Genomic DNA, 72,089 nt, shown 5'->3' on the forward strand with positions numbered 1-72,089 from the left:
TAGTCGCCATGGAGTCAATGATATTACCCCGTTAGGAGGGTAAGATTTTGTACTAGGATCAGGAATATTTTGTGTTTGATCCTAGAGTTATTTTGATATTTTGGGGAATGTATATAAATACAGTATCATGATGATTGTAGTAAACTCTGGTATTAAGCTTGATGAATGGATGATTTAAATTTTATGATTGCTGCTGCTTACGTTTCTGCTATAATTGACAAGTGTCCCCGTTACCCACGGGTTCGGGTTAACTTTTCCATTCATTATATTACATTTTATGTTAAGGAATTTGAGGGTGTTTACAGAAAAACTTGGGTTTTACGCAGAAAAATTGGCAGAAAACATTTTCTCTCTCCTCCCTACGGTTTCTCTCTCTTCTGTCTTCGATTTCGGCTCCGTCGTTTGCTAAATCGATGATCTGAGGCCACCAAAATGCTCTTGGGGAAGTTCTCTCCAAGTCTGCTGGAGCGGATCGTTGGTGGGGCAGAGTTGGAATTCATCTCTGGTTTAAGGTAAGGCTTTTTATGTAAAATTTGGTCTTATCGTAGTTATAGGAAATGATATTCACAGAAAAATACTGAAGTTTAGTTCTGGGAGTTGTTGAATTCAGGGTGTTAAACGGGGAACCCAGTGGGTGCAGGACCAGTGAATTTAGGGGGTTTCTTTTCAATATCAGGTAAGGGAATAAACTAAAACAGTTATTTTTCCATGCAAATTATTAGTATTTATCAGCAAATTAATTTTCACATGAGCATGTATTCTATTTGAATATTATTGAGAAAATTCATATTTGGGAAAATACTGCTGTTATTTAGGAAATACGATTTTAGAATGAAATGTATGATTTACTCAGCATTGTGTGGCATGAATATCATTTTATGTGGGAAGTATTGTGATATGATAATTTTATGAGTAAAGTATGTTTTCAGGAATTGTGAAATAATGCAGTACATTATGATTTCAAAATACATGATAAATGAATTATTTATTCAGAATGATATGTATGATATGTTCGGCGCAAGGTCATGATTGATAGGCGGCACAAGACCCTGTTTTACGTATGATTTTGGCGCAAGGCCATATTTATGAATGTTCGACGCAAGGGCGCAAATATGAAAGAAACTGGCGCAAGGTCATATGTATGTATGTTACTTCAGGAAATGCTATCAATCTATTTATATTAGACAAGTATATTATCATGTATTATATGTTTTAGAACCCGGATGATAGCTCAGTTCAGTTACAGGAACACGGTACCGTTGTTATACAGATCAGATATCTATGTTCAGACTTGTGCTAACACCCCCACAAGGGGGTGGGAGATGGATAGTCGATATGGCTTTCAGTGTAAAGTTGTAGACGTCCACCTGGCAGTCTAGACCAGAGTGTGGTAGGCCCATCATACTTACAAATATTTTTGACTCGACAGTGGTCAGCCAGCCACTGTTGGATCCCGCCTTCGGGTTGCGTAACCCGTCATAGGGGGGTAATACATGACATCAACTAGCTATACATCCTGGGTGAAATTTCAATATTATTAGTTATATAAGATATTTCATGATCAATATAAATTACTAGAAATTATGAAAGTTATGATTATTCAGTATGTTATGATGAATGTTTTCAGGTATATGAAATGTACTGTATATGTATAATTGCATCAAATATTTATGTTGCCACATAATTGTATTTATTTTATTTTTCCTTTTTGAGAAGTGTCTCACCCCCAAACTTAAATAATTTTCAGAAAACCTAGAAGGACTGGCGGATCGAGGCCGTTGTTGAGTCTGTTGTGCTACCCTGTTACGAGGGTAAGTTTGAATTAGGATCAAGAGATTTTTATGTAGGATCCTAGGGTTATTTTTGTATTTTTGGGAGATTATATATAAACACAGTATTTTGGATTATAGTTAAATTTGGTATTATGTATTTTGTGGTTATGAGAATGTGATTTTCATTTACTATTGCTTAGGTTTCCGCTGTGAATGTCAGATGTGTCCCTATTACCCTCGGGTTCGGGTTGACCTTATTATTAAATATGTTTTATTATATGATTAGATAAGTAGGTCTTTATAGTTTGGTATCAGAGCCTAGGATACTAGGTTCTGTAGACTTTAGAATGCAGCAGTAATAATACTAGAGTATAGGATAAGGGAATTTGAGGTCTGGTTTTGTAGTTTAGATGCAGGACTTCCGTGGTGGTTTGTGTGATTTTCCTGAGGTAATGATTTCAGGAAAGTCATGGTAAACTATCGTCGGGATGGGTCTCTAGGTGGCAGGATTGAATCTTGAATTAAGATCAGGAGTGATAAATTAATTATGGAAGTATTGTACTAGTTGGATGATATGATATGGTGATTGGGGTTCTAAGTTAAGTTATTTGTTTTTCAAGATGGACCCTGGTGGTAGTAGTGTCCATGCTAGTGGAAATGAGGGAGCTGGACCCTCAGGCGTTGCAGGCGGTGATTCATATGCAGTCTTACGTAGCATGGCACAGCAGGTTATGGCTGAAATTGCCAGGAGTTCGAGGGAATAGGGTGGTCCATCGGCAGGCCACGGTAGTTCGATCGAGAAATTTATTACGATGAATCCTCCAACTTTCTCAAGAGAAACTGATCCTCTAGTCGCTGAAAACTAGGTGTAGGATATTGAGAAAATATTTGCAGTGTTGCAGTGTATGAAGGAGCAGAGGGTGCTATTCGCTACATACAGATTGACTAGAGAGGCCAAGAGATGGTGGACGGTGGTGAAACTCTTAGAGTAGCAGAGGACAGTAATTGTGGAGATGACGTGGGAGCGATTTAAGGAGACATTCTTCGACAAGTATTTTCTAGTCTTGTCCAGGGAAGCTAAGATAGAGGAGTTCCTAAATCTGAAGCAGGGACGACAAACTGGCAATAGTATGCGGCGAGGTTCATCGAACTATCTCGCTTTGCCCCGTACATTATTCCAGATGAGGCAAAGAAGGTATAACAGTTTGAAAGAGGCTTAAGGAGAGAAATATATAAGTAGGTGTCAATACTGAAGTTGCGGGATTTTACTGAGCTAGTAGATAGAGCCATTATAGTAGAGGTTGGGGATCAGTTGGAGGCTGAAGAACAGAGACAGAAGAAGAGATCTACACCTTCTAGTTCCTAGCAGGGCGTCGGCCGTGGTTCGTGGAAGAGAGGTGGCTACTACAAAGACTTGAGGTAGGAGACAGGGACTCAATGTTTTCAGGGTATACAGATACTTCCAGCTTGCCCGACTTGTGGGAAGAGACACCCGAGGGAGTGTCATGCCGGGCAAGGTATCTGTTACCGGTGTGGGGTGTGACGACCTGCTTAATTTTCACATTTTTTTTTTATAAAATCAATATCACATAACTCAGCAGATCATAATCCACCTGGACCCGTGGATACTAGGGATACATCAGAAACACAATGCGGAAGCCTAAGCAGTAGGAAACATACAATCATACACATCTCATTATATCATATATCACAATACTAGTGTTACTACAACCACTGTATTTATACACACACAATACACAACCCAAAAGATATATTAGGGTCATCCCACAAAATACATCTAACCCTATCAAAACACTTACCCTTCTGGAAGGGTAGATCAACCATACTAGATCAGCGGGGCTTTACCTGCTCTCCTATCAAGGGCTCCTGAAATGTTTAAAGAATTTTGGGGTGAGACACCTCTCAGTAAAGGAAATAAACTAATACTAGTGTGTGGCAACATGAGCATTTCTATGATATACATATAATCATAAACATAACCAGTAAAACTGTATATACATCATTTCTAGGAAAACATGTGTAATCAAACATAGCAGAACATAATGGTTTCCATAACATAGTTCATCTCATATAAATAATAATACGAAAACAATCTTAGTAGGTTAGCTGGTTGTTGTCATGTATTGCCCCCACATTATTGGGTTGTGTGGCTCGAAGGCGGGACCTGACAATGGTTGGCTGACCACTGCCAAGTCAAAAGTACAGTCTATAAAGCTGATGGATCTACCAGATCTGGTCCGTACACAAGAGATGCTCACACACTTCTTAAAAACCACATTGACCATCCAATCTCACACCACTCCGTACAGCGGCGTTAACACAAATATCATGATCATGATGACCATGGACACATAACAACAGTATTGTGCAAGTGCTAGCCTAAACCAAGCCAATTAGGTTCTGATATCATATAACATATACTGAAACTGTGATACATGGATATTTCATATCATTAATTATCAAATCAATCATATCATTTTGCATATATGCGTATATCATGAAAATCATCGGCCCGTACGCCGATATTTCACATTTTACCCTAGCTCGGCCCGTGCGCCAACAAATCATATCCATAGCACAGCTTGTACACTGACAAATCATTTCCATAGCTTGGCTAGTACACTGACAAATCATACACATAGCACAGCCCATACGCTGGCAAATCATTTCCATAGCTTGGCCCATATGCCGGCAAATCATACACATAGTTCGGCCCATATGCCGGCAAACATATACAAAAATCTTGGCATGTACACTGGTTTTTCATTATAAAAATTTGTATCATATTCACATTCCCAGAAAACTGTATTTCATAATAATTTCTACTCATGCCACACTAAACAGGTTTTTCATATATGTAACATACCATCATTTTCAGCAGTATTTTCCAAATATAAATCATATATAATTATATTTATTTCCTTGAAATCAAATGTTGTAATATTATACATACTTTCTATAAAAATACTAGCTTTATTTATCCTCTTACCTGAGTCCTGAAAAGCCCCTAAGAGAAATATTCCTACACCCGCAGGGTTCCCCACTCAACACCCTGAAAATAATATTCCCCAGAACTAAAGTTCAGTATTTCTACGCGTACTACGCTTTCTATAACTGTCAAATAACCAAATACTAAGTATAAAATCTTACCCAGGATTTGGGATGTTTTCCAACTCAGCCCCACCGACGATCCGCTCCGGCAAACTTGTAGAGAACTTTCCCAGGAGCGTCATGGTGGCTTTAAATCATCGAACATAATTCGGCTTGAGATCGTAAAGAGAAGGTAGGAGGGGTGTAGAGGAGAGAGAAGGAGGAATATTTGCGCAGCTTTTAGGCCAAAAATGAATTTTAGGCCTATTTATACTGTGGCCTTTGTCGACGAGTCACGTCATCTCGTCGACGAGGTCATGAAGAAGACTCGTCGATGAAATCTCTCATCGTCGATGAAATTCAGAATCCCTTAAGCCCTTGCTCGTTATTTTCTCGTCGACAAATTCTATCCTCGTCGACGAGCTCCTCTTATACCCTTGTCGATGAATCCCCTATGTTCGTCGACGAGGCCTGGAGAATTTCTTGGGATTATCCCATCCAAAATGTAAAGTCGTCGATGAACGCGAAGCTTTCGTCGATGAAGTCGGCTGCCTCCTTCTGTTCTCGTTTCCATTTCCCTTTCTTTTTATTATTTAAATACCATTATTCTTCGGGTCGTTACATGGGGAGCCAGGGCATATAATGAGGGATTGTCAAGCTCAGATTGGTGCTGCTCCTGCTCCTAGACCTGCTCGAGGAGGCTACCAGGTGCCATGTGGAGGCCAGTAGAGGAATATGGCTCCAGCCAAGGTTTTTGCTCTAACACCGGGTGATGCTGAGGCGGCCGACAATGTGGTGATAGATACGATTAATATGTTTTCATTTAAAATTATTGCACTATTTGACTCGAGGGCCACATACTCATTTGCATCTGTGGAGTGTGTTAAATTATGTGGGGCAGACACACAATTATTAGATATTAAACTATTAGTGACTACACTGACCGGGTCAGCGGTGAGATGTAGTAGGGTACTCCGTGGCTGTCCAGATGATGTTCAGGGGAGAATTTTGTCAGCTGATCTGATTGTGCTGGACATGCATGTGTTTGATGTCATATTCGACATGGATTGGCTAGTAGCTAATTTTTCTAGTATTGATTTTTGTTCAAGAGAAAGTGATATTTAGACTGCTAGAAAGACCAGAATTCAAATTTATAGGGTCGTGAGTGCAATCTCTACCTCAGATAGTCTCAGTTGTTCAAGTGAAGAGACTGCTTCTGAGTGGTTGTTAGGGATTTGTAACCTTTATAAAAGAAATGTCAAAGAACGAATTAAAGCTTACCAACACGCCAGTGGTGAAAGAATTCACAGATGTGTTTCCAGATTAATTACCAGGTTTGCCACTTGATCGTGAGGTAGATTTTCCCATTGATCTACTTCCTGGTACAACGCCAATTTCTAAAGCACCGTATCGAATGACGCCGACAGAATTGGCAGAATTGAAAGATTAGTTGTAGGATTTACTTGACAAGGGTTTCATATGACCTAGTGTATCTCCATGGGGAGCTCCAGTACTATTTATGAAGAAGAAGGACGGGTCTATGAGGATGTGCATAGATTATAGGGAGATTAATAAAGTAACAATAAAAAACAAGTATCTTCTACCCTGTATTGATAATTTGTTTGATCAGCTCTAGGGTACATAGGTGTATTCCAAGATTGATCTCAAATCAGACTACCATCAAGTAAAAGTAAGAGTAAAATATGTATCGAAGACGACCTTCAGGACCAGATATGAGCATTATGAGTTTCTTGTTATGCCATTTGGTCTGACGAATGCTCCTGTGATATTTATGGATTTGATGAATAGGATTTTTCATCCATATTTATATCAGTTTATTGTTGTTTTTATTGATGGTGTATTGGTCTATTCGAGGAGCTATGAGGAGCATGAGATACATTTGAGACAAGTTTCGTGAATGCTCAGGGAGAAGAAACTATATGCCAAGTTCAGTAAATGCGACTTTTGGCTTGGTAAAGTTGTGTTTTTGGGGCATGTTATCTCAGGAGACTGAAATTTCTATGGATCCCAGTAAGATTGAGGCGGTAGTGAATTGGGCTAGGCTGAGGAATGTTTAGGAGATCAGGAGTTTCTTGGGGTTAGCTGGTTATTACCGTCGTTTTGTTAAGGAGTTCTCAACTTTATCAGGGCCTCTAACACGATTGACTAAGAAGAATGCCAGATTTGAGTGGGACGACAGCTGTGAGTAGAGTTTTCAAGAGTTGAAGCAGAGGCTAGTCATGACACCAGTGTTGATCATCCCATCTAGGGGTGAGGGTAATGCCATTTATAGTGATGCGTCCTTGAAGGAACTTGGCTGTGTATTGATGCAGCATGGCAGGGTGGTGGCATATGCATCCAGACAGTTGAAAGAATATGAGAAGAACTACCCTACCCATGATCGTAAATTGAATGCAGTGGAACATGCATTAAAGATTTGGAGGCATTACTTGTACAGCGAGCGGTGTGAGATTTTCTTTAACTAGAAGAGTTTAAAGTATTTCTTCACTCAGAAGGAATTGAATATGAGACAAAGAAGGTGGTTAAAGTTAATTAAAGATTTCAATTGTACCATCAATTATCACCTAGGGAAAGCAAATGTGGTAGCTAATGCGTTGAGCAGGAAGTCTTCGAGACCAGTGTTAGCAGCCATGGAGATCCTGTATCCGATAATGATGGATCTGGAGAGATTCGACATAGAGTCGGTAGAGAGTGATCCTCTAGTGTGTATCGCCAATTTAGTGGTACAACCTACTTTGTAGGAAAGAATTAAAGCTGCTCAGAAGGAAGACCCAGAATTAGCAAAGGTATCAGTTAGAGTGCAGACTGGTCAGGGAGAGGAATTCTGCATTACAGATGACGGAGCTTTACAGTTTCATTCTAGATTGTGTGTTCCTGCTGATGCTGACATCAGGAAGACTATTTTAGAGGAGGCTCACAGATCTTTGTATACAGTTTATCCCGGCAAAACGAAAAATGTACAGAGATCTGCGAGAGTTCTATTGGTGTAGTGGTATGAAGAAGGAAATTGCCAAGCATGTAGCGTAGTGTCTGACGTGCCAGCAGGTAAAACTGAGCACTAGAGCCCAGCTGGTTAGTTGCAGCTGTTATTTATCCCTAAGTGGAAGTGGGATCATATATCTATGGATTTTGTCTTAGGGCTACCATCGACATCGCATGGCCAGAATACGATTTGGGTGATAGTAGATCGGTTGACTAAGACCTCCCATTTTCTCCCTATCAAGATCAACTATTCCCTCAATCATTTGGCGAAGATTTACATTCAGGAGATAGTTCGTTCTCATAGAGTGCCTGTGTCCATAGTGTCAGATTGAGACTCACGTTTCACATCACGTTTTTGAAGAAGCTTGTAGGAAGCTTTAGGATCTCAGCTAATGTTTAGCACAACATTCCATCCTCAGTCAGATGGCAAACTGAGAGGACAATATAGATATTGGAAGATATGCTCCGGGCGTGCATATTAGATTTTAGGGATAGCTGGACTCAATTCATGCCGCTGGTAGAATTCGTGTATAATAACATTTATTAGGCCAGCATTGGCATGACACCATTTGAGGCTTTATACGGTAGGAGATGTCGATATCCTTGAGATGAGATGGGTGAGCGGTGAATTGTGGGACCAGAACTTGTACAACGGGCTTACCATAAGGTTCAAATCATTAGGGATAGAATTAGTGCAACTCAAAACCGACAGAAGAATTATGCCTATAATCGCCACAGGAAATTAGAATTTGATTCTAGTGATCATGTATTTTTGAAGATAGTTCCATTAAAAGGGGTTATGAGATTTGGAAGGAAGGGTAAACTTAGCCCTAGGTTTATCGGTTCGTTTGAGATTTTAGAGAAAGAGGGACCGGTTGCTTACAGGTTAGCTTTACCACCTGCGTTATCCAGGTTGCACGACGTATTCCATGTTTCTATGTTGGGGAAATACGTCCCAGACCCTTCTCATATGATCAGTTTTAGTGAATTAGAGTTCAGTGATTCGCTAGTTTATGAGGAGGTACCGGTGCAGATTCTGAATAGAAGAGAACAAGAACTATGTAGTAAGAAGATTCCTCTGGTAAAGGTTCTATGGAGGAATCATACAATAGAAGGGGCTTCTTGGGAGCTCGAGGAACAGATCAGACAGAAGTACCCGCAATTGTTCCAAGAAGTTCATATATAATTAGAAAATATAAGTAAATATGTGGTATTTCTTTTGCAGGTACATGTAATACTTTAGTTAGTAAGTGGTATTTTAGTTTTTGGGAAATTTTTATTTTAGTTGTGTAATCTCCCAAGACATGGAATGTAACCACGATATTCCTCCGCCATAAGTGAGGGTAAGTAATAAAATAAGTTGACCATTTTGCCTTTAAGGGATGATGAATTATATGAATAGTAAATTTCGAGGACGAAATTTTATAAGGAGGGAAGAATGTAATGACCTGAAGAATAATGGTATTTAAATAATAAAGAAAGAGAAAAATGAAAATAGAAACAAAAGAGGCAGCAGACCTTGTCGACGAACGCGAAGTATAGGCTCGTCGATGAAAGCATGCTTCGTCGATGAGAAGATACTAAGAGGATGTTTTGGACAACTCTGAATTTCATAGACGAAGGGAAGAGTTCGTCAATGAATTTCCTCTTGGCCTCGTCGATGAGGTGACCTGACTTGTCAACGAAGCCCATAGTATAATAGTGCAAAACTCAATTTTTACGCAGAAAAATGGGCATAAAACATTTTCTCTCTCCTCCCTACGATTTCTCTCTATTCTCTCTACGATTTCAGCTTCGTCGTTTGTTGAATCGACGATCTAAGGCCACCACGATGCTCCTAGGGAAGTTCTCTCCAAGTCCGACAAAGCGGATTGTTGGTGGGACAGAGTTGGAATTCATCCTTGGTTTAAGGTAATGCTTTTTATGCAAAGTTTGGTCTTAGCGTAATTATAGGAAATGATATTCGTAGAAAAATACTGAAGTTTAGTTCTGGGGGTTGTTGAATTCAAGGTGTTGAACGGGGAACCCAGAGGGTGCAGGACTAGTGAATTTAGGGGGTTTCTTTTAATATCAGGTAAGGGAATAAATTAAAGCAGTTATTTTTCCATGCAAATTATTAGTATTTATCAGCAAATTAATTTTCAAACAAGCATGTATTATATTTGAATATTATTGAGAAAATGCATATTTGGGAAAATACTGCTGTTATTTAGGAAATACGATTTTAGAATGAAATGTATGATTTACTCAGCATTGTGTGGCATAAATATCATTTTATGTGGGAAGTATTGTGATATGATAATTTTATGAGTAAAGTATGTTTTCAGGAATTATGAAATAATGCAGTACATTATGATTTCAAAATACATGATAAATGAATTATTTATTCAGAATGATATGTATGATATGTTCGGCGCAAGGTCGTGATTGATAGGCGGCGCAAGACCCTGTTTTACTTATGATTTTGGTGCAAGGCCATATTTATGAATGTTCGATGCAAGGGCGCAAATATGAAAGAAACTGGCGCAAGGTCATATGTATGTATGTTACTTCAGGAAATGCTATCAATCTATTTATATTAGACAAGTATATTATCATGTATTATATGTTTTAGAACCCGGATGATAGTTCAGTTCAGTTACAGGAACACGGTACCGTTGCTATACAAATCAGATATCTATGTTCAGACTTGTGCTAACACCCCCACAAGGGGGTAGGAGATGGATAGTCGATGTGGCTTTTAGTGTAGAGTTGTAGATGTCCACCTGGGAGTCCGGACCAGGGTGTGGCAGGCCCATCGTACTTACAGATATTTTTGACTTGGCAGTGGTCGGCCAGCCATGTCGGGTCCCGCCTTTGGGCTGCACAACTCATCATGGGGGGGGGGTAATACATGACATCAGCTAACTATACATCCTGTGTGAAATTTCAGTATTATCAGTTATATCAGATATTTCATGATCAATATAAATTATTAGAAATTATGAAAGTTTTGATTATTTAGTATGTTATGATGAATGTTTTCAGGTATATGAAATCTACCGTATATGTATAATTGCATCAAATATTCATGTTGCCACATAGGTGTATTTAGTTTATTTTCCCTGACTGAAAAGTGTCTCACTCCTGAACTTAAAAATAATTTTCAGGAAACCTAGAAGGGCTGGCCGATCGAGGCCGTCATTGAGTCTGTTGTGCTACCTCGTTAGGAGGGTAAGTTTGAACTAGGATCAGAAGATTTTTATATGAGATCCTAGGGTTATTTTTATATTTTTGGGAGATTGTATATAAACACAGTGTTTTGAATTATAGTTACCTCTGGTATTATGTATTTTGTGGTTATAAGAATGTGATTTTCATTTACTGCTGCTTAGGTTTCTGCTGTGAATATCATATGTGTGCCCATTACCCTCGGGTTCAAGTTAACCTTTTTATTAAATATGTTTTATTATATGATTAGATAAGCAAGTCTTTACAGTGTGTGTTGCGGTGTGTGTGCACATGTGTGCATAGTGGGTGAAGGAGTGTGTGTTGTGGGTGCATAGTGTGTGTAAGTGGTGCCAAACTCAAACTCCAAAACTCAACATCTCACTCTAGCATTTCATCAAACAGCTTGCACCCATCGGGTTATTTCCCACATTATGAGTTCATACACTGCAGAAATAGATTGAAAGAGACCCTGCATCCTCAACAAAACTAAAACTCTGGAAATGCGCAACAACCCAACATCAACACCTCATATATTTTTGGGAAATTTGAGCAAGCAAACATAATGGATAACAAACAAGAAACATATAAAATTTCAAGAGCAGAATTTGTAAAATCAAGAACAGAATATATGAAATAATCTTGATCTTATTTCTTGAATACAGCTGAACTTTACAAGTGAAAAACTTGAAGAATACAAATTATCAAAAACTCCTTATATACAAAAAACTATTAAGCTAACTAATAACTAACTTTTGGAGGGAAAGAAAATACAAAGTTTAACTAATTATAACAAATAACAAATCCTCCCATAGCTTCTTATCAATTTTAACACCCCCCTTCAAGAGCAATACTCTTGCATTTTTTATCCTTCTTCACATAATTAGGATATTCAATCTTAGGGGCATATATGTTGATCAATTCCAACTTCTTGATTAATCTGATATGGCTATCTACACCAAGTGCCTTAGTAAAGACATCTGCCAACTGATTTTTAGAAGCAACATGAAATGTTTTGATAGTACCATCAAGGACTCTATTTCTCACAATATGACAATCTACTTTTATGTGTTTTGATCTTTCATGAAACACAAGATTCGCAGCAATATGCAAAGCTGCTTGGTTATCACAGTACATTAGCACTAACTTATCATGCTTTACTTGAAAATCTTTCAATAGATATAATAACCAAGTTACTTCATAGGTAGTACTTGCCATTGATCTATATTCAGCTTCAGCCGAAGACCTTGACACCATTGACTGCTTCTTTGATCTCCATGAAATTAAAGCATTCCCAAGAAAAACACAATAACCAGTTAATGATCTTCTAGTGTCTGGACATCCTGCCCAATCAGCATCATAATAGGCTTTTAGTTATAAATCTGAATCACTAGGGAAAAATACCCCTTGCCTTGATGTTCCCTTGATATATTGCAATATTCTGGTGGCTGCCTGCATGTGTGGATGCCTTGGTTTGTCCAAAAACTGACTTAATCTATTTACTGCATATGTCAAATCAGGTCTGCTCAAAGTTAAATACATTAGTTTGCCTACGAGTCTTCTGTATTTGTTCGAGTCTGTCAACAAGTCTCCAGAATCCTTGGACAACTTCAGCTGCTGTTCCATAGGAGAATTAACAGGTTTGCATCCCATCATACCTGTTTCTTTTAATATGTCAAGAGCAAACTTCCTTTGATTTAAGCTGATACCCTTCTCACTTCTAGCAATCTCAAGCCCTAAGAAGTATTTAAGTGAACCAAGGTCCTTAATTCCAAATTTGGCATCCAAAACTAACTTCAATTCAGCAACACAGAGTGGATTATTTCTTGTGATGACCATGTCATCCACATATACTAATAAAGCTGTAAACAAAGAACCTTTCACATGCACAAACAAGGAATGATCAGCAGTAGATTGAATGAAACCAAGCTGTTGAATAGTGGTGGAAAGTCTACTGTACCATTGTCTTGAAGCTTGTCTTAAACCATAAAGAGATTTGAGTAGCTTACACACAATAGGAGAAGAAGCACTCCCTTCTTTACTGTGATAACCAGGAGGCAAAGACATATATACTTCCTCATCCAAATCCCCATGTAAAAAAGCATTAGATGTCCAATTGATGGAGAGGCCAAGCTTTGGCAGCTGCTAATGCAATCAAGACTCTAACAGTGATTGTTTTGGCTACTGGAGAGAATGTTTCAAGAAAATCTAAGCCTTCTCGTTGAGTGTAACCCTTTGCAACTAATCTTGCCTTGTATCTTTCAACTGAACCATCAAAATTCAATTTAATTTTGTATACCCATTTACATCCAATAGAAGATTTACCAGGATGTAAAGTAGAAAGTTCCCAAGTGTGAGTTTTCTCAAGTGCTTGAATTTCCTTATCCATTGCCTCTTTCCACAAAGGATCTTTAACTGCTTGAAAGAAAGACTGAGGTTCTTGAGGAGAAGAACTAACTGTCATCATGTATGACTGATAACTTGGTTCCAAATGTGAATAAGTAAGGTATTGAGATATATCATAAGGTGCACCTGGAGTGTGAGTAACAATACAAGAATAATCCTTTAAGTAATCAAGTTGTTTGGTGTGTCTCGTTGATTTCTGAGAGGTGCAGATGATGGTTCTGCTACTGTAATATGAACAGGTACTGTTGAGACTATATTAGGAATTGTATGGTCAGGTAAAGAATGAACCAAAGAATCAGCAGAATTATGACTAGCAGGGGAAGTAATAATAGGAATGACAAAAGAAGAAGGATTAGAATTAGAATTTGGAATCTCAACTGAAATAGAATTATTAAGTCGAGTTGAACAAGGAATGTGATTTTCAGGAATGCAAATGGGAGTAACAAAAGAGCTATTACCTGAGTTGGAATTTGCAATGTCCTCAACTTCAGAAGTAAAAAGAAAAGGATCTGAAACTGATTTATTAGTATCAGCAAAAGGAAATATTTCTTCATGAAACACTACATCTCTGGAAATGAAAACAGTATTTGTACTTATATCTAAGACTTTGTAACCTTTCACACCAAAAGGATATCCTAGAAAGACACATTTTCTAGCTCTAGTAGTAAACTTAGATCTATTATATGCTAGAGTGGAAGCAAAGCAAAGACATCCAAAAACCCTTAAGTGACCATAAGAAGGTACATGACCATAAAGTACTTCATAAGGAGTTTTATGAGACAAGGCTGAATTTGGGATTCTATTAATCAAATAAACTGCTATTAAAACACAATGTCCCCAAAGTTATAAAGGCAAATGAGAATGGAACAAAAGGGATCTTGCAACATTTAAGATATGTTGATGTTTCCTTTCTACTATTGCATTTTGTTGAGGAGTTTGAACACAGCTTAATTGATGTAAAATTCCCTTTTGAGCAAAGAAATTTCTCATGATAAACTCTGTTCCATTATCAGTCCTTATTATCTTTATTTTTCTAGAAAATTGAGTCTCAACCATATTGTAAAATTGTTCCAAAACAAATTGTGTTTGAGACTTGTGTTTCAGCAAGTAAACCCAAGTACACCTAGAACAATCATCTACAATGGTTAAGAAATATTTGCATGAATCTATTGTAGGAATAGAAAATGGACCCCACAAGTCACAATGTATCAAATCAAAACAATTTTCAGAAATATGAGAACTTTTATTAATAGGTAATCTCTTTTGCTTTGCAATATGACAAATATCACAAAGAAAATCTTTATTTGAATCAACAAGAGGTACATCATTGGATTTAATCAAAGGCAATTTGGCATTTGATAAATGTCCCAACCTGGAATGCCATACATGTGACTGTGGCTTATTTACTGACAAAACTGAAGAAGAAAAAGAAACAGACTTGCTTCCTTCCAGCAGATAGAGCCCATTGTATTCTTTACCCAGACCAATCGTGCTCCAATAAGCAAGGTCCTGGATAAGACAAAAATTTCCAAAGAAAATAAGGCAACAAGAATGATTTAACAAGTTGACTGACAGATATGAGATTAAAGATGAAAGAAGGAACACAAAGAACATTGTATAAGATCAAGGTTTCAGTGATTTGAACAGTCCCAATGTGTGTAACCAAAGCAGTTTCACCATTAGGAAGATTCACATGAGTATTCAAAGTGGCTGTGATATGTGTGAAACAAGTAATTGAATGTACCATGTGGTCAGTAGCTCCTGTGTCTATGACCCAATCAGTAGATCCAAAACAATTCTTGTTTACCAATTTTGCAGAGAAAATAGAGTGTTTCAAAATGGGTGTGAAGGAAGAATTAGATATAAAACCTGATATGGTTTCAAGATATTTATTATGTGCTTGAGGCTGGGAAGAATTTATTGTCATAGCAGCAGCACCATGAACACCAGCAGATCCAGAGGTCAATCTAGACAAACCATTACAAACACTTGCATTAGCAACATGATGATTGTCATTAGAAATTGATCCTGTATTGAGAAAAGCCAACAACTGCTCACATTGAGTCTTGGTGATGGGACATTGAATCTGGCTTTGAAAAAAATTCTCAATCACAGTTCCTTGAGGACAAGAAACTTGATTTGCACTTGATTTCCATTTTGACTTATAACCAGGTGGATATCCGTGTAGTTTGAAACACTTATCAATAGTATGCCCAAGCATATTACAATGAGTACACATAGGTTTTTCTTTCTTGCTGTTTTCCTTATTCCATCCTGAATTACCAGAACTACTTCCCCTTGAATTTGCATACATTGCCATAGTATCTGGTTTAGCAGCATAGGAACCTCCATGTCCAGCATTCTTGTGAGACTCCTCTTGAAGAACTAATGCATAAACCTTGTTTATTGAAGGAAGAGGTTCATACATTAGAATTTGAGTCCTAATGGTTTCAAAATTTTCATTCAATCCCATAAGAAACCTCATGACATAGACTTTATCATGATTATTACTGAACGTTTTATTTGCACCACATGTGCACTCCGGTAATGGTTCAAGATTTAGCAATTGATCCCATAACCTTTTGAACTTTGTGAAGTACTCAATTGCTGACATCTGATTTTGAGTAATATAACAAAGTTCCTTTTGAAGGTTATATATTTTGGGACCATTGCCTTGAGAAAAAACATTTTGCAATTCCAGCCACATTTCTCTAGCAGTTTTACAATACATCACACTGCCGTATACATCTGCGTGCATAGAATTAATCAACCAAGAAATTACCATCGTGTTGCAACTCTGCCAGTCTTCATAGAGAGGAGACTTTGGATCGGGTTCACCAATTTTTCCATTGATAAAACCTATTTTTTTTCTTGGCAGTGAGAGCAAGAATCATGGCTCTTGACCAAGAATGATAGTTTTTCATACCAAGTAGTGGCTGTGTAACCAAAATGCTACCTGGATTTTCATTCGAATGGAGGAAGAATGGATTTGAGAGGCTCGGTTGTGAGGATGGATCAAATTGATTGCTTGAATCTGGAGATGTCATGGATACACCTTCAGCTCTCTATGATCTTCCTATCTCCGCAGGACTTGTATTAAAAAAAAAAAACAGAAGCAATTTCAATCTGCAAATTGATTTCTCTGATACCATATAAAATTTCAAGAGCAGAATTTGTAAAATCAAGAACAGAATATCTGAAATAATCTTGATCTTATTTCTTGAATACAGCTGAACTTTACAAGTGAAAAATTTGAAGAATACAAATTATCAAAAACTCCTTATATACAAAAAACTATTAAGCTAACTAATAACTAACTTTTGGAGAGAAAGAAAATACAAAATTTAACTAATTATAACAAATAAAAAATCCTCCCATAGCTTCTTATCAATTTTAACAAAACAAAATCACCTCGAATCGTTGATGCTCGGAACAGGTGACAGAGCCGTGGTAGTTAGTGATGCCGGTGGTGGTGGCTTGCGATGTCTAGGGAGCGCCTGGGGCGATGGGTAAACTGTGAACCCAAGTCTGGACGTCTTGCCATAATCCACAGACAGACGTTCAAGGAGAAGTGAACCAAGATCTGAACCAGTGCCCCCACCAACAGCGTTGAAAACCAGAAAGCCTTGGAGACGTGAAGGGGAATGGTGCGTGGCTGCGATGCTGAGAGATGAGAGAGCGGGATGGTTAGAGTTGTGTTCGGTTGGTTGCTGTTGTTGCTGTGTTCAGCTACTGTGAATAGCAGGCTTTGGTGCTGTGCTTGAACGGAGGAGGGAGCAGCTGTGTTGTATTCGGCCTCCAACTCCCCAACAATTGAACCGAGCCGAGAGAGTGTGGAGAGGCGGAGATGAAACTACTGCTAGGGGGGCACCTTCGGGTAGATCTGGAGTGGAGAATGATGGTCGTGAGTGAGTTCGAGGGTGCTCCGGCGTTTGCTGAGAATCGTGGTGGTTGCAGGTGGTCACGAGTGGTTCTAGTCTGGATGAAGGTTGCGAGGTGTGCTGCGGGAGGCGTGGCGGCAGTGGGGGAGAGTTGAAGGTCGTGGATGGTGACTGGAGATGGAGGGTGGCTCGATTTGCCGTAAGGTGGCTGTGGAGTTGTAGGTGATAGGGAAGATGAGAGAAGGGGGAGTTGAATGGTTGCGATGGTGGTGGTGACAGGGAAACACAGTGGTGCGTGGGTTGCTGGTGTGGCTTTGTTGGGTGATGACGAGAAAGGGGGAGCCGAGGGTGGAGGCTGTGTATGAGAAAGAGAGGGAGAGATGAGAGAATTGGAGGTTGGCCAAGAAGGGAAGAGTTGGCTAGTGAGAGAGCCTACGGGTGGTCTGAGATTTATGAGGATGGGAGGGTGGTTCGGGTGGTTTTTGGAGTTGCAAGTGACTCTGGTCTGGCCATGGGGAAACGCGGTGGTGCGTGGGTGGTTGTGGCTGAGCGCGGGTGAGATCTGGACTTCTGTGTTGGGTGAGTGGAGGCCGGAGGTGACAGACGGTAGAGGTTTGCTGGTGAAACAGAGAGATGGAGAAGGAGTGGTTTGGGGAGAGATGTGATGGTTGCAGGCAAGAGAATCAGGGGGAGAGCAGGAGAGTGCGAAAGAGATGGAGAGAGGAAGGTGGTGAATGAATATTTTCTGTGCGCGAGTGCTCACTTTATAGAATCCAGACAGTGCGAAATGGTGCTAAAAAGCCCGCGGGAAAGGAGAACAATCTCAACAGAAAATATTCCCTCCCCACTTTACATGCGTGGTTCCACTAGGAGAGCTGCACACATGCCTTTCCTTTTATTTTTGAATTTCTTATTTATTTGTTTTTCTTGTCCAATTTTTTCTTGCAAAAGGAAAGACCCGGGTTTGAAAATTAAAACTCGATTCTTGGCAACGGCAGACCTGAACTTGAAAATAAAAATGACTCAAAAAAAAAAATACTCAATTTGAAAGACCCAATTTAAACTTAAATGCTCGGACTTAATTTTTTAAAAAAACTCTTTTAAAAAATTTGAAAGACTCGGTTTAAAGATTAATACTCAATTAAAAATTGCAGGACTCAATTTAAAATTAAAAGACTCAATTTAAACTATCGAGATTCAAGTTAAAAATACTGGGACTCGATTTAACACACTGGGACTCAAATTGAAATCGGGACTTGATTTAAAAATATTGGGAGTTGATTTAAAACAACAGGACTCAATTAAACACACCGGATTTTTCAAATAGGGTCCTCCAATTTTCGGGATTCGAAGTCAACTTATTACATCGGGTTTTCTTGGGGAGGCCTAGTTAAAATTAGGGTGTCGACACATGTATTACTACAGATGTTGATCCCATAAAAGTGGAGCATGGATCCTAAAAATTCTAATCCCATAGATGATGGATTACCAAGGTTTCGTGCACTTTCCTATGATTGAGTAATGGGTTTTGTTTCAAAAAATGAGTGGTTGGAGCTCACAAGTGAGAGAGGTATTGTAGAAAATTTCACTTGTGAGCTTGTCTCACATTGAAATATAGTGGGTAACGGGTACTTACATATATGGTCGGACCCAAGATCTAATAACTTAAGTTTTTGCATCAAATTGGGGTTTTCCCATGTATATTAAGTCCGCTCATGAGGTTCATCGGTCTTAACATCTTTTTACTCCTTAAGTTAATATATATTTCTTACCTTCTAAAATATAAACTTTTGTCATATCATCAACTTGGTAAGCCATTCCCTCGCCACCCTGCCAATCAAGTGCAAGCTCTTCCTCTAGTAGATTTCTAGCAGTTGTTCCTCTTGCAAGGGAAAATTCTTATTCAAATCAAAGGATGCTGGTTAACGCAAGGGGTTTTGGCATGAGAAAAATACCTTTAAAAAAAAAAACCAAAACCAAAACCAAATGCAAGATAGGAATGTTAAATGCAATTTTCAATAGAAATCATCACTCTTTTTTTGTGCACTCTTGTTACATAAAGAATCTTCGAACTTTTTTTTGTTGTTGCAACTTATATTCAAGCATTCATGCACTAGTAGGCAAGTGCAATGGACAATCACCCAATATGTAAATTTGGGTATGGAGGCCTAAAAAATTTGAGTCTCAAGTTTGAAAAAAGGAAAGAGTTTTCAAGGAATTCCTGCCAAAAAATTGTCCGCTTTTTAAAGTTTAAGCATTGTTATCAATGTTTGCTTCTTTACCATCATAGTATGTATTTGGAGCTTGGAGTATGTGCATGCTTTTCCCTCACATTAACTCCACTTGGTACTGCTAGATTTTTATTAAGTGAAATAAAAAAATTCTTGTTTTTTTTCCCTATTGCTCAATTCTCATTCAGTTGCACTTGTCATTAATCTACATTTGGCCATGCTTTAGTGCCACCACTTAACTCACATTTGCTTATGCCTTAATACCACCATCTAAGTGTGGCTTTCGTTGTCAGCATGCTTTTTCAGTTGATGTCAGTGAAACTTTTACACATGCATTGTGCTTTGATTCAACCTTGATAGGTCTGAGAAGTTTATGTTTTAACCATAATAAGTCTAAGAAAATTGTTTACTTAATTTTGATAAGTCTAGAGGTTTTTAGTTTCATAGTAAGTAAAGAGAAGTTTTTGTTTCAACCCTAGTAGGTCTTGGATCTTTTTGCTTTAATTTTATATAGGTTTAGGCTGTATTGTTCTAACTTCGAAAGGTTTAGAGAAGTTCTTAATTCAATCTAAGTAGGTTAGGAGGGTTTTGTTTCAACCCTAGTAGGTTAGGGAAGCTTTTTTGAAGGTTTAAAGTGTTTGTCTTTCAATCTCAATAGGTTAATTTGACAAATTTTTTTTTTTCAACTCTAATACGTATAGGAAAATTTTTCCATCCAATCTCAATAGGTCTATGTTGTGTAAAACCTCCAAATATGCACAACAGAATATATATATTTGTATGTAAAAAATCAAACACACAATGCAACACTTTAGTGGTGAATATACAAAACAATCCACAACCACAACAAGTAAATGAAAGTAAGAATAAACACAATGACACAAGGAATTATGTGGTCCGACAATACCTACATCTACGGGAGCAAACGACAAGGATTTACTATCTTCTTGTATAAATTATAAGAGCAATACAAGAACCCTCTCAATTCTCTCAACAACTATCAACCAATACTCTAAACATATAAGATATGAAATAAATATAGAGTTCCTCAAGGTTTTCCCTCAAAATCCCAACCATACTAATGTTCCCCATTCAAATTTTGAAATTTGCGCTGGGTGTCCCGACCCAAACTGTCGACGGTTTCAGATAGAATTTGTCCAAATTTTTGCTCAAAATCTTCGGCGGTTAGAGCCTTATCGCCGACGGTTTCCCCTGCTATTGCTTGATTCCTTTCATGCTTTCCTTTTGTGTATATTATTCACTTAGTATGTGAGCCCAAATTCACAATAGTCTATAAAGAGAGAAGTTTCTTTACAAGGGAGAAAAGGGAGTGAAAGACCCTAAATAGGTTGGAGAGAAGACACGAGGATATTAGGGAATTTCTAGGAAAGAAAAAAAAAAAAAACCTTCAAGCACACAAAAATAAAAATACATTTTTTAAAAAAAGGGGAAAATCCCTTAAGTGCTTCCACAAAAAAAAAATAATAATAATAAAAAGAAAGAAAACACCTTAAGTGCTTCCACTAATTGGTGGGTATGCCAGAAAACAGGATAAACAACCAAAAACTATGACCACAAAACCAAAAATTTGAATAAAAGAAGGTAGAAAAAGGGAGAATTGTACCCCAAAGAAGCTACTAATTAACCCTAGTTTGGTTGTAACACTGAGTGAGTAAATTATTCGTGCCGTATTGACAATTGGGGCATTAAGTTCCTTAGGAGATAAAAAGGTATCTTAGAAAATGACAATGTGTGCATCATCTCCCTTAATGCTTGATTGAGTTTTGACAATGACAGGAGCACCATCTAAACAACTCTTGTGCAAAGTGACAAGGGTTTCCTACCAAGCTAACCTACATCCAAGGGCCAAGCGGACTTTTGATTTAACTAGGTCAAGCATATATAGTGGGAAGAAATGTACACTAAGCTTGCATGCTTAAGCACAAAGGGAAGATGTCATTACCGAGTTGACATGGTTAGGTGTAAAAGGAATAAAACCTTGTCCAACTTATCTTGATGCTTAGTAAATAATAGCATAGATATTTACCTTGTCAAGTTCACATGATGAGAGAATTTCTTTTCAAGGTAATCTTAGTCACAATATGTGGACTTTCGTGAAGGCCTTAGTAGGTTAGTAAGGCTAAAGTTGCCAAGGAGACAAAACAAGAGTGGGATGGTGAAACTTAGCACAAGCTAGTCTGGTGAAGGTCAAGCAAGACCTAAGCTAACCCCATAGTGAGACAAATCAATTCACCAAATCAAGCCATTGCGATAAAATCACTAGAACTTGGGGTTATTTATTTCCCTATAGATGCCTCAACCTTATCTTTGGGATTGAGGAGAATTAGCTAATTACATTGGGCTAGACCATGGTCAATAGTTGAGCTCATTATCATATTCCAACATACTCCTTGTAGCCTAGTCTTAATGATGTTAGTGGTCATGAATCGAGCACTCCAAACCCCATGTAAAGAGCTATACAACACGAGTTGTAAAGCAAAAAACTTAACTAATTAATGTAAACAAACTCTTTATATGAATATGTTACAAGCATTGAAGACAAAATATATTGTAAGTGTTGAGAAAGCATAAAGTAAACACATAAGTCAAGTGATAAACATATAGCAGCACAATTTTTCTTATACACCTCTATAATGTATTTCGAGAGGAAATAAAGTTGCTATATACATTTACAATAGCTATGTCATAAAATTATTAAGGCCTTCTTAAAAAGTTTTTTGTGCAAATTTGACTTTCCACAAAGAAATACTAATATGACGAAGTCATATTCTCCCTTATCTCTAAGGCATTAACTACTCATAGAATAGTTTATAATATCATTTATATTGTACCTACCCAATGTCTACAAGACAAGTAGTTAAAACCCTAAACAAACTTGTTTCATGACAACAAAACTTAACAAATTCACCCGAGGAACCTACATCGCATGAAGCTTAACTTGGCTTCTGAGCTACTACTAGCTTACTCACTATATCATATAGAAAAGTATTTTTATGGAGAAAGTACCGACTCATGGCTTGATGAATATTTTGACAATCTTAAATAATTTAAGAAGTCTTGTGTTATTAGTCATAGGACAATACCTATTTCTTCATTTTGATATCTCAAACTAGATAAATGTAGTTTTACAAATTAATTATATTTTTTTAGAATAATTTTTAGAAGACCACAATGACCAAATATAGCATTTCAAGAAAATAACCATAAAATATAAAGAATAATACCATACAAACTCTTTATTTTATATTTTCTTCTTACTCTTGCAATATATTTATTTTGAGTTACTAATTTTTTTAAGGTTACATTTTTAAAATGGAATAATGGCATAATATATTCAAATAAAAATTTGGTGTATGAATAGCAAATTTTTTCTGTGAAGATTAACAGTATGTCAGTGCAGTCGGCTGCATTGGAGAGAGAGAGGGAACAATTCATTTCAGTGTAGGGAGGAGTCTCTGAGAGAGAGAGAGAGAGAGAGAGAGAGAGAGAGAGAGAGAGAGGGATGGGAAGGGAGGTATCAGAGAGCTGCGTGGACAGTCTCCTAACAGAGATGGTTTCATCTTACAGCAATCACTTCTATGCCAACAAGCCAGAACTAGCTGCTCGCAGGATCGAGGCCATTGGCTATCAGGTCGGCCACCAGCTCTCCGAAAGGTAAACCCACAAACCCCCAATCATGCCTTTTATTAAATACCACAGATCCCTGTTTCTGGATCGCACCACGCCATCTTAATTGGACACCTTCTTGGAAGTGCTTTTCTTGCTTTCGAAAGCAAAATTTGGATAGATTGTGTTTTGAGAATCACATGGGGTTTTAAAATGCGAACCCAGAAGTTTTTTGTGGTCAAGAGCCAATTTACGTTTTGCTGTGGCAGAATTAGGGCATCAATCGGCATTTCTTAGTATTGCTTTGGTTTTAGCTTTTGATATATATATTTTCAGATTCCGTTTCATTTCAAACAAAAAAAATTGTGCTTTGTTAGGTATACGATGGAGCGGCCACGGTTCAGTGATCATTTAGAGGCAATCAAGTTCATCTGCAAGGATTTCTGGTCTGAGCTTTTCAAGAAGCAGATAGACAATTTGAAGACAAATCATAGGGTATGTTCAAGATTGTAAACTGGAATAATGGTTATTGAAATTTGAATACAGTGTAATCATAATGATTCATGAACTAGAATTCTGAAAAAAACTGAAAATTTCTGTGCGTATGAAGTATAATCACTCAAGATTGTAAAGTGGAAGAATAAATATTGAAATTTGAATTCAGTGTAATCATAATGATTCCATGAATTGGAATTCTGGAAAACTGAAAGTTTCTGTTCGTCGGATTTCATTTGGATTTGCTTCTAAAATTCTCAGGGCTGTTGGGAATGTCCAACTGTGATTTAATTGTGCTTCCGTGTTCTATGGTTAACCAAATTTTGACTTCTTATTTTTAACATGAAATTGATTTGTCGACGTTGGCAGCTTGGAGTTGTGGATGAATTCCATGTCCTTGGTAATTTGCAAACCAAGTGGCAGACTTGGAAATGGGGCCTCCAGTTCCAATACAAAAGCCTCAGTTCCATATTGCCTACAAATTTACAAAACTCAGTATCATGCTGTGAATTTGACAGAGTGGTTTATTTTTGTGTTGTAGGGTACCTTTGTATTGCAAGACAATAAGTTTCGCTGGCTTGCACGCATGTCGGTTGATGCATCAACTGAAAATGGAGGTTTATCGCATGATTCATCTCTGGCTGCAGGTGAAAGCAAGGCAGCACAAGCGATGAGCCTGCATCTCTACTTCCCATGTGGAATCATAAGGGGAGCACTTTCAAACTTAGGAATCCCATGTGCAGTTTCTGCAGATATATCCAACCTTCCTGCATGTGAGTTGTTGGCTTTTTTATGCTTTTCAGGAAGACTTTATCATTTGAGTGATAATTAGGATAATGAATGAATGATATCAGTCTTTTGTTCCAGTTTAGCAAGCTTTCATTCAGATGACCAAATACGTATTGACATTTTTTTTTATGAAGCATAAAATGCATGAGAGAAATTTATAAATCATTTGGACTACCTGTCATTGATTTGCTTTGAGCTTGGCTTAGTTCTTGCTTTTTCATTAAAGTTTACCCCCCACTAGGTGGAAATTTTAGCATGCTTGGCTTCAATTGGTAGCTGAGTGTGTGATATAGAAAGGATTTTGGCTTCACAATTCCATTATCCTTTCCCTATGCAACCCTGAGCTTTCTCTCACCGAATATGAGTTGAACCATTATTGCCTTTCCTTGGCTAGTTTCCCTAGAATAGGGAATAACAACAACAACAACAATAAAAACAATAAGTCTTAAGCCCTACTAGGTGGGGTTGCTACATGAATCCTTTTTTGTCAATTTACCTGATCAAGAGCATTTTCCTCCCCTACCTTACAAGCTATTACATCCTTCCTCACTATCTCATTCTAGGTTATTTAATATCAAAAACAATAACTCACCACTCCTCCTCGCAAGTGTGCTACCAGGATGGTGTTTCAAATGTCCAAACCATCTAAGTTGGCCCTCCCTTATCTTGTCTTCAACCTGAGCTATGCCTAGTTTATTGCGTATATGTTCATTCCTTAATTTATCTTTTAGTATTATACCACTCATTCGTCTTAGCATTCACATTTCGATAATTTTTACTTTTTGTACATGTTTTTTCTTAGTTGCCCAACATTCTAATCCATAAAGCGTGGCTAGTATTATAGCCATCTTATAAAACTTTCCTTTAAATTTTAAAGGTATTCTACAATCATGCAACACGCTTAATGCACTCCTCCATTACTTAATCTACTCTAACTCTATGTATTACATCCTCTTCAATTTTCTCTTCTGCTTGAATAATAGATCCAAGATATCGAAATATGCTAGTGCTATAAATTTATTGATTATCAAGTCTAATCTTTTCTCCAATACTCCCTCCTTAGTAACTGAAATTATATTGTATATATTCTATCTCATTCGTACTTATGCTAAATCTTTTAGACTCTTAAATCAATTCTCCAAAATTCTAAGTTATATTCACACCACTCCTCCTTTCATCAATCAAGACAATCATTTGCAAACAACATACACCAAGGGATCTCATTTGAATATTCCTAGTGAATTCATTAATCACCAAAGCAAAAAGATAAGGACTTAAAAAAAACCTTGATGTACTCCTATTGTGACTAGAAATTCTCTAGATTTCCCTCCTATAGTCCTAACGCTAGTTGTTACTCTATCGTAGATATCCTTAATGACTTAAGTATATCTGTTGCATACTCCCTTTTTTTATTAAAAAGAAAAAAGCCCACCAAAGAACTTCCCTAGGTACTCTATCATAGGCTTTTTCTAGGTCAATAAAAACCATATGCAAGTCTCACTTCTTTTTCCTAAACTTTTCCATTAATCTTCTTAAAAGACAACTTTTGTTGTTAATTTCTCGGGCATAAAACCAAATTTATTCTCTAAAAACTCTCGTTTCTAGTCTTATTCTTTATTCAATTACCCTTTCCCATAGTTCATCATATGACTTATAATCTTAATTTTGTGATAGTTATTACAATTTTGAATGTTGCCTTTGCTTTTGTATAAAGTTATTAACGTGCTTTTCCTCTATCCTTTAGGCATTTTCTTGGTTTTTACTTTTTATAATAGCGTTGAATAGATTATTAACAGTATACTTCCTTGATCCCCAAAAAATTCCCAAAATTCAATTGGTATGTTATCTAGTCCTAAAGATTTCCCACTTTTCGTCTTTTTTAAAGCCATCTTAACTTCAAGGACTCTAATTTTGCGAATAAAATTTCTATTTTTAGTCTTTTTCTCTTTCGTTACTTCCAAGCTCAGGCTTTCAGTTTGATTTTCATTGAACAACTTATTAAAGTATCTTCACCACTCCTCTTTTATGTTTTCTTCTTTGATTAAGACATTATCATTCTCATTCTTTGTACATTTTATATTGCCTAAATCTTTGCATTTTCTTTCTCAAACTTTAGCAAGTTTATAAATGTCTCTTGTTCCTTCTTTTGTGTATAGTCTAGTATATAAAGTATCATAAGCTCTATGTTTAGCTTCACTACTAACATTTTTTGCATTTTTTGCATTTTTTTTTTTTTTTGCCTCTTTATACTTTTTAAGATTTTCTATCTATCTACAACGTTGTCATGTTTTAGACCACTTTCTTTTCGTGTTAACGACTTTTTGGACATCTTGATCCCACCACCAGCTTTTTTTACTATTTCCTCTGAATTCACCTAAAACCTCTTCCGCCATCTTTATGATAGAGTTAGCCATTCTATTCTTCATAATGTTTGCATCTACGTTATCCCTTATTGTTCAGTCACTCTCTATAATCATTTTATCTTTGAATTTTACTATATGTTTTCCCTTCAACCTCCATTACCTAATCCTCTTGCATTGATTTTTTATGTTGCTCTTTCTCTTCCATTTTTTATTATATATATCTGATATGAGGATTGTCTGTTGTGTAGTCAAACTTTCACCTAGGATAACTTTACAATCTTTACATGATAAAAGATCCTCCTTCATAGTTAAGAAGAAATTTGTTTTGCTTCTATTTTACCCACTCTTGAAAGTTATTAAATGTTCTTCTCTTTTTGTAAAGCAGTAATTCAATATAACCAAATTGTAGGACATGGCAAAATCTAAAATTATATCACCTGCCTCATTTTTATCTCCATATCCATGACCTCCTTGTATCCTCTCATAACCTATATTGTCCTTTCCAACGTGTCCATTCAAATAAGCTCCTATAAATGTCTTTTCATATATCTTCCCAAAATTATCCTTTTAAGGTTTTCTGCTAAGCCTATTTGGGGAGCATATGCACTAACAACATTTACTATCACTTGGCATAGAGCTATCTTGATTTTTATGATCCTATCCCCAATTCTTTTAATGTCTATCACATTATCTTTTAGGTCGTTGTCTACAATGATTCTCACCCCATTTTGGTGTTTCTCTTTTCTAGTGTACCAAAGTTTAAATCTTGATTTTTTAATTTCTCTTGCTTTCTCCCCTACCAATCTCTTGAAGGCATATAAAGTTAATTTTTATTCTAATCATTGTACCCACTATCTTTATGGTTTTGCTCGTAAGTCCCTATATTACATGTTGCTAATACAATCCTAATTTTCTATGCTAACTTCTTAGCCATGTCCTGTCTAGACTGACCCAGTTTACTTCACCCTTGTCCATTTCTCGCTGCACCTGGGTGGTATAAGTGAAAAACTTTGCTTGTAGGGAACGCCCCGGTGAATATTTGGTAAAGATTCATGTTATAAAGAAAGAGTGGGGAACCCAGTGGAAAAAAAGAGGTCAAAGGACTAATCATTCTATCACTACTCATGGTGATAAAGAAAGAGTTATTGGCTTTCGTCCCCTTTAGACTTCACTATTTGGCATCATAGCCTATTCAGACAACTTGCCAAGCTCTAAAGGGGATCTCCTTTATTTTCTCTTGCCTTTTAGCTTCTGCTCCTACTTTGCAAGGAAGTTTAGTCCCGCCTCCCTTTGGTACTGACTTTGTTAGCTCTTTTTGTGCTTCGGGTATGTTATCGTTCTTAATCATGTCAATTGCTTAGCATAGTGTTAAAAAAGCTTGATATACATTGTTGATCCACAACCTGACAGATTAAACTTTTAAGTAAAGTAGTATTCTAACTTGGTATCAGAGCTTATTTCCAAGAGGTCTTGGGTTTTAGTCTTGATGCCCATGTTTATTGTGTGGTGTTTAAAAATTATTGTTTCCTTATAATGGGCTGTTGAAGCCGGAAAGTGGATCGTTGCTTTGAAGGTTCATCAAGTCAGTTATCTAGGTGATAGTTGATGAACTAAACTACTCTTGAGATTTGCAAAATGGGAATGGGCACTTGGGAGGTCCTAGTGGCCTCTAGGGGATCTTTTCAATGCCTGGGTCAGCAAATAGAGCAAGAATATTGAGAGCCAAACAGAAAGAGAGTTCAGATTTTGGTTGTGTGTACTTGCATTCCTTTTGAGGGTTTTTCTCCCTTTTTAAGTCTTGATTTTTTACGTGGCCCCACTCTTTTTACGTTCCATATGGGGTGGCGGTTGATGGATGGATAATTGATCATACAAAATGGAGTGGGCATGGTGCTTGTGACTAACTTGGTAGTTATTAAGTGGGTATTTGCATCCTTGTAACTGCCCTCTCAATATTGTCATGGTTAAATTCCCATATGCCAGGCACGCAGCTGTCCTGCTTAGGGTAGGACAGCTCATCCACGTGTTGGGCACGTAGCTGACCTGCGCTGAGCAGTTCTGCCCTCTCACTTGCCTTGGACGTGGTTGCCCTGGTAGGGTCCACCTCTTGTTGCGTATGAAAGACCTCTATTCCCAATAGGTGTTATTCATCATTTGTTTCTCCCTCCACGTCATATCAGGCTGTATGTGCAGGGTGAGTATTAAAACTTGATATGTATTTCTGATCCACAACCTAACAACTTATAACTTTTAGGTAAGGTGGTAATCTAACAAAAAGGATGAAAATGAGAGGGAGGAGAGAGTTGGGATAAATGTAATATATATATATATTCTTTTTGTTGTTGGGGGGGGGGGGGACTGCAGTTACTTCAACAGGTGCAAACTATTAAAACAAGCTATTTATTGGAGAAATTAAAACTAAGAAGCAACTGAACTCTTTACTAATTAAATAAAAATCTGAACATACATTGTTAAGAAAATAAACCATGCATAAACATAATTTTAACTAATTAACTAAACCCAATTCTATTGGGCTTAGGGCCTAACAAACCCTTTTTTGTGTTTTTGGAGTAGGCCTCTAAAAGGAGTCAAACTAGTCCATCTAATATTTTGTTTCCCATCCTACATCATTCCATTAAAGGTTTTGCTAAATGAAATATGCTTAGTTTTACATGAATCTAATGTAATAGTTTGGAATAAGGTATAACCTTTTCTTAGTATTAGGTATCATTTCGCAAGACTTTAAAAAGAAGTGCTTATTGTCAAAAATTGAATAGAGTTATATATTGATATGAACATTACATGTGAATATATACAACAATCCTAGCATTCCTAAAAAGTAAATTAATAAATCAAATCCCTTGATTTATGGGATACCCTACAGAATAGGAAATCCCATGATTTATGGGACACCCTAACAGAATAGGAAATTTAGCTATATAGGCCTAATTCTAAGGATACAATCTATTATTAAAAGAATATCCTAAAATAGCTAACTAATTATACACGGTTTTCCCACACTCCCCCTCAAGCTGGTGAATAGGTATTCTCCATTCCTAGCTTGGAAACAGTAATTTGGAAAACAGAGCTACTCAACCCTTTGGTAAGGATATCAGCAAGTTGACCATGTGTAGACACGTAAGGTGTACAAATCAATCCACTCTCCAACTTTTCTTTGATAAAGTGTCTGTCAACTTCAATGTGCTTCGTTCAGTCATGTTGTACTGGGTTATGAGCTATGCTGATTGCAGATTTGTTGTCACAATAAAATCTCATAGGGCCATCCCACTTAACCTTTAAATCTTCAAGGATGATCTTCAGCCAAAGTAGTTCACACACACCTTGAGCCATTTCCCGGAAATTTAGCCTCTGCACTCGACCGAGCTACCACACTTTGTTTTTTTACTTCTCCATGTCACAAGATTTCCACTGAGAAAGGCGCAATATCGTGAGGTTGATTTTCTATCAACAATTGATCCAGCATAATCAGCATCAGTGTATGCCTCAAGTACCTATCCTCCATTTCTTCTGAACATGAGACCTTTCCTTGGTGTTCCCTTGAAATACTGTAGTACTCTATGGGTTGCTTGTAAATGAACTTCCTTTGGGCTATGCATAAACTGATTAATCACACTCACTACATATGCTATATCTGGTCATGTGTGAGACAAATAAATGAGTCTTCCTACCAGGCGTTGATATATTTCTCTGTCTACTGCGACATCCTCCTAAGCTTTTCCAAGTTTAAGATTAGGATCCATGGGTGTACTTCTGGTTTGCATGCCGTCTTGCCAGTTTCCTTGAGAAGATCTGTGACATACTTCTGTGTAGAGATAAAAATTCCCTACCTAGAGTGAGCAACCTCAATCCCGAGAAAATACTTCAGTCTCCCTAACGCTTTAATCTCAAACTCTTTAGACAAATATTGACTCAAGACCTGTTTCTCCTTAGCATCATCTCCTGTCACTATTATGTCATTAACATACACTAGAAGGACTGTAACTCCCCCTGAAGGAGAGTGTTTAATGAACAATGTGTGATCCCCTTGACTTTGTTTGTATCCCATAGCCAACATAACTCTTGCAAATCTCCCAAACCATGCTCGTGGTGATTGCTTAAGGCCATACAGTGCCTTTTTCAATTTACACACAGTGTGAGCAGCCAAATTCTTCCCATATCCTGGTGGAATCTGCATATAAATCTCTTCCTCTAGTTCCCCATGTAAGAAAGCATTCTTGACATCAAATTGTTGCGACTCCCAACCATAATTAGCTACCAGTGATAATAATACTCTAACTGTGTTCATCTTTGCAACAGGAGCAAAGGTCTCTAAATAATCAATCCCATAGGTTTGAGTATACCCCTTGGCTACCAACTGCGCTTGTATCTCTCAATCGACCCATCTGCCCTATACTTCACTGTATATACCCACTTACAGCCCATCGATTTCTTTCTTGCCGATAACTTCACCAACTCCCAAGTCTTGTTCTTTTCCAACGCCTCCATCTCCACATTCATAGCTTGTCTCCATTTTCCATTGGACAAAGCCTAAGATAATGTGGTAGGAATGGTGATGGTATTTAGGCTTACAAGAAAGGCTCTATGGGATGGTGAAAAATTCTTAACGACAAAAAATGTGCAAGAGGGTACAATGGTTGCTTTGTGCATTTTCGAGTTCCTTTCCTAATGGCAATTGGAAGGTCCTGGTCGTCATTATCAACATGAGATTCAGTTTCATCTTGCAATGGATGGTTAACAATTGTTACCTCATTCAAACGATCTGAGTTGGACTCTTGGACTTGCATTGGTTCAGGAACAACCATCTTCCTTCTTGTGAACACCTTGCCAAATATGATATTTCTAGGAGCAGAATTGGTCTTTTCTTTGGGTTCATTTGGTGTTTCAGGCACAGGTTCAGAAAAACTCTCAGGTACATCGTTGGAACAAGATGAACAAGGAGGTACATGTATAGGGTTCGAGGTTTTAGACATAGGAATTGATGGCAAATCAAGAAAAAAATCTTCTTTATCTTCCCTAGTTGAATTCTCCCTTTGAAGATAAGGATTAGTGAAATAAGACTCTTGTTCATTGAACGTAACATCCACCGAGACGTAGAATTTCTTTGACGGAGGGTGGTAACACTTATATCCTTTTTGAGTCAAAGAATAGCCCACAAAGACACATTTTAGAGCCCTCGGATCTAATTTCCCCTTGTTGTGACTATGAACATGGACAAATGACACACACCCAAAAATCCTAGGAACAAGGTTGTTTGTAGTGGTTAGGTATGAGTAGAATGTGGAAAGTATGTCCATAGGACTCTTGAAACCCAAGACTCTTGAAGGCAAACGATTTATCAGATGAGTGGCTGTTAGAACTGCTTCCCCCCAAAAAACCTTAGACACAGTTTTTTGAAACAACAAAACTTTGGTTTTTTCAAGGAGATGTCCATTTTTCCTCTGTGCTACCCCGTTTTGCTGTGGGGTGTTGACACAAGATGACTCATGTACTATTCCTTCTGTCTGAAAATGTGGGGTAAGAATTTGATTGAAATAGTCCCTGGCATTATCTGACCTAAACCTTTTGATATTGACCCCAAATTGGTTTTTGATCTTGGAATAGAAATTTGGGAACACAATACTAACATCAAACTTATGTTTAAGCAGGAAAATTCAGGTAACACGAGTGCAATCATCAATGAAAGAAACAAACCATCTTGCCCCAAAAACATTAGAAACAATATATGGACCCCAAATATCACTGTGAATTAGAAAGGAATTGAGCTTCTTTTGTAACTAATTGGAAAAGGTACACGCTTGTGTTTAGCAAGTTCACATACCTCACACTGAAATTTTTCAACATCTAAATCCGTAAACAAGGAAGGAAACATAACTTTAATAACCCTAAACGATGGATGTCCAAGTCGACAATGATGAAGTAAAATTTTTTCTTTATTGGATTAGACAAACTCTGACATAAAGGAAGAAGATAATCTGTCCTTGGTCATGTGCAACTGACTTGGTGTTTCAAGATAGTAGAGGCTATTCCTTTCCCTAGCACGTCCAATCATCTTCCCCGAATCCTTGTCCTGAAATATACAATTACTACTGTCAAAAATCACATTACAACATAAATCTTAGAGTGAGTTTATGTATAGAGACCAGATTTGTGGTAAATTTAGGAACATGAAGGACATTTTTCAAAGTTACTGATGGTCTTATTTTCACATCCCCAAAACCTGCTACAGTGGTAAAGGATCCATCTGTTTTGGAAATTTTCCTACTGCTTGGGCATGGAGTATATGTTGAAAAAATGTTGGATAAATGGGTCATATGATCGGTTGCTCCTGAGTCCTTGACCCAAGAGTTGGTAAAGGTTTTATCTGAGACATTTAATCCAATAGAAGATGGAAGCTCACCTGAATATGCCAAAGAACAAGTACCTGGAGATCCTTCAGGTTTTCCAAGACTGTTGATAAGTGATCTCAGCCTCTCAATCTCTTCTTGGTTGAAACTACTCAGCTCCTGCGATATCGATTCACCTTGTGGTCTTGCAGCAATGTGGATTTGTCCATTGTTCCATGGTTGTCCTCCTTTTTGGCCCCATTCTTGGCTTGGAGGCTTTCCATGAAGTTTCCGGCATTTTTCACGGGTGTGACGAGACTTCTTGCAGTAAGTGCACCATAATCCGTCACGATTTTGGGTTTTCGGCTAGCCACCTTTTTCTCCTTCAAGTGTTGCTCCTCTCTCCTTGTTTGTGGCTGATTTATTGTTACCACTAGCCACCATAGCCAAACTATCAGTGATTTGTGGTTCAAGCATCAACCCTCTTCTACTTTCTTCACTTCGGATTATAGCCACTACTTCGTTAAAGTTTGGAACCTCCGGCTTCCCAAGAATCTGTATAATCACTTGATCAAATTCTGGATTAAGTCCAACCAGAAAATCATACACCCTATCTTGTTCAATAAAGGCCTTTAGAACCGCTGCATCATCGGTGCATTTTGTTTTTATCACCCGGTAGTGATTCAATTCCTGTCACAAGGATTTCAGTTGATTTGCATATTCAATGACTGTTTTATTCCCTTGTTTTGCAGCCATAGTTTTTACCTTGGCCTCGTACACTTGTGCCACATCATTAGCTTTGGAATAGGTTTGCTGAATTGCATCCCAGATGTCCTTTGCAGTAGCCAAAAACATGCATGTGTCACTTATTTCTAGAATCATTGAATTCCACAACCATGCCATGAACAAAGATTCTTCTTCACCCCATGCTTCAAACTTAGGATCCCCTGGTTTAGGACCTGTACCTGTGAGATGGCTAATCTTTCCCTTGCCTTTCAACACTGTGTGAATGAGTTGAGACATTAAGGTAGTTCTTTCCATCTAACCTGTAGGAGGCATGAATATTCTGCAAATCTCCTGCTTGTTGGGGTCGGATTACCTCTTCTGATTGGGCTGTAGTAGTAGTCTCCACGATTTCTGACATCTTGAAGGCTTGGCCTTCTGATCAAAATCCGGAACAGGCCCACGAGACTCAACTCCCACTGAAGAGAAAAATTGGCAACGAAGGCAAATAGAAGTTTTTAAGGCTTTGACGAAACAAGCCCTGTTTGGCAGAAACAGAGGTGCACAAGCTCAAAATATAGAGTAGAACAGAGGTCTGCAAAGACGGGAAGAAACCAGCAATGAAGGCTGGAAATATCTACGATGAAGGCTGAAAAAAATTGAAACCCTAAGGAGCCTAATTTGGCTATGATACCATGTTGAAAATTGAAAAGAGTTATGTATTGATCTGAACATTACATGTGAATATATACAACAAACCTAGCATTCCTAAAAAGTAAATTAATAAATCAAATCCTATGATTTATGGGACACCCTAACAGAATAGGAAACTTAGCTGTATAGGCCTGATTCTAAAGATACAATCTGTTATTAAAAGAATATCTTAAATAGCTAACTAGTGCTTATCGTACTTTTCACTTAAAATAAATACTTGTGCGAAAAAGTGATGTTTGCACAAAATTAAGTACTTTGTGAAAAGTTCCTTTGAAGAACCACATCTTAAAGAATTTTTTTAGTGGATTTTGAGAAGCAGTGAGGGATGGCTTTTTGGCCACTCAAATGCCTACTGTAACTAGGCCATGGCATTTCTGTAATATTAAACAGCCTTCATTTCTCAGTTCTCTGTCCTTGTCTCACTCTTCTCCTGAGCGATACCTGGCCTCTCTCCCTCTCCTCCCTCCTTCTTAGATCTAAAAGAACAAGGCAATTGCAACGGAGACAAAGAAAAGCTACATGCTCGATTAGAGAAAGCAGGCTACCAGTGATCCAAGTGGCAATCTGGTGTAGCATGGTGACAAGTGCTGTGGTGAGGCTTAGCACAGCAACCTGAAGGGAGGTAGAGGGAGTGAAGAAGATTGGGTTTTGATTTTGTAGAGAGGGAAGGGTCTTCTTTGATTTGCAGATTGGGTTTTGATTTGCAGGGGGGAGGGGGCTTTCTTTGATTTGCGGATGGAGGAGGGGGTTTTCTTTGATTTGTAGATTGGGTATTCATGTCCCTCTCTCCCTGATTAATGTCTAACTAAAATGAATTATGAAAAATATTATAAAACTAATACTATAATAAACATAAATTAATAAATTTATTAAAAATAAAAAATATATATTATTTATTTTAGAAAAATACTGATTAAATAGCATAAATATTAATTAAATTTTGAATTTGAAAATATTTGAAATGTTTATTAATATATTAATTAGAACATATTAGTTGAAAATGTTAATTTATTTAATAATGTTATTGATATAATTTAACAATCATTTTTTATTTGTTATCTATTACAAGTTGAAATATAATAATATTATTCATACAACATTTAAAATAAAAAAGTGAAGAGAACCTAACACCACTATTCTACGAGTACTTATTATCAACACTTTATTTTTAGAGAAAACCAATCTGCACTAATGACTTTCAAAACTTTTCAACACTAATTATCAGCACCTATGAAATTCATCGCTTTTTGGGAAAAAGCACTTTCCCATAAGTGGCTCCAAACAAACCCTTCGTGCCTTAGTTTGGAAGCCTTCTTCCCCATTTCCAGAAGATAGTGTCCTAGGGTAGTTGTCCAATTCCATGTTTGGATTGCCATGTCTTGTGGATAGTCTAGTTGTTCAAAACATCAAAATACCCCTGATGAAAAGAGCAAATATAACAAAAGAAGAAAATATAGAGGGCAATCTAGTCCTTTTATTGCTGAGCTACTCCTAGCTCATGGGAGAAATTGGCCAGCCTTATACCATGTAAATGGGCTAAAGATCTCCCTGTAAGCTAGTTCTATGCTGCACCTTTGTTGCTCCAAACAAAGGTTCAAGGGGCTTAGTCTAGCCTAACTTAGTCTAGCCAAATCACCAACCCTTAAGGGGCATTTGGTTTGTGGCATCTTTCAAGATTCATAAAATGTAGTGCATGACATCTTATTCCCATGTTTGTTTGAGTATAGGAATTTGACTTAGCGAGAATGTTCACTTTATTGGGAATGAAAGGATTTCCACAAAACATGATTATTTTGTTCCCACACTCCCCATGGGTAAGTTCCATTGAAAATTAGGAATTTCATGCACATGGGAATCCTACTTTTTGAACCGCTCTCGCTACTTTGGCAGGTTGGACAATAATAACCCTACAATATAGTATTATCACACTAAGTTATTATATTTAAAATTATAAATTATTAATAAAAGGATAGTAATATTTATATTATTGTTTTATAATAATATAATATAGTTATAATAATATAATATAATGGTTAATATTTAGACATCACATTGCCTTCAATTATTTTGGTTAATTGATTATTTAAGTGAGAATTTTTTTAAAATTTATGATGGTTGAAAATTTTAGGACATGGATTTAACTATGTATTATGAGTAAGTTTTTATGTTGAAAATATAAACATTCTTCATATATTTGTTATTGACATGTCAAATGCATGTTAAGATTTCCATCTTTAACCAAACTTTGACATGGAAATCAGTATTTTCTTGGAAATATTACATTGCAAACCAAACAAAAATATTCCCATGAGATAGGCATCTCATTCCCTAGAATGAGATTTCGTGGAATTTCATTCCATAGGAATATTGTGATGCCACAAACCAAACACCCCCTTAGTTCCTGTCCCGCAACCTATTGGACTACCGGTAAATGGAATCATGTGCATTACAACAATGACAATAACAAAATCAAGCCTTAAGTCCCACTAGGTGGGGTTGGCTATATAAATCCTTTTTTCTCTAATTTATGCGATCATAGACAATTTATTTTGACAAATTTAGGACTATTGAATCGTTACTATCTCATACCAAGTTATTTTAGGTCTATCGCTACCCCTCCTACTACTCCCCACAGTAACTAACTCGCTCTTCCTCACTGGCGCACTATGTGGCCTACGTTGCAAGCATTCAAATCATCTTAGTCGTCTTTCCCTTATCTTATCTTATCTTCTATAGGAGTTACACCTAACTTATTGCAAATATGTTCATTTCTTAATTTATCTTTCAATGTTATACCACTCATCCATCTAAGCATTCTCATCTCGGTAACTTTTATATTTTGGATATTCTGTTTTTTCGTTGCCGAACATTATGATCCATATAGCATAGCTGGTATTATAACCGTCTTATAAAACTTCCCTTTTAATTTTAAGGGTATTCTACAATCACAATGCACACTTGAAACACTTCTCCATTTTACCCAACCTGCTTTAACTCTATGCATCACATCATCTTCAATTTCTCCTTCAACTTGTATAATAGATCCAAGGTATCGAAATCTACAAGTGTTATTTATTTCTCTATCATCAAGTTTAACTGTCTCCAATATTCCTTTGACCATTATTGAAATTACATTTCATATACTCTGTCTTATTTCTAATTATCCTAAAGCCTCTAGATTCCAAAGCTTTTCTCTATAATTCTAACTTAGTGCCTACTCCGCCCCTAGTTTCATCAATCAATGCAATATCATCTGCAAACAACATACACCATGACACCTCATTTTGAATGTTCTTAGTCAGTTGGTCCATCACTAAAGCAAAAAAGATAAGGGCTCAAAGCAGATCCTTGATGTACACCTATGTTGATTTAAAAATTATAGTTTCTCCATCTATAGTCCTTACACTAGTCATTACTCCATCGTACATATCCTTAATGACATTAGCATACCTACTGCATACAACTTTTTTTTTTTTTTCTAAAACCCACCATAGGACTTCTCTAAGTACCATATCATATGCTTTCTTGAAGTCAATAAATACCATATGCAAGTCCCTCTTCTTTTCCCTAAATTTTTCCATTAATCTTCTTAATAGATATAGGTTATGTCGTAGATCTCCCAAACATAAAACCAAATTGATTTTCTAAGACCTTCGTTTCTAGCCTTAATCATGGGCATTATCAATCTTAAATTTAATTATCTCAAAATTAATCTTATTGGCATTTAAATTTTTCATGTATGTATATTTCAGCTCCCTCAAATTTGTAACTCTTCCCTAGGTCTTCGTCCACAAGTTAGAAAAATATAATTTAGCAGATGAAGCATAAGAGGAAATAACTGCCCCTTATTCTATTTGTATTTTTAGAAGATTTTTACTATAATTTGTTTGGGGAGTTGATTACGCTTCAACTCTAGTCATAGTGGCATGGTGTAAAGGTCAGGTTAGGGTTATAATCAGGTAATACACAAGCTCAGTTTAAAATTTGCAGTTTTGAATTCAACCCATGGATAGCTTTATGAAATAGGTAGCACCTTCTGTTAAATCATAATCTTTGATCTCAGTTCTTAAGTGGCACTAGTTATGGCTTGAGCTACTAGTGCAATGTTATTAGAATTTTTGTCAGCACTTGTTTAATTGATGCTGTTGATATGTATGCAGTTCATCTTTCTTAGTTACATCCCTCTGTCAAAAATTCATCTTAAGAGCCTTCTTTTATGTATTTGGGGTTGTAACCAGTTAATACACAAGCTCAGTTTAAAATTTGCAGTTTTGAATTCAACCCATGGATAGCTTTATGAAATAGGTAGCACCTTCTGTTGAATCATAATCTTTGATCTCAGTTCTTAAGTGGCACTAGTTATGGCTTGAGCTACTAGTGCAATGTTATTAGAAATTTTGTCAGCATTTGTTTAATTGATGCTGTTGATATGTATGCAGTTCATCTTTCTTAGTTACGTCCCTCTGAAAAAAAATCATCTTAAGAGCCTTCTTTTATGTATTTGGCCATTTGCCCATTACACCTCTGGAGTCTGGACCGCGTGTAGTGTTCTCTATTTGTCTTTGTAATATTGTTTTTTAACTGCGAATCTTTTCCACCCCAGATGCAGGTCTTGAATCCTCTTTGGGTACATATGCAACAATGAGTAATTATTTCTCATCTACTTGTACCGTTGTACCACTCTTCCTAATAATTTTTATAATTTTTTCCTCTCATTTTTCTACCTCATCCTTGGATACTTTCTCCACTATTATCCATGCCTTATTCCTGTTGTATTTTTCTCATCAAAAAAACTGTCAGCTCCTATTTGGGCCTGCTCCCTAGGTTGTAAATTTACTATTTAGGTTCTCCATTATTATCTGTGTATTTATTCCAAATGTGAGTGCTAGTATCTCTCTTCTACCAACTTCACTAGTTCCACATGTAAATTGCAAATCCCTGCATTCTTATTTGGCTTCCCCTTGGATGTTGTTACCTGTTCATTGCAGTTGGTTGTTGAGATCAGTAATGCCCTCAGCTGATCTTGGATCTTGTGCCTATAGTGCTTCTTGTTCCGAGTACTAAAAGGGTGCACTCATGTTTGAATGACATAAAAACCAGTAAATGATGATAATATCCTCCCCCCCCCCCCCCCCAACTTCCTCAAACTCTGAATTGATGAACACGGTGGGAATGGTTGGAGTCACTTACTTTAACATTCACAATTACAGTCCCCTTCATTAGGCCAATAATTACAATTATTTTTGGAAGCAATCACTGTACATGTGAGCGTCCCTTTTGAATATTTTCAGGCTTTTTGATTGCTTTTCCATTTTGACCTTGATATTTGAGCCTGAGTTTCTTATTGGCCTCCTTTGCTCTGATGTTTTGTTATTTTTCACTTTTCTTGTAATATGTGAAAGCATCGACTTAATTTTTTTTTTTCCCCCTTTTTGGGGTACATTGAACAGGGAGGGGTTGAAGGTTGAACCCATGGCCTTGGTCATGCTAAAGCTGCTCTTAAAACTGAGCGAGCCTTGGCTTCAAGTATCAACTTGTTTTCATAGTCTTGAAGAACAAAATGTAGACAATGGAATGGCTAAGAAGACCATCGATTGGGAGGGCTGTGAAGAATGCACCTTGGGTGCATCTTTTACCATGCCCCATTAAATCCCCACATGGGTTGTGCAAGCATTCCTTATTTTATGCATTCAAGCAACTGAAGAGAATTGATTCTCTTTCCATTAATTTTATCCCATGGATGCCAGATTAGCCTCGCAAGCTTTTCTGATAATGATAATAAAAATATGCATTCAACAAAGTGAAGAGAAAACTCACAATATTTCTGTGATAGCTGAGAAATTCAACTGGCATTGAGTGCCCTGAAAGCAATTGTAATGTCATTTATTCCCATTATATTCTAGTGTTCCTTATTGGTTTATTAACCTTATTTATATCTTCTTTTTTTTCCCTCATAATCTGTCTTGTTGAACCATGTATTTGCTTTCTTAATTTTTGGTTTGTGTTGTTTTTATGAAAAGGTTCATTTGTGGTTCGTATAAAGGCCTGACAAACATCGCACCACAAAGGCAGATGGTACTGGGATTGTAAGCGTCTATTTCTCACCAATGGAGATCTGCATGAACAACTTTACTTCACTGTTTTTTTTCACTGGCACAACACAAGTTTCTCTCTTTTCAGTTTTAAAATGTATATTTTGGGCGTCAAGTTGTAGCAGAGAGGTGTCCAGTACTTCTGCTTATGGTGACATTTCAGAAAACACTATTCATTCTATTCTACCATATAAAATTTAGAAGTGTTTGAAACAGTAGTAGCTTGTAACTTCGAAAAAGTAAACCTTCGCTTTTAATTTAAGAAGTAGCATTCTAGACCAATAAAAAATCAAACCAAGGTAACTACTGTTCTTCAGGAGCACAATAGATATTTTGATCAATATAATATATGCTACCTTCTTGGTAATTATTTAGTATATTAACTTTACTGTGAACTTTATTCTATCAATCATCAAAGTTAATTTAAATGCCTAAATCTGAACCTTGATGGTATGTGAAATATCATGAGAAAATGTTCATTATGTTTTCCAGGAGGCCCATATAAATTGTGGGCGGGATTTCTAAAACCAATCACTTTTTCAGCAATATAAACAATATGTAAAGCGTACAAAAATGTGGACACATCTAGAAAATTTCTAGTCATGTTTTTTAACAAACATGACAGAGAATGTGATTGAAATTTAAAAATGATGGAGGACTTGGAGAAGAAGTATAACTCAATTCCATCAAGATGTTATATAGTAGGTTTAAGTAGGAATTTAATATAATTTTATATTTGGTTAGCTTTGTTCAAATCCAAGGTAAAGGAAATCCATTTTAAAATCAATGCTTTCAAGCAACTTAAACAATTTTTTTAATCTAAGTGAAAGTTAATGAAACAAGTGTTTTAAAACAGCCGATGACATTGGGTGCGTTTATTTTGGGGGCTAGGACTGGACTGAATTAGACTAGCGTTCATTATTATCAATCCCATGTATGAATTGGAGAAAATTATTTGAAAAGCAAAAGTACTCTCAAATTTTAGGCACACTTGCTTGTGAAGCTATGGGCCTCTTTCTCCTACTCCTTTCATCCCACCTCCCTTTTATCTTTCCCAATCTCCCCTCTCGGCTCCTAGTCTCGCCCACTCAATCAAAAGGGTGTGCGCTATATACTCCCACCAAAAGCAGCTTGAAAGTAAATGAGAGTTGTATATGACTTTTGTACTTCAAATGGATGCAAATTGTTAGAAAATCTCCATTGAGGTCAAATCAAAGTTTCAAATCATCAAAAAATATGTCTTCAACCAAATTGATGTTGGCGATTACAGTGATTTGCTAGCAATCCGCTTCAAATCAAATATTAAACCTTTCCTTTTTAATCACAACAGCGTCTTTGCCTTCTCTAGATCTCTACGCGATGCCACCAAGTGCGTCGAAGATCCAGCCAAGGAGACAAAGAGGGCTTGATAGAGTTGGGATTTGTGGGATCATCCTATGCACCATTTGATCAAGATGAAGAAGACTTAAAACTGAAATTTTTCAAAATGATTGAGGAGAACACAATAGTAGTGAATTTACAAAATTGATGAACACTAACCTACTCCTGAAGAGCATTCGACTCTTAACATAGAAACATCACTATGCACAAAGAATCACTCTACTTTATTAGAATGCCACATAATTCAAAACACAAATTCACGCTATTATTTCAAGGATGGTAGTAACGTGAATATCCACTAGACAAGTTGTCGTAAGTGAGAAAAATGCTCTAGACAACCTTGGTTTGTGAAATATAGCACATTAATCATTGAAGCATTGACAAACAATTGAGGCTTCCACAGTAGCTTTTACACAAAAGATAAGGTCATCTACAAAAAAATAAAAATAGATGCAAGAGCACCAACCCATTTTAGAAGATCTTTGCAAGCCCCTAATGCTACAAGCAAACTCCTCAACCATGTAAGCTAATTTTCCAAAAAAAAAAAAGAAGCAAAAACATAGAGCACTGAGTTTGCTTCATGTTATAAAGTTTGTATTGAAGCTAGTTGATCAAAGAAGTTTGTCTTAAATCTTCAAATCATGGACACATTTCACCATAAATATTTTGTGATTACAATACAACAGTATTCTTTTCCAAGAACATCAAATGAATTTAAAAAAGAATCTAGGTACAAGAAAATTAAATAAATTTCATTTTCTTATATTTATTTATTTTTGTTTTTTCATGCATTTGCTCGTTAAGAAACAAGGACAGTCATCCTCCCACTACACCAAGACAAAAGTTTGAATGTGGAAGGCGTGGCAACTAGCCATGTCAAATGAAATAAGCAGACCAATATCATCACCTATATCTTGGCAGTTTTCCAATGAAGAGATCCATTAAGAACCGTTTTACTACCACCATCAATAGAACTGTTGCTCCATTTGTGAAGAGCACTTTCAAGTCTTTGATTGTAGACCTCAACTCCATAATCCCACCTTTGTTCAGGTTCCCCAATTGCCATCGCTTTATAATCATACATATTTACATTACTGCAGTGATAATCAAATCCAAAATGGGAAACATAGAAGGGGTACTATAATCTGGAAATCTTCTAAATTCCATGATTGATGGGTTCCACAAACATATGTGTTGCTTAGACCAGTCCTGCGTGAAAATGTGGAATGGACATTCAAAATGCTGGCGGGGGCTGACAAACACATCAGCCCATTACATGAACCCACAAAAATCATGGTTTCTCACGGCTCAATGGAAAGGAGTTCTAGTGGACCGCAAAGAACAGAATGGTTGACGATGATCAGAGCGATAACTCATTAGTAAGAGTTGAGGGTATTTAGCAGGAGAACTAAGATGGGCTTCTATGGATGCAGGACTAGTGATCAAATTCTACCATGATTTACATTCAGTTCAAGCGAACAAGACTTCTGACAGGCAGTCGTGGTAAGATTTTGATGACATTCTCCCCAGGGATGCTCCACATGCCTCCTTCAATCGACAATTCCGCTCTCAATCCCAGAACCAAAACAGGCGAAACGAACAAATTTAGAGCTTCTCACCGATTCAGGAAGAGAACCCTTTGGAGGGTATACCTAAAAGCTGAAACGCAGTGCCATTTGAGTTCCTTTGTCCTTCAAAAATGGAAACGCTGTGCTCATTTTTCTCTCTGTAGTCGTATGAAGAAGTTTGCAGTGCAACGTTGGAGATTTTCCTTTTTCTTTTTTTCCCCACTCTTCCTTTGGCAAGCCCATTACTTGATGTAGAAATGGAATAAAGAAAAGAATAAAAATGATATGATTGGTTGGTGGAGTGGAAAAGAAATGATGTAATAAATTAGATTTTATTTCTTTTAATTTTATTCTTATGTATCAAACGTGTAGAAAAGTGGGTATTACAACATTTGATTAGTAAGACAAATAGATTTTAGGAATCAAAATCTTGATTTTTCCCCCAACATTTGGTATCTTTTAATAGTTAGTATTAAAAAAAAAAACTTGACTGTTTTTAAAAAAAGTGTACATTTTTAAATTATAATATTTTATATTTTCTAACGATAATAATTATCATAATTATTATTACGTTGTTGTTATTGTTATTTTACTAATTATTATTATTATTATTATAGTTGTTGTTGTTATATATTATTATTTATTATTATTAGTTATAACTGTAATTATGAAAATTATTATTATGGTTATTGTTGTTGTTATTATTTTTTTTTTAGGGTAAAATTCAACAACACTCTCCCCCCCCCCCCTGGCCGCGGGCGGGGGGAGTTTTCTATAAATGACATTCCACCCTCGTATTTTTTGAAAACTACAAAAAACCTCCCTGAGGTTTAAACTTAATGATAAGATGAACATTTCGTTACTTGACCATTAGTCAATGGTTAAATATATGTGGAAAAAAATGAATAAATGATAATTTTGTCATTTTTCATTCACTTCTAATCGATGATAACTTAAGAAAATGACATCAATTTAAGTTGAAAAAAGTGTTCAGTTAATTAGAATATATTTTGGAAATTGATCTTGTAAGTGATTAGACACCTAGTTCTCGAGTTAATGAGCCTGATAGGTTCTAGCCAATCAGATGATATAAGCATGACAACAATTAAATTATTATTTTTAAAAATTAAAAATATATGTAAAAAATAATCTAATAATTCATAAAAAATACTTAAATAATTTTATTGTCCCAAAATTTGTTATTACCATCTACATGCAAATTAAATTACTAAATATATCTTTAAAATTAAATCACAGTTTAAAAATTGACTTATATCAACCAGTTGGTCGAAGTGCTACTTGTTTTCCAAGTTTAGTTGAATCTCCTATTTATTAACATAACAACTTGGATAAAATATAAAAAGATTGGTAAACTGGTTAGATCATAGGTCAATCAATTAATATAAATTTGTTCTTTATCTATTTAGTACTCATGTTTTACATAAAGTACAACTAACATTCAACTTTATAATTTTAGTTTATGAAATATGAATTTTGAAATTTTAGTTTATGTTTTTTATAGCATTATGTTAGATAATTTTGATTTATGAAGTATGCATTTTTAAATTTTGATTTATATCTTTTAGCATTATGTTTGATAGATTACTTGAATTTAAAAATATTGAATTATGTTTTATTTGTTTTATGATGTGTTTAGTCATTAGATTTTTATGAAATTACATCTAACAAACATTTTGTAATACTATAATTATTAGACATTGGTTATGATTTATTAGTATTTTTTTTATATTTTTCTAAAAAAATTTAAAATAATAATAAAATTATTTTGTCATGTTTATATCAATTGATTGATCTAAAACAATTGGACAATTAAACTATTCAATTCGAGAATCAGTTAGATTTCCAATTCGTTTGTTCAATTTTCAAGATATTACACTAGCCAAAATTTTAATTTAATTTATTTGTGTCGATATAATTTTATTTTTACTTATATATATTTTTAAAAAATTTGAAATAGTAATAAAATTATTTTGTCATACTCATATCAATTGATTGATTCAAAGCGATTGGACCAACAAAGTGTTCAATTTGAGAATTAGGTAAGTTTTCAATTCAGCCATTTGCTTTTTAAGACATTACACTAGCCAACTTTTTAATTCAATTTATTTAAGTCAATATTATTTTAAAATATTATTTTATTAAAATTAAAAAGTCATTTTTTTGACATGTACTTAATGGTTGACAAACAGTCAACTAGCGGAGGGTTCATGTTGTCAGTAGATTTAAACTTCAGAGGATTTTCTAGTAGTTTTAAAAAATATACAAGGTGGAGTGTCATAAGAAGCTTAAGCTTGCTAGATGAGGCTTGATGAAGGCCCAAGAAGAAATCTTTTATTATTTGATGGGGATCAACATGCGTTACCCCTTTCTTTTGCAAATGTTATGACCCGTGGACGACCTCCAGATGTCCACATTTCCTTTGTCGACATGCTAACACATGGACGACCTCCAGATGCCCCTTTTGTTCATTGCTACACAGGAACTCACATAGTATCTAGAAGAAGTTCCAGTGTGAGAAAGACCCCAACAGAGATGCTGAAGCAAATCCGAGATCAAGACCCCTTGTGGGACCCACATGGTCTTATGGGCCCAACACGATTCCATATTGGGCCCCACACGGCTGGGCCTACCCTTTGACTTACTTTGTATTATTGTAAGATAACTTAACTTGCAAGTGTGCTTAGTGTTTAATATGTGTTGTAAGTTGTGTGCTTATTAAGTGTGTCTAGAAAATGAGAGTTTTTATTATGTTTGAAAATTGTGAGTGTGTTGAGAGTTGTGTCTCCCATGCTTATATGGGAATTAATTGTGTGCATTTATTTTGTCCCCCTATGCTAGCTTAGCTAGTTATGTTTATGTCTTCCCCTTCCTCACCATTGTAATTGTTGTAAAAGCAGTAAGCTAGAGAGAATATATTAATATTGAATTAAAAACTTTGTCTTTGTGAAGCTTGTATAGCTTTGTTTTGATCTTTGTGATTGAGTGGCGAGAGGCTACGTTCATTCTCCCCAGAGATTAGGTGGTGAGAGACCACTAAATATCCAGCAGTTTATTCCATTCATTTCCCTCTTTCATGTCTTCCATCCATCGCCCACACGACCACCACCAGGTTACTCCCACATGGCCAACATTACATCATTTCATTTGTTGCATATTCGTCCATATATCAAAGTGTGCACAAAGGATTTCAGAGCTAGTCTAACTTGTGAAGAATAACATCAAGATATATCCTTCATAGTTATTAGTAGCGTCAGTATTCACTTGGACTATCACAAGTGCACAATAGTTCCATTGCAACTCAAGCCTTGGTTAAGGAATTCTAAGGTGTGTCCTAATTTGTGGTGAATCAAACTAAGTTATCCAACAATTTTTTTTGGTAAATGACGTTCCCAGACGCGAACTTGGGACGACTCAAAAATGATAATGAAGAAGTGTGTGGATTTTGAAAATGTGATTTTCATGAAAAACAATGTGTATGGAGTCACCACTAACCTTTTGAAGTGTGGTTAAAATACTTGATTACTACCCAATTAAGGGTGGAATCGGTTTGCACTACTAGAGTCGGGTCCGGGAGTACGGTTATGCGAGGGGAGGGTATTAGCACCCCTTACACGCCCATTCTTACGAACGATACTTAATTAAATTGAAAATTATCCCAAAATAAATTTAATAAGCTTACGAAATTACTCCCTTTCAAAAAGTGTAAAGAAATGCACAAAGTAAAATAATATATAAGTATTCCCTCATAACCGGAACATACCATACTCCGAAGAGCTCAATGCCTCCCATTGCAATCATCGGGATGGGAAAATCGAGAAAATAGAGTACAAAATACTTTCCCAAATTTTTTGAAATTTCTATAGAATCTTCTAAGTAGGAAACTATTACCCCTGGAGGTTGGGACTTCAAAGAGTGTCAAAAATGATCCTAATCTTCAAAAATATTTTTCTTGATTTTTCTTCCATTTTTTCTGAAATTTTTCATAATTTTTCTTGGATTTTTGAAATAACAAAAAGACAATTAAAACGAAATCATGAAAATCAAGATCGACAAATTTTTTTAGTTTTTTTTCTTTTTTTTTTTGAATTTTTTATTTTTCCTGATTTTTATAAGTTCAAAAACAATTTTTAATCCTAAACACATTTTTTGTGAAATTTTTTATTTTTTGATTTTTTTTGTGAATTTTTCAAGTGCGAAACATTTTTTAAGCTTCAAAATATTTTTGTGATTTTTTCTAAATTTTTAAAGTGCATAAACAAATTTTTAGTTTTCAAAATCATTTTTGAGAATTTTGTAAATTTTTTGAATTTTTATTGTATTTCTTGAGATTTTTTAAATGCAAAACATTCTAAACTTCAAAAATACTTTTTATGCATTTTTGAATTTTTCTAAATTTTTTTTGAATTTTAATTTTATAAAAAATAATTAAATAGGAACCGGTCTACTATCGGTTTAAATGACCCAAACCGGTTTGGAGGAGAACCGGTACAAAAAAAGGGTCAACCTTTTTAAGGTTTGATCAAGACCAATTTGCCATGTGTTGCATTGTGAGTGTTTGATTTAATGAGACACAGATCGTGATTGTGGCATGATCTTGTCTGTTGCCGTAAAGCTCGAATTGGACGATCGTAGAGAGGCCATACGAGGGAAGACGTGTGTGGAGGACAAGGCCACAAGTGTCAAGTTCTTATGGTGCCAGCATGTAACACCCCAAACCTTTAAACCCGATCCAGTGCGTTATGCCTGATTAAATCCTGATAATCCATAAATAAATACCATGTACGCAATGGAAAACATAACTATGATTCTCAATCATAAAAATATACCATAGTTTACTATTTCTATCCATAATTCATAATAACCATTCATCACCTGTATTCTCATATACACACATATCTCCAAAAAAACATTCAGTATTCACAACACCAGTATGTTCCACAACCTTCCATATCTCAAAAAACTTAAAACATAATAATAAAAGATAAAACATACACATCCCAAAAATATCATCAAAATGTTTATACCCTTTCTCTTTCTATAACCCTAAAAATGCCATATCCAACTCAAGCTCTTTAAGCTTGATCTTGTGGTGGTCCTGAAAAAAATAAGTTTGTATTCGGGTGAGACACATGTCAGTAAGGGAAGAAACAATATATATTAAAACATCGTGTAGCCAACATAAATTCTGAAAACATTTCCTGATCCTATTCAAACACATGCAAAGTATTTACTTATGAAACTACCCAAGGATAGGGGTGATTACCCGCCCATACAAGTAGTACACCTCTGCTCTAATATCTTAGGTAACCCAAAAGGTCACAACTAAAGCATACCAGGGTACTCACCTTACTTAGTAAGCCCTCAAGTGATAGATTAATCTCGTACTCACATAGTTCATACAAAATTTTACTAGCGAAGGCCCCCGAGAATAGGGAACTCTACCCACCCATACAAATAGTTTTCCTCTACCCTAGTACGTTATGCAGCCTACTACTATATCTAATACTACTAGTGCACTCGCCTTACTCAGCAAGCCCTCAGGCAAAGAGTTTGTCCCGCCCAAACATAACATGTTCTACTAGTATAAATACTGATAATATCATAATACATTATTCTATCTGTCATTATTCAACCATCAATATCTGTTCATGTTCATAACTTTAGCATTTCATAACATTTCACTTTACGTAGCCTTTCACATTTCACATCGTTCACATTTCACATTTCATATCCATCACATGCACATTTCCATTTCATTTCATTCATTCGTACTACAGCTCCTTTTAGCTGTACATCAGTTAGTTAACATAGATATGTACTAAATCTGCTAACACAACTCCTTTTAGTTGTCATCAATTAGTCTATAGCTCCTTTCAACTATCATTGTATACATGGTTGTATTATTAAACACAAGCAACGTAATCCTTATAACATTTCATTATCAATGCATTTCTTACATAGCCTGCATCTCACACATATAACATATGTTTACACTGCATTACCATCTACTCATGCCACACAATTTTTGCAGTAAAATTCATACATTACCTGTAAAATAAGCTAACCCACATTTAACGTTTATATACTAAAAATATACCTTCATTTCTTACATAATTATCCTAAAAATATGTTTCACTTTCATTAGTTCATTTTCACATATACATAGTTAAATAAGAAGCCCTAAACTCAGAAAACATAATTTACATGGTTGACATTTTATATGTCACGCCCCAAACCTGCATATGGGTCCCAGGTGTGAATATAGTAACCTAACCTACCTTTGTATCAATTAAACATACATGATATAATACTAAATGAGGGTCCAACCCTGTGGGGTACACGTAAACCCTATACTCATTCACGTCCATATCTATACTCATCAAATAAGCAACGGAAAATTTTCTTTCTATACATACATCATCCCATACCAGAATCTATACAGAACTAGAATATACGTTCCAAAGTATAATACATACTCTGGGTGTCTACAAAACCCAACCCACACAACCCGGTTACAAAACTCGTACCTACATAGGTACTAAACGAAGCTAGCCGACACCCATGCTTCCGGATGCTAGGATGCTAGTTTTGGCTACCCGAAGGTCTTGAAAAACATTTATATATTCGGGGTGAGACACTTCTTAGTAAGGAAGAAAGCAGGTTATATCAGTGTGTGGTATACGAGTGTTATTTCGACATAAAACACAACACAATACAATACAGTTCAATACAGTTCCAATATTTTTCACAAATTCGTTCCAATACATACGATACCAAACATACGGTCAATGTCGTCACATTCAAGCACTCAATACCTTACAATAACCAAAACCTCACAGCGATATCGTTGCCAGTATAGTGTAGTTCACACCCATCAGTGACCATCCGGAAAGAACAGGCGATATTTCACACCCTCGGATATAGAGCCGGACACTTTCGCCCATGGTAATTAGCTGAAACATGGTGTTAACGTACGGTAATTAGCCGTCCCTAGTTGATTTACAAAACTTGGAATAATTTTGGAACTCATGTCCTTATACTCATCAGTGTACGGTCATTAGCCGCCCCTAACTGTTTTTACAAAATTTGGAACATTTTACATACAACATTTCATTCTACACTTATTTGAGTATACAACAAATCATATCGTTTTTCAGTTCAAGAATACAGTTTAATACAAATATGGGTATGGTCATCTCAATACTACAATTTTAATACAACATACGATTTCTCCAACAAAATAGAGATGATACTCAAAACGCCTAAATTTTCCCAAAAATTGTAACCCGAAAATCCCGCATTTTCACCCGATAGATTTTCCTAAATAAGTAATCAAAACATATATATGATTGTAAACTACAGGTTTACCAATCCTAATTTCGAAAATAAGCTGATATAAACAAAATCCCTTTACCTTTTCCCGAATACCAAAATACAAACTTTACGACTCCAAAACTACAAACCGAGACATCAAAACCTAAACATCCAAGAACTATACTTCATTATAATTCTTACTACTACACATAAATAGAAACGAAACTGAAATCGGACCCTTACCTCGGTTTTGGATCAAAACCCAAAAATTCTCGAAATGACTTTTTGATCCGCTAAAAATGTAGAGATTCCTCCCCTGATCCACGCAGTAACATCAGATTGTTGAATTAGGCAACGAACAGCGAAGAATCAAAGAGAGAGAGAGAGAGAGAGAGAGAGAGAGAGAGAGAGAGAGTGAGAGTTTTAGCTTGCTTAGCCATGAAGCAATGAAATAGGATATTTGACCTAGCCAACCTCATCAACGAGATGACGCCTTCGTTGACGAATCATCTGTACATTTCGTCGACGAACTGGCTCCTTCAGCAACGAAACCTATTCCGATATTTTACAACACGTTCGATATCTCTCCGTTGACGAGGCTCTGAATTTTGGCGACGAAGATTATGAAGGACTTCGTCGACGAGAACAATGGCTTTGTCGACGAAGCCTGCAAAATTTACCTTTTTACCCTTTCATTAGTTAGTCAATCTACATATCTCAGGCTGGGTTCTTACATTATACCCACATAAAAACACATACATATACATAACATAGTCCATTTTCATTTAATTCATGAAAACCTGATTTAATATATAAATTTCCCCTTACCTGAATCCTTGAACTACACCAATAGGTATCCTTAACTGATGCCTGTGGTGCTCACCCGAACCCTGGTTCAAAAGCCATAGTTTAATGAGATAAGCCCCAAATAATCTATTATTTCAGCAATTTCTCAATTTATAAACTTCAATTAAACCTTTAAAACCCCAAAAACTAGGAATCCTAACCCTTACCTCAACTTAGGAGCGTTTCCCGAAAAGCCTAGTTTAGAAAACTGATCCACTAGATGTGTAGAGAATCTTCCCTAGAACACTGTAGCGATCTTCGATCATCAATTCGGGCTGAATCCGGGCCGAAAAGCTAGAGAGAAGAGAGAGGGGACATTTTAGAGAGAGAAAGTTGAAAGAAAAATGATTTCCTTCGCATAGAAGCTTCCCCAAAACCTTCTTATACTCGACTTTGCCACGTGGACTCATTGACAAGAAGACAAGTGTAGAAACCCAAAGGATTATAGAAATTAAATAATAATAGAAGGAGAAAAAGGGAAATTCAAAAAGAAAGAAATTGCAGGTTTCGTCGAAGAACTTGCTATTAAATTCGTTGCACGCCACGAATAAGAGTTCATCGACGAATTATCTTCTTAGCCTCGTCGACAAAGTGACGTGTCTCGTCGATGAGAAATTACCGAGAGGGCTATTGTAGGGTCTGAAATTCGTCGACCAAAATAAGAGTTCGTCGACGAATTATCTTCTTAGCCTCGTCGACAAAGTGACGTGTCTCGTTGACGAAGCCAAGTGTATAAATAGCTCTAACTCGGGTTTCTAGCTATATTTTCGTATGCAATTTTCCTCTCTCTCTCTCTCTCTCTCTCTCTCTCTCTCTCTCACTAACAACTGTCCTTCACCCCTTCTCTCTTTGATTTCAGCTCGGTTCTTCACCGGATTGACGATCCGAAGCCGCCATGCTACTCTTGGGAAGTTTCTCTTCATTTATGCAGGAGTGGATCGTTGATTAAGCTAACTTGGGAACCATCCTAAAATTTGGGTAAGTTGATTATTTTAATATTTATTAAGGTATTTGGTATTTCTGGGTTGAGGAAGGTACTAGATATCAAATGCATTTAAGCCAAAAAAATAATAACATTACTTACATTTTATGAATACTTTATTTTAAATACAACAATAGAGTGTGATTATATTATAAAGGCATTGTTGTCCAACCTTTAAAATGATTAGCACAATTTGATCTAAAATGTAGGATATCTATGGGAATAAAATTTTCATAAAACTTTTCCATAGGGAGGGTAGGAATAGAATGCTCATGTTTTGTGAGTGTCAACATCACGTTTTAAAGACCCATTTTGGGTTCCCAACATATAGTGACTTGTGTAAATCAAAGTAACATAACCCTCCTTGATTACCTTACTCATTTTATTTGAAATGGAGTCACCACTTTATTTTGTTTTTTAGAAAAGTAAAAATAACAAAAAAAAAAACATTTTTCTTCCAAAAGTTATGGTTCAGGAGTATTGTTGTCTAGGTATGGTAGTTAGGCTTTCAAATCTCTTAAATTTGAGACTTGAAAGAACTAACATCTAAAAGCGCCCATTTTAAGAATGGTTGTGACACTTACCTCATATGAGTCTTGGCAATCGACTACTTGTAGAGGGCCAGTTGACCACGTGCAATACTAAAATGAAAATGCATGGAATTTTTCAATATTTGGCATGCTTTCTCTTTTGGGATTGAAACATAAGAATTCTAATACCTTTAAAACATAATCAACTACATGAAAATATTTGAAAACATAACAATCAAAACAAGAAACATGAAACAACAATCATGTATCATGCATACTATCATTCAAGGAAATGAACACAAATTAAAAGAGAGAAGGGTTAGACACTAATCTTAGGGATAATGATCACATTGTAGATCAAGTGAAAACTACTCTTTCTCCCAATATTCTCCTTAATTTATTCCAACATGAATGGAAAGAAATACTCTTATGTAATGTCATTTTATCACTCAAAATATTCTCCTTGCCCCCACTTGGACGTGCCCATTTCTCTCTCTAAGGAGGCCCTTTTAAAGACCTCCAATAGAAGGGATCCACTTTTGAGTTTGAAATTTAAAAATTCTAAAGAACCATCGTTGGAATTGGTGTATTCCCAAGAGGGGGGTGAATTGGGTATTTAAAACTTTTCTCCTAGGTCAATTTAAATTCTACAAACAGTATTACACAAGCCTAGGGTCTTTCTATATAATTATAAATCCAATCAAATATTCAAACAATCAAACACATGTACTGTATATAATAAATCAAACATAAAACATACATGTTCTGAAATTGAAAGTGCGAAAAAATAAAAGTTGCACTAGATATGTTTTCGGGTCAACCAATATTGCCTACATCCTCGCCTCAAATTCATAAGTAAGAGGATTCCACTATGACTCGCTTAACGGGTGGAGCGACACCTAATACAACACCTTACTAGGATTGTGCACCTAATTCTCCTAATCGGGTCTGAACTAGTCCGAGACTTTTCACAAGGCAAGTCTCCCTCTTTAGACCACACGTCGGGAATACAACAAATATTTAGTTTTTCGTACAAACAAGTATCCTTCTTACACTAAATAGATATGTACCACTATACGCACAATGTAATTAATGTACTCACGAATGATAAGATATTAAGCTCAAGTGATATTTTGTTAACTAATGTGTTAACTCTCAACAATATGTGTGTCAATGTATATATGTGAGAGTGAGACCTTTGATTTCAAGATAATGTATTTGCAAAATGAGTATTCAAAGCATCTCTAAAACCCTAAGCAAATATCTCAAAAATATTTTTCAAGTATCAAGCACAATGGACATTAGGATTTAAGCTTGCTAAAATTGATTTTATCAAAACACAAGGCAAGCTTATGAAACTTGCAATAAGGATGCTAGTTCTTAAGCCAATGAAGAGTTTTTCCCAATCTAATATTTATAAGTAAAATATAATGGGAAAAACTTTAAGCTACTCTCCAAAAATCAATACACAACAAATGCAAATATGGGAGAGAGATACGATTTTGAGAGTATGGAATATTCTCACAAAAGAATAACACTCAACTTAGCTTCGAAATGCAATCAATATGCAAATGAAGAAGGCGAGGAAAATATAATCTTTCTAAAGATATATGATCAAATGAGTATAAGAAAGAGTTTTTGGCAATATACTTGTAAAAAGGGTAGGAGTATGAAAGATTTAGCTCAATAAAATTTTTAGAGAAAATTTGCTAATCTATATGCTAATCTTAAGCTAATTATGACAAATGAGGGGGTATATATAGAGTTGGGTAAAAATATAACCATTGGGAACATACAGGGTATTTTGTAAATTGTTTAATTATGTTTAACAAAAATTAACCCTGTTTAACTACGGTAAAAATTTCACCAACCCGAGAGGTTCGGTCGACCGTATTCAGGGTTCGGTCGACCGTATTACTAAATTCGGTTGACCGTGAAGATTTTGAACTACGAATATAGTCGACTGTATTCAAGGTGATTTTCCAAATGTTCGAGGTTCGGTCGCCTGGTGAATTGTTCGGTCTGCTGAACAGTTGAGTGTTAGACTCGTGTTAATTCGGTCGACCATGGAAAATACGTTAAAAAACTGAACAGTCGACCAAGAGAAGTTAACAAGTTGACTTCTGACCTGTTTAATTAACCGAGTCATTTATACTATCAAGGGTTCGGTCGCCCAAAACTTTGACTTTAGTCAACTTTCTCAGTTCGGTCGACCAAGGTCAAATGACCTTGCAATGGTCGGTTGACCAAGGTTTTCAATTAAGCCAAAAAACCTGGTGTCGGTTGACCGAAATTTTTGCAAACTTTGTTTTCGCTCTATTCTTTGATTCTAACCAGTTAGTTATTTAAAAAATGAGTTTTTGTGTAAAGTGTTGATTCCTAGGGTCAGTCTATGGTCATTTTTGAGCTTACATCCACATCATGCATGTCATGCAATTATTACAAACCAATTTAAAACAAAATGCAATACAATTGAAAGTAGATGTCTTCTTCTTCTGTCTTACTCAAAAAGCCTTATGGAATACGCTAGGATGTGTGATCTTGAGGTCCTTCTAGCTTCCATTTTCCTTTTACCTTATGTGCATGTTAAAATATAGACCTGTTCACATACTAAATGTACACATGAGATACAAATGCTTTGTTAGTTTTAAAATATGGTTCAGACTCAAAAAATCAACAACCATCAATAACTACCAACTGTTAATGACGAGATTTAAACATGTAGCATCAAAAGGACATGGGGCGTGTCCAAAATTCTTAACCAATCACAAGCAAACAACTCAATTTTTTGAATTTTTTCCGAGTTAGTGATCACCTCCTAAAGAAGCCGCTCGATTGCTTATTAGGTGCCAAACAAATTTTCTAGGAAAAGTGGTCAGTCGACAGCCTTAGCTATTTTTTACTTCTTTTTCATTTTTATCTCAATTTTTTTTTTTTTATAAATTCAAATTGGTATTGTTCTGTAAGGTAAAAAATGAATACCGATAGTCGGAATCCTATCACTTCCAATTATTTTAACATTCCTCTAATTCAAATCCTCATACTTAAACAAATATAAAAAAAAATGAAAAGTCATGAGCATTACATTTCTAGAATCTTGAAAGATGCGGCGATCCAAACAAATCCTAAAGGTAAGGGTGTACAAATTTTATTGAAATATCAAACATTGACCGAAACTGAACCAAAATATGTTTCATTTTGGTTTTTTGATTCTCAGTTTCAGTTTTGATTTTCAAAATAAAAAAATTTCGATTCAATTTTGATTTTAAGCTAAAAACTAAATAAAAAAAACCTAAAAGCCACTTGAATAAATCATGTGTTATGATTTTATATAATATTAGTGTTAAAATTATGTAATCATATTCATAAATATTTAACTATTTTAATAATAATTTTTGTTCTACACAATCAATAATAAAATGCTTTATTTTGTTTTCAAACAAATTTTTATTTTATAGCTGAAAATATATGAGGTTATAAAATGCTTTGTTTTTCCTTTATTTTTTTTGAGTAAAATCCAACAATACCCCATGAATTTTCTTAAAATAGTACTCTACTCTATGTTTTCAAAAATTACCAAAGAATGCCCTGAGTTTAATTTTATTGATAAAATGAATTTTCAATTAGTTGATAGTTAGTTAACTGTTAAGTATGTAAATATATAAATAATTTTTATCATAATAAAATGATATTTTAAAACATGTTTAATAAATAAAAATAAAAAAATTGATTAACATAATATTTTGAAAACTAACTAAATGACTCAAAGACCTACTTGATTCATAAATTAACTAACCTATTCGGTTTAGTCATTTTGAATCAACCAATTAACATCTACATAAAAAAAAAAAAATTCAACTTTTTTTAAAATATATAAAAAATAAAAATAACTAAAAAATTATAAAAATATCTAACACTTATAATAATATAATTTTTATAAAAAATTATTAATTAAATATATAATAAAATAAATAAAACATATTTCAATATTTTCACAACTCTGACAAGTGAGATAAAATACCCGCGCCATTCCCTCAACTGCTGGCCGCTTGAAGCATTGAGCAAAAATATTCCATTCACAATTTTAAGGACGAGTTTGACCCGTGAACAATTTGAGTTGGTTTGAGCTTTGAACTACTCCACTAACCATTGACTGTCGTGACTACCAGTAAATGTCCTCCTTCGCTCAGCCTCTCTCTTCTCCTTCCCTGCACCTCCCTCCACGCCCACTCACTGTGTCACCGATTTCCCCTCGAACGCAAGAACCAATCGTTCAAACGCACAGTCCTCAATCTGAATCTCGCCGCACCGCCTCATGGGTCGAATCCCTTCGCTCCCAAATTCGCTCCAATCTTTTCCGCGAAGCCATTTGCACTTACATTCAAATGACTTCCGTTGGCATTCAACCGGACAATTTTGCTTTTCCGGCCGTTCTGAAGGCCATCGCCGACCTTCAAGACTTGAACGCCGGCAAGCAGGTCCATGCCGCAGCTGTGAAACTCGGATGCAGTGCGTCCTCGCTGACCGTGGGTAATACCCTTGTTAACATGTATGGAAAATGTGGAGATTTGGGTGACGTCTGCAAGGTGTTTGAAAGAATTACCGAGAAGGATCAGGTGTCTTGGAACTCGTTGATTGCTTCGCTGTGCCGCTTTGAGGAGTGGGAACTTGCGTTGGAGGCGTTTCGGTTAATGCGATTGGAGAATATAGAGCCTAGTTCTTTTAGTTTGGTGAGTGTAGCACTCGCATGTTCCAACATAGGGAAGCGTGATGGTTTGCAGCTTGGGAAGCAAGTTCATGGGCACTGTTTAAGAATTGGAGACGACAAAACGTTCACAAACAATGCTTTAATGGCTATGTATGCCAAACTTGGGAAAATTGACGAATCTAAAGCTGTATTTGAGCTTTTTGCAAACCATGATAAAGTTTCGTGGAACACCATGATAAGCTTATTTTCACAAAATAATCGCTTTTATGAGGCACTGCTTTTCCTGCGCCTTATGGTTGATGAAGGATTGAGGCCTGATGGGGTCACCATTTCAAGTGTTCTCCCTGCCTGCTCTAATTTAGAGTTGTTAGATATTGGGAAGGAAATTCACGCCTACGCCTTGAGAAATGATGAATTGATTGAGAATTCTTTTGTGGGTAGTGCTTTAGTAGACATGTATTGCAATTGCCGGCAAGTTGAAAGCGGCCATCGAGTTTTCAACAATGTCATAGACCGGAAACTAGGTCTATGGAATGCTATGATTGCTGGTTATGCACAGAATGAGTTTGATCAGAGTGCTTTGCTGCTTTTCTTTGAAATGATAAAGGTTGAAGGGCTTTTCCCGAGTGCAACCACAATGACACATGTTTTGCCAGCTTGTGTGCAGTGTGAAAAATTCTTTGACAGAGAAGGTATTCATGGGTATGTTGTGAAATTAGGTTTTGAGAAGGATGTATTTGTTCAAAATGCAATCATGGATATGTACTCTAAGATGGGAAAGATTGAAGTTTCAAAGAGTATATTTGATAGCATGGAGGCTAGAGACGTAGTGTCTTGGAACACTATGATCACTGCTTATGTTAATTGTGGTCAACATGATGTTGCACTTAATTTGCTGCATGAGATGCAAAGAATAGAAAAGGCAAAGAACATGAAAAGTGGTGATTATGAGGATGAAAAGAGAGTTCCTTGTAAACCAAGTTCAATAACACTTATATCAATCCTTCCTAGTTGTGCTACCTTGGTAGCACTAGCTAAGGGAAAAGAGATTCATGCTTATGCCATTAGACATGCCTTGGCATCTGATGTTGCAGTGGGAAGTGCATTAGTTGACATGTATTCGAAATGTGGTTGCTTGAACCTATGTAGAACATTGTTTAATGAAATGCCCAACAAAAATTTGATCACGTGGAATGCTCTCATCATGGCATATGGGGTGCATGGTAAAGGCCCGGAAGCCTTGGAACTCTTTGGGAGTATGGTGGCTGATGGAGATGGGAGTGGAAAAGTGAGGCCTAATGAAGTAACATTTATTTCAGTCTTTGCAGCATGTAGTCACTCTGGAATGGTACATGAAGGCTTAAATTTGTTTTATAGAATGAAGGAGGACCATGGGATTGAACCTACACATGATCACTATGCTTGCATTGTGGACTTACTTGGTCGAGCAGGTCAACTGGAGGATGCATATCAGCTCATCAATACCATGCCTCCTGATTTTGAAAAAGTAGGTGCCTGGAGTAGCTTGCTTGGTGCTTGTCGGATTCACCAAAATATAGAACTCGGACAAATTGCAGCACAGCACCTCCTTCAGTTGGAGCCAAATGTGGCAAGCCACTATGTTTTACTTTCAAATATTTACTCTTCTATGGGTCTTTGGGGCAAGGCAATGGAGGTCCGGAATAACATGAAGAAAATGGGAGTACGCAAGGAACCAGGTTGTAGTTGGATTGAGTTTGGTGACCAGGTTCATAGATTTGTGGCTGGTGATTCATCACATCCTCAAACTAAGCAGCTCCATGGCTTCCTCCAGACATTGTCAAAGAGGATGAGAAAGGAGGGATATATCCCTGATACCTCTTGTGTCCTGCACAATGTTGGTGAGGAGGAAAAAGAGAGTCTACTATGTGTCCATAGCGAAAAGTTGGCAATAGCATTTGGTATCCTCAACTCCCCCCCGGGCACTACCATTCGAGTTGCTAAGAACCTTAGAGTTTGCAATGACTGCCATGTTGCTACCAAGTTCATCTCCAAGATTGTTGATAGGGAAATTATTGTAAGAGATGTAAGGAGGTTTCATCATTTCAGGGAGGGAACTTGTTCCTGTGGGGATTACTGGTGAAATGGAATTTCCTAGACACCCCAAATTAAGTATCTCCTCAAGTTGGTCCAAATTTTAAACACTGACCATAAGGGTATTGTACTGCCATCGTATTTCTCCCTAGGTAAACATTATATTAATACAAAACAGAAAAGAACCAATTCATATAATTTATTTAAATAAAAAGTATTCTTGATACCTTTTAGGGTATGTAGGACGAAGGAAGCTATAGGTGGCCACTAGCTCTTCCCTCCGATATGAGAGAGTGTTTGTTGGTGTGATTGGTTCCTTGTACAAACTATCCTTCCTCAATAATGCACCTATCAGCTCCTTTCTTTTGTCTGAAGTGGGATCATTCATGGGATTTCCACATATTTAGGAATCTCAATGAAAGAGAGATTGTCTGATCCAAACTGATGTAGAATAGTAGAAAAAATTCACCAATGAAGGCTGAGAATTCAAAATAGTGTTTTAGAAACATTTCTTCATTCAAATAACTACTTAATCCTCAAAGTAATAAAGAGGTTACTGCTGTTTCTAAGCACAGAAGAAAGAACGACAATTTTTAGGTACAACAGCAAGTTAATCCTCAAATTAGTACTTGTTTTGATGTCACTATTTCAGAACTGTAACAGCGGTTTTTTGCTAGTCTCTTGCGCCTTTAGTAGCAATTGAGAGATTGATAGGCATTTTAAGTTCAAATCCTCAATATCCAAGCCTTCAAATCTTCAAACCCTAGCTGGTTGGGAGCTGAACTCTGGAGAGAAATCTTCTCAAAAGATGAATGCCAAAGAAATCCTGCTGAAAGCTCCTATTTATACCAACCCTAAGGCTTCCAAGAGAAGCCAATTCCCATTTCGCTTATAACCCTCTCTTAAATCGACTTACTTCTAAAGACCTACTGAAGATAAATCCCATCACAAATTACCCCCTTAATATCACAAAAAATCCCAAAGCTAATTTGACCAAAATGAACTCCAAAATTTTGAAATTGCGAAAATACCACTAGAACTCATAAATAAAAACAATTGTTATAGGAAATTAAATAAATATTGTACAATTGTGTCATTGTCGAACTGACCATTTTACTTAGCAGATTGAATCATTTTGTTCCTATTGGATTACCACTTTACCTAAAAGCTTAAGCTGTTAGGTTGTGGGCCAAAAATGTATATCAAGTTTTAACACTCCCCTGCACATGCAGCCTGACAGCACATGGAGAGATAAACACACGATAAATAGCACCCATAATAGGGAACACAATAATTTTTTAAACAATAACACAGTAAATGTGGGCGACAAGACTAAAACCCAGTACCTCTTGATAAACAGCTGTGATACCATGTTGGATTGCACTTTACCCAAAAGCTTAAGCTGTTAGGTTGTGGACCTACAATGTATATCAAGTTTTAATAGTTCCCTCTAGGAGAGATAACGAGAGTGTGGGAAGGTGATTCGTCAAAATGCTTTATCTTCACCTTCTCAAATCTCCCACACCCAGCTTGTTTCCTTGGAGCCACATCGTTTGGAAGGCTAGAGTCCCGTTCAAGATATGAATTTTGGTTTGGACAGTGACTTTGAACAGGATTAACACGCATAATTCACTTCAAATCAAAAGGCCTTATATGACTCTCATGCCTAATATGTGTGTGATGTGTTGAAACAGGTCCTCACCTTTTCCTTCATTGTATGGTTGCTACCCACCTTTGGAATGCCTTTTTTCTTGCTTTGATGAAGCCTAGGTGCCTCCTCGGGCCGTGGGAGAATTTTTACCCATGAGTTACCGAGGTTTTGGTAAGTGCGTGCTTTGGTATAGAGCTGTGTATGCTATTTTGTGGATGTTATGGGTGGAAAGAAATGCAAGAACCTTAAATGGTCACATAACTCACCAATATTATTGTGGGATAGGGCTATCATTTTAGCTTCTGTGTGAGTCCAGTCTTTTTGGTTTTTTAGGGGTTTCCTGTTGGTTGATCTTGTTAGGGATTGGCAGGAAGTGCCTTTGTAATCGTTTCTATAATTTTTGGCTGTATTTCACTCTCTTCTTAGGAGGGCATCTTGTTGTTACAAAAAAATAATGAAATATACCATCATCATCACACATTGGGAATTTAAAAGCATCAAGAGAAAAAGGCTAACATCAAGAGAAAAATGTCAAGTCACTAGTTTGTTATCTTTTATTGTGAAAGAAGTTACACTTACAAAGGTGCATGTTTACATTTGAACACAAAGAATGGTTTAATGAAGATAAAGAATTGGGGAAAGAACCCATTAGGAGGAGGGATAAGAAGAAATTCAATAGACACCTGGCTGAATTTGGTTGTTGGGGGGTGCGAATAGTATTTTGAAAAATATTTGATCCATTTTCCCTAATTTAGTACTGCAAATAATGAAAAAAAAAAAAATTGGAAGGAGAGAATATAGTCATTTGGAGAGGGGGGGGGGATGTAATTTCTCTAGTTAAATGACAGAAATTGGATATTTACCCAAAGCTCCGACCCATAAAAAATTTGCACCACTGCACTATTTTTGTGTGCGCGCATATGTGTGTGTGTGTGTGAGAGAGTTCACAAAAGCATGAAAGAACTTTGTATTGTTATCCCTTGCCTCCAACCATTTCTTTTTTGCTAGCTGAGAAATACGAATCTCCTCCCTCTTTTCCTATGCTTCCAGCTCGAGTTTAGTAAGGAAAAAATCTTCCTCCAATTCAAGAGAATACCCTTCCTGAAGTTGAGCCTCTAGAGCCTCCATACTTTCCTCCAATTTTTTAATGTTCTATTGTACATGTCCAAAAACCTGTTTATTCCAGTTTCGAATTGCAACTTTCGTATGTTTCAATTTACCAGCAAGTTTAACTAAACCCGAACCATGAGACTCCTCCCTCCAGGCTTCCTCCACGCAAGACTTAAAAGACTGGTGCGTGCTCCACATATTCTGATACCTGAAGGGAGAAGGACCATACCGATGCAGATTTCTATGAAATCGAATAATCAATGGGTTATGATCTAAAGTCTTCCTCTTTCCATACTCAAAATAAATATTTGGAAAAACTTGAAGAAGATTCGAATTATAGAGCCCCCTATCCAATTTTGCCCAACTCCGAGAATTACCACTGTGACCATTACACCAAGACATGTTGTTGCCAGTACCAACCAAATCCATAAGACCACAATTGTCCAAGCAATTGTTAAATTCCTCCATAGCCGATAACGGCCTCATATGACCACCAATACGTTCCAAATCTGAATGGATAATATTAAAATCTCCCGCCACTAACCAAGGGAAATCATCCCTCTTTACAAACTCCAAATCATTCCAAAGTTCTCGGCGATCTGTTTGACGACATTTAGCATAAACAAAAGAAGTCAAGAAAATCTGGTCCACAGAACCAAAAATACCCGAAATAGCTTGATCAAACATATGTTGTAACTCAAAGTGCACTTCCTCTTCCCAAAATATCCAAATTTTACCCCCCACTGAAGCATTAGCACAAAAATTCAGAAAATTTAGAAAATCAGCCCATTGTGACATCAGACTTTCATCAGAAAATGACTCTGAAAGAACCAAAATAGAAGGCGAAAAATTCCTTATTAACTTATGTAAATGATTTTTCGATGTGCCTAAACCCCGCACGTTCCACACTAGAATTGTACTAATCATAAATCAAGTTTCTTTGGACGGGTAATAACCCGTTGAGACTTCTTCTCACTTTGCCCATTAATATCCTTCAACTTAACAATCGGAACATGTAAATCATCATCCGAACAAAAGCCTTTTTCCAAAGGGAGTTTTTCTAAATTATTTGTCTCCACCTCCCCATCCGATTCACAATTATGTGGGACACACCTGGCTATGAAGGTACACTCTTGTTCCAAAATTTCTGTAATCATATTATTAGACCTCATCAACTGATCACGCACTACTATGCAATCTTCCACTATCAGAATATCAGCGTCAGGAGCACCTAAGACTGGTTCAACACTCTCCTCCTTCTGCACAATCTCATACTGACTTATATTTTGCTGCAAAGTCTCCATTTCAGGCCTCGAATCTTCAGGAACAAACTCCCCCTCTTCCATCTCACGTTGCGATACTGTCTCAACCATTGGCAAAATTTGTGATGTCGTTGCACCCTCTTAAGCCTGAGCCCCCTCTACAGTTTCTTCGATAATGCATGGACCTATCAATTCTCTCTGAACTTCCTTCCCTTAATCCAATTTCTTCACATGCCAAACTTCTTGTCGATTTACTTGTCTACCATATTCCGTATCCTTACCTCCATCCCCATTTTTTTGTTTCCTTTCACCCCCTCGGCATGCCACCTTTGAATGCCCCTGTCTATGACATTTCTCACAATAAAAACCTTGCTTTTCGTATCTCACTTCCTACCAAATTTTCTGATTTGGAGAAACAACAATCGGGAAAACATCTACTTGATCTGCCAATAAATCCACCTCCACGCACATTCTCGCACCTGTAGCCCTAGTTCGATTAAGCGTAGCATTGTCAGTTCCCAAGTATCGACCAAACCTTGTGACTAGAATTTGTAAGCAATCAAGTCTGTACATGTGCATTGGAAGACCAGGGAGAAATAACCATTGAGGGGCCAAGGATGGTTCCTACTTTAGGTTGAAGTCCTTTGTCCATCGAAAAAGACGAAACAGAAATTTAGCCAAAATCCTTCCTTCACGAGACCATCCATGAAGAAAATCTCGTTCATTCTTCATCTGAACCAGCACGTGAAAATCATCCATGAAACTAACAGAAGGGATCTCTGAAAGGCCCCACGACTTTATGATATTCAAACGGATAACATCAATGGATGGTCTAGATCGTAAAAATTTCAAAACCAGTGCAAACCTAAAATCTTCCGCCACTTTGTTCATCTCAGCCTCCGAGAATATAAAACCAATATCTCCATCAACATCAACTGGGTATCTCATGGCAAGTTTGAAAGAGGAAGACAACGGTTTAACAGCATGAGAACCTGAAACTACATGGGCATACGACAAAGTTCCTGAACCACCTTTTGAAAGAGACCCCACTGGTGGAGGATCCCCCAAAGGGCCAGCAGGAGCCACCATTGAATCCTAGACTGTAGATGTCTTCCTTCAACGAAAATTGAAGAGAAACATACCTGATTAAGGATGTTTCAGAGTACCGGTAGAAGAATGGCTTGCCGAATTCAAAGTCCAGGAAACCCGGCAGGTGACGAAGTGGGCGACCGTGGTTGCAGCTGGTGACTCTTCTCTCTAGTGAAACGCTCAAAAAATAAGAGGAGGCTGAGGATGTGGAGCGGGAGAGAGGCAGTCTGCAAATCCAGAAAACGGCACAGATCACCCTCTAAATCTCCTCTGCGAAACTCCGAACAGCACTAAGTCACCGTCGTCGCGAGGGCTGGGGATCCCGCCGCCTTCGTCGCGAGATCCAGAGTTCCCAAACTCGCCGTCGTCTCGCCCCTTCATCGCGAGAAACTCTCCTCTGCAAGTCCCTGAAATGCCACAGACCGCCTTTTGATTCGCCTTTGCAAATCCCCGAAACGGATCCCTCACTTCCCGAAACTCAACACCGTCGTCGCGAGAGCTTTTCCTCTGCAAATCCCGAAAGACAACACAGACCGCCGTCTGAGTCTCCTCTGCAAAACCCCGAATGACACTGAGTCGCCGTCGTCACGAGGGCTGGGAGTCCCGCCGTAGTCGTCACGAGAGCTAGGGTTTCAGTCCTTAATAGCCCTCACTTATCTTGGATTCTATGGAAGCTGTTCATAAGGGTGCAGTAAGGTATTTTCAAACGTTCTTAACAGGTGTAGGACACAATCGAACAGCTAACCTTGTTGATATAATATCTCCTATGGTTTCTGAAGAGGAGAATATTGATCTGTGTCGTGAACCGTCTGAGGTGGAGATAAGGGATGCTATTCTTTCTATCCCGAGAAATAGTAGCGCAGGTCCGGATGGTTTTGGCTCTACTTTTTTCCAAGATTGCTGGGATATTGTAAAAGAAGACGTGATCGATGCAGCCAGAGTTTTTTTGCTGGTTCCCCTCTTCCTAGATTTTATTCTGCATCTTACATTGTTCTAATCCCAAAAGTTCAGAATCCTCAGAGTTTTGACAAGTTTAGGCCTATTAGTCTTTGTAGTGTTATCTACAAAAATTTTTCAAAAACTATTGTTGCAAGGATGACAGGTTTATTGTCTACTTTGATTTCTCCGGAACAGGGAGCTTTCATTCCTGGTAGAAGTATATTTGAAAATATTTCTTTGGCTCAAGAAATGGTTCATTCTCTGCATAAGAAGTCTAATGGTGGAAATGTAATGATCAAAGTGGACATGGCTAAGGCATATGATAGAGTCAATTGGGATTTTTTAAACTTGGTTCTAGAAAGCTTTGGTTTCTCTCGAAGATTCTGTGGTTTAGTGGCGGAATGTGTTTCCTCTCCTTGGTTCTCCATTATGATGAATGGCACTTATAAAAAGTTCTTTAAACCTTCTCGAGGGCTTCCCCAAGGAGATCCTTTATCTCCTTATCTTTTTATTATTTTACAGGAAGTTCTCTCTCGACTTCTAAATAAAAATTTTATGGAAAATAAGATAGGGGCTTACTATCATCCTCGTGGGGCACCTTTGGTATCTCACCTTCTCTATGCGGATGACATTCTTATTTTTGCTAATGGCAAGAGAAGTTCCATTCGAATTCTTATTAAGACTTTGAAGAAGTATGAGGATTGGTCTGGTCAATTGATAAATAAAGAAAATTCAAGTATTTTTTTGTCAAAGAGAATTACTTTTGCTTGAAAGAGATCTCTGTTAAGGACAACTGGCTTTGCGGAAGGAGGTTTTCCTGCTACATATTTAGGTGTTCCTTTGGTATCAAGTCGGCTTACAGCCCGTATTTTAGAGCCCCTAATTGATAAATTGAGGAAAAAAATAGCGGGTTGGAAATTTAAGCTTTTATCTCAAGGGGGCCGTCTAATTTTAATTAAGCATGTATTATCATCAATGGCGGTTCATCAATTAGCGGTATTGGACATTCCTACTAATGTCTTCAAAAAGATAAATTATATGTTATCAAAATTTTTTTGGAGTGGAGTAAATGATAAAAGCAAAAGGAATTGGTGTTCCTGGTCTAATATTTGTAAGCCTATTTGTGAGGGTGGTTTGGGTGTTAGGGATTTGGAGGAGGTAAAAAAATCATTGCATTTGAAGTTTGTGTGGAGATTGTTAACTATGGATAATCTGTGGACTCAATTCTTTAAAGTCAAGTATTTGTATAAGAAACACCACTTGAGAGAAATGAAACTAGAGAAAGGAACCAAATTTTGGAGGTCGATTGTTCGTGTGATTCCCGAAGTTTTAGAGCATGTCCATGTTCGAATTAAAGAAGGGTCGACTTCTTTCTGGTTTGATCGTTGGTTAGCTTCCGGACCCCTTTGTGCTAAGGTTCAAGAAATCAGTAACCATAAGCTTCGAACTCGAGATTGTTGGGATAGAGATGGGTGGAATGTTGATTTATTAGTGGAACTGTTGGGTGAAGATCAGGATGAGGAAGTAATGAACTCTACTATTTCTTGTAAGGAGGGTCCTGATACAGTAATATGGGAACCTTCAATAGATGGAAAATTCACCACGGCAAGTGCTTGGGAAATTATAAGGGAGCATAAAGAGGAATTCTCAGTTGCAAAATGGATCTGGCATCCTATGTTGCCAAAAAGGGTGTCAATTTGTATGTGGAAGTCTTGGTTCGCTTGTCTTCCGGTTGATACTCGTATTAAAGAAGTAGGTGTCCAGATGGCCTCTTGATGTGATTGCTGTTCAAATGCCAAGATTGAATCTCTAGACCATGTGTTTTGCACCGGATCTTTTGCTCAAGAGGTATGGAAAAAAGCAGTAGTGGCGTTGGGTGTTAGTTGTATAACAACAAGTACTTGGAAAGGCAGAGTTAATGTCTGGTTTAGTTGTGCAAGACGGACCTCACAGTTAGGCATTTTGGTAGGTCTTATACTTAGTCTCATCATTTGGAGACTCTGGACTCGTCGATGTAGAGCCAGGATGGAATCAATTCATGATTCGGTGAGAACTGTGTGACTTGATATTAAATATTGGCTGAGATCCATTTCAGACAATTTAAATAAATGTGCACCTGTTTCTTGCACGGATATTGCAGTCCTTCATGCTTTGGATAATCAAGTAAAAAGTGTTGGGGTTCGTCTTCCTCGTGTAGTCAGATGGTGTAAACCTAGGATAGGTTGGGTTAAACTGAATGTGGATGGGAGCTGTAGAGGTAACCCAGGGAATTGTGGTGGTGGAGGCGTGATAAGAGATGAAAAAGGTTTATTTAAAGCAGTTTTTTCTTCATTATTGGGTTATGGAACAAATAACATGGCTGAATTGAAGGCGATTATTTTAGGGATTAATTTGTGCAAAGATCTCGGTTTTGATCAAGTGGAGATTGCATGTGACTCTGCTTTGTTGGTTCAGTGGATAAATTCTAGGAAGTGCTCGGTTTGGAACTTATGGGATTTGTGGGAAGAACTTATGCTATCATTAAGAGGCATACAGTTCAAAGTGGAACATGTTTACAGGGAGGCGAATAAAAGTACAGATTTCTTTGCCAAATAGGGTGAATCTGGTATTTCTCAATCATATAGTTGCCAAGATGATCTTCCTCAGCAAGTCAGGGGAATGATTCGATTGGACTTGTTGGGTTTTCCTTCTTTGCGCTCATGATGTTTTGTGTTAATTCACTTTTAGTGGTTTAGTTTCTTAGTTTTTTTGGTTGCTGGTGTTTGGTTTTTTGGTTTGGTTTATGGTGCTTAAGTTAGTTTTAGGGTCTTGGATTTTTGTTTTTATTGTCCTAAAGTCTCAAAATTGTAACCACAGTTTTCCTCCGCCATAAGTGAGGGGTTTTCTAATAAAGTTTAGGAGGTGCTGCCCTCTTTTTCAAAAAAAAAAAAAAAAAAAAGTGTGTGTGTGTGTGTGTGTGTGTGAGGGAGAGAGAGAGAGAGAGAGAGAGAGAGAGAGAGAGAGAGGAGAGAGAGAGAGAGAGAGAGAGAGAGAGGAAAGAGAGAGAGAGAGAGGGGGCAATATGAAGAGTTGATGGTTGGAGCTGTCATTGATTCCATCCAACTCTTTGCTGATGCCAGTGACTAGATCTATCAATTGTAAGGTTTCTCTTTCTTTCCGAACTCTTTGATTTGCCTAGATTTGTTGAAAACATTGTAAATCAATCGAAAATATTGCAGATCTGAAAGCATCTGAAAGATTAGAGATTTCTTTATTTTATTGGATGTTGGAGAAGTCTTTGTTTCAGCATCATTTTCTTCATCTTTGAGCACAGTTGTTTGATGCCTTTTGTTTTTTTTTTTCCCCCATATTTTTTTAGTTAATTTTGGTGCATACCCCACTTTATATGTATGCAAGTATCGCCTGGGAGTCTTAGGCTCCTGGTTTGTCATTTGAGTTTTTAGGCTTTATGTTTTGTGATTTACACATTTTCCTTTTGGGTAGAATAGTCCGACTCAAAAGTAATAGGCACTGTTTAGTGCTTACAAATGTTACCTAGGACATAGAATGTTCTAGTTTGTGAAATGGGATTATAGTATGGTACGTGTTCTGAAATGTTGTATGTTAAGGTATAACTTACATAGATATATTGGTGAAAAATGTGTGATGAAACTTGTTTATTTTTTAGAGGATGTTGGTGTGTTTCTAAATCTAAAGGACTTTTTCTTTTGTGAAATTGATTGATAATGATTGGAAATGAATTATAATGCAATAACTCTCCATTTTTTATGATTAAAAAAATGTATGTCATATGGAAGATATTGAATTAAAACTTAAGATTGTGAGATTCATTGTTCTAGAATGAAAATGTATCATGTTTTAGAACATTTGTACCAAATTGGGGTTCGCTAGGAAATTAGCATTTTTTGACAATTGGGGTGCTTACTAAGCCATTTTGTGTCCTCAATACTTTTTGTGCTTGTCAAATGACGTTTGTGATCGATCAAAAAATTAGGAGGGAAGTTTGATGTTAGGGAGTGTTCAAATTTTGGAGGAGAGCCTTTTAGCTATTTCCCTTTAAGGGTTTAAATGAAGATCATTTTATACATTTGATATTCCTTTAAAACAAAAATAAAAAGATAGGGTATTTCTTTTATGATTAGAGCTCGAAGATGCCCAGATGATATTATATACAAATGGTCTGGCCTTTTTATGATGGAATCAAGCTTTTTAGGAATTGGTGAATTTTTACCTTGCATAGGTAGCAATTTCATGGAGTATGTTATTAAGTTTTTGTTGTTTACACTGATGAATTTCTTGATAAAATTTTCACACTCCGCCAGTGATGCACTTAATGTCCTAATTTTTTCACACACAGCCGGTCTCAAGCCCAGGTAAAGGAGGAGGGTTGCGTTAGGTTGCTGACAGCCATTTGTTAGATCACTATGATATGAATCCTTACCGAATTTTGTTGGGGCGTCCCCTACGTGCGACGTGTTGCACTTGTACCACCTGAGTGTAGCGAAAAGTGTGCGAAGGTGGGCTAGGTCGTTGCCCCGAAGGGATGCGCCGTGTCAACACCCGGGTACGGTGTCAAATATGCGAGGGTTCTTGCATCATTTTTGACGTAGGCAGGTCAAGACGTTAGTTCAGGAAACTAGAATTAGATTAGCAACTTGGAATATAGGGACACTTATGGGTAAAAGTATGGAAATTGTAGACACAATGATCAGAAGAAGAATTAATATAATTTGCCTTTAAGAAATTAAGTAGGTGGGGGAGAAAGTTAGAGAAATTGATTAATCAAGATTTAAACTTTGATACAATAGAAAAGAAAAACATAAGAATGGAGTAGGAATTATTGTTGACAAAAACCAAAAAAATAACGTTGTTGATGTAAATAGAGTAGGGGATAGAATTATAAAAATCAAGATGGTATTAGGACAAGAGATAATAAATATCATTAGTGCTTATGCTCCTTAAGTCGGCATAGCAGAAAATCTTGAGAGACAATTTTGGGAAGATATGGATAGTATTATACAAGGCATACCAGGGACTGAGAAAATATTTATTGGAGGATATGACACGTTGGAAGGGATAATAACAATTATGAGAGGATGCATAGAGGATATGGATATGGAGACAAAAATGAGCCTGGGGAGATGATCTTAGACTTCGCTATGTCATATGATTTTAGTATAATAAATACTTGCTTTAAGAAGAGAGAATAACACTTAATAACCTTTAAAAGTGGACAAAATAGAAGTCAAATAGATTTTTTTTTTTAACTAGGAGGGTAGATTGTTTAATATGCAAGGATTGTAAAGTTATTCCAGATGAAAGCCTAATCACACAACATAGAGTGTTAGTGTTAGATATATGTATTAAAAAATGGAGGAAAAATGATAAAATAAACCAAAATAAGAGAACTAAGTGGTGGAACCTAAAAGGAAAAATATAATAAAATTTAAAGATAAAATGATCAAAGATGGGGATTGGACTATAGAGAATGTGATAGATACAAAAATTCTTTGGAGTAGATTAGTTAGCTTTATTAAAAAGATAGCAAAAGAGATTTTAGGTGAATCAAGGGAAAAATTCTTGAATAGCAAAGAAAGTTGGTGGTGAGATAAAGATGTACAAAAAAGTTGTAAAGACAAATAATTTGGTATAAAACATGGAAAAAATGTAGAAACATGGATAACTTTGAAAAGTATAAGGAGGCTAGAAAAGATGCAAAAAAGGCCATTAGTGAAGCTATATACAGATTATTTAATAGTTTGTATGATAGATTAGATAAAAAAGAAGGGGAAAGAGATGTATTTAAACTTGTTAAAGCTAGAGAAAGGAAGAGTAAGGACTTAGGAAATGTAAAATGT

The 72,089-nt window shown here is 36.6% G+C and overlaps 3 protein-coding genes across 3 annotated transcripts; 2 read left to right on the top strand and 1 right to left on the bottom strand.

The window, feature by feature from the left end:
- Positions 1–14,721: 14,721 nt before the first annotated feature.
- LOC131153036 (uncharacterized) lies at positions 14,722–17,343 on the bottom strand. Its single transcript, XM_058105057.1, has 3 exons — positions 16,911–17,343; positions 15,369–16,589; positions 14,722–15,008 (listed from the first exon to the last, which is right to left on the bottom strand). The coding sequence occupies exons 2-3, from the start codon at positions 16,282–16,284 to the stop codon at positions 14,974–14,976; spliced, it is 951 nt and encodes a 316-aa protein (XP_057961040.1). The 5' UTR covers positions 16,285–16,589; positions 16,911–17,343; the 3' UTR covers positions 14,722–14,973.
- Positions 17,344–22,968: 5,625 nt separating this feature from the next.
- Positions 22,969–40,973, top strand: LOC131153037 (uncharacterized). Its single transcript, XM_058105058.1, has 4 exons — positions 22,969–23,286; positions 23,616–23,733; positions 24,275–24,506; positions 40,687–40,973. Exons 1-4 carry the CDS (start codon positions 23,135–23,137, stop codon positions 40,713–40,715), a joined length of 531 nt encoding a protein of 176 aa, XP_057961041.1. The 5' UTR covers positions 22,969–23,134; the 3' UTR covers positions 40,716–40,973.
- Positions 40,974–57,448: 16,475 nt separating this feature from the next.
- Positions 57,449–60,394, top strand: LOC131153038 (pentatricopeptide repeat-containing protein At3g57430, chloroplastic). Its single transcript, XM_058105059.1, has one exon. The coding sequence runs from the start codon at positions 57,572–57,574 to the stop codon at positions 60,227–60,229; it is 2,658 nt and encodes an 885-aa protein (XP_057961042.1). The 5' UTR covers positions 57,449–57,571; the 3' UTR covers positions 60,230–60,394.
- Positions 60,395–72,089: the final 11,695 nt, after the last annotated feature.

This window comes from Malania oleifera, chromosome 4, assembly GCF_029873635.1.
Source record: "Malania oleifera isolate guangnan ecotype guangnan chromosome 4, ASM2987363v1, whole genome shotgun sequence".
In the NCBI taxonomy this organism is placed as follows: Eukaryota; Viridiplantae; Streptophyta; class Magnoliopsida; order Santalales; family Ximeniaceae; genus Malania; species Malania oleifera.

Bases quoted from the DNA above. Each gene is read 5' to 3' on its own strand.
- LOC131153036 (XM_058105057.1), bottom strand. From the start codon at position 16,284: ATGGTAATTTCTTGGTTGATTAATTCTATGCACGCAGATGTATACGGC. The intron at 15,009-15,368 runs GTTTTATATCTA...TGTCTTATCCAG, and splicing joins ATATCTTGAAACCATATCAG to GACCTTGCTTATTGGAGCAC.
- LOC131153037 (XM_058105058.1), top strand. From the start codon at position 23,135: ATGGGAAGGGAGGTATCAGAGAGCTGCGTGGACAGTCTCCTAACAGAG. The intron at 23,287-23,615 runs GTAAACCCACAA...GTGCTTTGTTAG, and splicing joins GGCCACCAGCTCTCCGAAAG to GTATACGATGGAGCGGCCAC. The intron at 24,507-40,686 runs GTGAGTTGTTGG...TTTTATGAAAAG, and splicing joins TATATCCAACCTTCCTGCAT to GTTCATTTGTGGTTCGTATA.
- LOC131153038 (XM_058105059.1), top strand. From the start codon at position 57,572: ATGTCCTCCTTCGCTCAGCCTCTCTCTTCTCCTTCCCTGCACCTCCCT.